Source organism: Podarcis melisellensis, assembly GCF_964234715.1.
Source record: "Podarcis melisellensis genome assembly, chromosome: W".
In the NCBI taxonomy this organism is placed as follows: domain Eukaryota; kingdom Metazoa; phylum Chordata; class Lepidosauria; order Squamata; family Lacertidae; genus Podarcis; species Podarcis melisellensis.
In genome coordinates, this window is record NC_138535.1 from 37,646,792 (window position 1) to 37,718,587 (window position 71,796).

Here is a 71,796-nt window from a genome sequence, read left to right on the forward strand (position 1 = left end):
TATTTAAAATATATATATATAGCAAGGCCACTGGACCCAAGAAGCCAGTATAATATTCATCTCCTCTTTTTGTGTCTCAATCAAAGCTGAGTTTTCCCTTTTCTTGTCAGGGAGAGATCTGTCGCCGCCTGGAGATTCGGAGGAAAGAGAGAGGGGAAATTCTGGCCTATCAAGCAGACCTGGACAAGGAAAGCAAAGACCTCCTTGGAAGTGTCCCTCTTGTTACTAGTGAGGGAACAAGCACTTCAAGAAGCAAGTCCGGACTGACTTCTCATTTCAACTTCTCCCCATTTCTCCTTTTCCCATATCGGTTTGCTATTTATTTATTATTCTGAAAATGAATCAAATGCTAGGGTGGCTACCCGCCTCCGGCAATGGCGGAGCTCCTCCGATCAGGAGGAACTTGCTCCATGGAAAGCAGGGTCTGACCACCACGGCGAAGGCGGAGACCCACTGAAATCACAAGCGGGAGAAGCTTGTGAACCTGGGATTCGGCTGGCACCCTTTGCGCCTCCCCTACTCGCGGGGAAACCCTGTTTTGGGGATCCAGAGTGACGTGGGGTGAGTGGCGCGGTGCTTCGAATTGACTGCTTCTTTCACGGAGTGAAGCCGCATTGCTGTTGCCGGAGAGCGCTGACTTTTTCCTGTGGACAATTGGACTTTAAACAACTACCCGTGAGTAGAACGGAAAATTGGATCTTTAAATACCTTAATTTGGCACCAAAGCGGGAAGGTCTTAAACAGGAAGTCCGCCTTCCGCTTTTGTAAATACATTGAAGCAAAGACGGTACAAGCTAAAGTCTTTGAAAGCTTTTGGCAAAGGATTAAATTTCCATCGGTTAAAATTACAAAACCCCCCTTGGAAGCAGGAGAAGAGGGGGGAAATTTTGGACCTAGCGAGCCTGCAGGAGAGAGTGAAAAATCAAATTACCACTGCTCTGAACCTGGAAAGAAAAGAGTTCATTAACTGCGAACAGACCATATTTGACAGCTAGCTAAATAAGAGAAAGATACTGTTTCCATTGCCCTCTTCTGCTCTTAAAAAGGAGGAAAAGTAACTGAAAATGGAAACTATTTTTATGGTTTGAGTTGTGTTTGAAAGGATTGATACAAGTGGAGACTGTTTCCCTCTAGAGGGAGCTTTTGAAACTGTTACAGGAGTGTAACTGGGGAATCGCCAGCTGCAAGATAAGGAATTGTGAGAACCAGAGATTGACCTTGGACCATTTTAAAATGTTGACAGGAGAAGCCATAGTGACTGTATTATGTAAGATAAGCTATTCGCTGGAACAGCTTCATAAGAAGACGGATGACATGACTTTTAAAATTGATAACTTGGAACAGAAAGTGATTAATTTGAGACAAAAAGTGAGCATCAACACAGAAGTAATTCAGGACTTGGTACAGGAATCTACTTGGGCAGGACAAATTGTGGAGGAGAAGGAGAAAGCTGTTGTTGTTGAACCTAAAGTAATACAAGCGGGATCCTTAGTCTTACGGAAGCAAATTGAGGACTACAAATTGAGGCCTTTTATGATTGAATCTAGAAGAAGTCAGATTTTGAGGATCGGATCCCGGCTTGGACTGAAGAAGGAAAGTTGGAAAGATCCCTCTATGCAGGGATTAACTGACATGGACTTGGGTCTGGAGGAGATTGAAGTTCTGGGGGCCTTTGGATTTGGAGGAATCCTGAAACATGTTCTGAAACACTTTATGGATCTTAGCTTCAAATATGGAAATTTGGCTGACCTGTCCAGAAGGAATAAAAGTATTGTTAGGTTGGAGTTTTCCCGAGATTTGCTCTTTAGCATTAAAGAATATGAAGAAGACCTGCAGAAGGGACCTGGAAAAGAGTTAAGAGCCTCGGACATAAGATCTCCAGGTTGATGGACTATATGGAATTGACGGAAAGGACTGGCAGAATCCGAAACCAGGGAGAGGAGATGGTGAAAGAAGATTAGAAATATTGTAAAATTAATGAGTGATAGAAAAATGGTGGAATGATATTTTATGGCCTTAGCAGAAATGTTATAAAGAGTTAAGCATATATAAGTATTTTAGTTTTAATGGAAAATAAGGTTAAAAAATATGTTATTTATAATATGATAGAAAATAGAGAAAGATGGAAAGGATTTGCTGAAACAATTAATAGAAGTGGAATACAAAAAGGGAGGTGAGAGGAGGTCGAGGAAACAAGGGAATGAAAGATAAGAGTATGGAAAAGGTGTGGTGTATGTTTTTAAATTGTTTTTGTTTTGTTTTATTTAGGGTTAGGGTTAGGGATTCGGTTTTGTTTAGTTTAGTTTAATGTGTTTAGTTTAACGGGTTTAGGTTGTGTTTTGTATTGTCTATATATTGTATTGTTTTTTTCTCCTTTGTTTTTTCTCTTTTGTCTTTTTTTTCTTTTCTTTTCCTTTTTTGTAATCTTTAAAAGTAATAAATATTTTTTTTAAAAAAAACAAATGCTAGGGTGGCTACCTTCTCGTATAAATATGTTGATACGTGCTTTACCCTCATAAATTCATTTTTTGTGAACATTACCTGGCTGGGTCAACCTTGAGAAATTCAGAGGTGTGAATTTCAAAAGAATGCTGTTTTGGTCTCCATATTTTCCCAAGAATGGTGAATTAGGTAAGTTCACCTTTGAATGCAGCTAAATGGAGTTTATTTCCCATTGTTGTTTATTATGTGAAAAGCAGTCAAGGAGAAGCCTGAGGACTTGTGAGCTGAGAGGGTGGAAGCAGTTCAATTCAAATCCCAATCCTAATTGTGAGTGGAGAGGCTGAAGACTGTGGAGAAGTTGAGACAACTGCGCCAGTTCCTGGAAGAAGAAGAAGAAGAAGAAGAAGAAGAAGAAGAAGAAGAAGAAGAAGAAGAAGAAGAAGAAGAAGAAGAAGAAGAAGAAGAAGAAGAGCGTCTGCTGAATCATGTGGAAGAGGTGAAGAAGGAGATTGCAGGGAGAAGGGATGAGCAGCTGGCCAGACTCTGCAGGAAACTCTCCTCTCTTGAGAGGATCAGGTGCGCAGGACCAGGTGCGCAGCCTGGGAGTCATTTTGGACTCACAGCTGTCCATGGAGGCACAGGTTAATTCTGTGCCCAGGGCAGCTGTCTACCAGCTCCACCTGGTACGCAGGCTAAGACCCTCCCTGCCCGCGGACTGTCTCATCAGAGTGGTGCATGCTCTAGTTATCTCCCGCTTGGACTACTGCAACGCGCTCTACGTGGGGCTACCTTTGAAGGTGACCCGGAAACTGCAATTAATCCAGAATGCGGCAGCTAGACTGGTGACTGGGAGTGGCCACCGGGACCACATAACACCGGTTCTGTGAGATCTGCATTGGCTCCCAGTACGTTTCTGAGCACAATTCAAAGTGTTGGTGCTGACCTTTAAAGCCCTAAACGGCCTCAGTCCTGTATACCTGAAGGAGCGTCTCCACCCCCATCGTTCAGCCCGGACACTGAGATCCAGCGCCGAGGGTCTTCTGGCGGTTCCCTCATTGTGAGAAGTAAGGTTACAGGGAACCAGGCAGAGGGCCTTCTCGGTAGTGGCACCTGCCCTGTGGAACGCCCTCCCAGCAGATGTCAAACCAATAAACAACTATTTTACTTTTAAAAGACAACTGAAGGCAGCCCTCTTTAGGGATCCCGGGTTCAGCCCCAGATCTCTGGAGCGGAAAGGCTCTTGGGCGTGAATATGAAAGGCAGCACCTGTCAGAATAGGTCATACTGAGCCAGTACAAAAAAAAAAAAATCCTTCCAGTAGCACCTTAAAGACCAACTAAGTTAGTTCTTGGTATGAGCTTTCGTGTGCATGCACACTTCTTCAGATACCTTGCTGAAGAAGTGTGCATGCACACGAAAGCTCATACCAAGAACTAACTTAGTTGGTCTTTAAGGTGCTACTGGAAGGAATTTTTTTGTTTTGACTATGGCAGACCAACACAGCTACCTATCTGTAACTGAGCCAGTACAGATGAACATGACTATTGGTTCGCTTCCTCGGCATCCCAGAACTGTGAAGGTTGCCTCAACTGTTGAGCAACACAGCTAAGGAAGAAGGAGTGGAGTGTCTCTGGGGGGAGCATAGCTCCCATTCCCTTCCAAACACACAGACAGGACAGTGTGGTGGCACCCAGGGAATAGTTGCAGCAGCCGGATGGCTGGCTGAAACACACACCATTGCACTCTTTTTGAATGGGATTCAATCTGAATCAGCCAGTTAGTGAACTTGGTGCTCCTGTGCAACAAACCCACTACAAAACTGCTCTTCCCCGCACACTTCCAGGTCCCTCCAGCTGGGCTTTTGGAGTGTGAAGGGTTTTTCTCACTCCAGAGCAGTTTGTGTTTAAGCTGAAGGTCACCAGGAAAGCAAGGGAGACTTAAAAAAATTGTTAATATAATAAGGTTTTAATAACTCTAATAATGACTAACTGTGGAAATGACTGGAAAAAGAAAAAAAAAAACGGAAAATCAAGGCTTTCGACTCTTAGTTTCCTGGAAGAAGATGAAAAGACTCCCCTGGACTAGAAGAGACATCTCATTAACAACTGGAGAAATGCCAAAGAACTTTGGATATCTGCTTGGGAAGTTTCTGATGCAGTATTAATTTAACAAGGAGCCAGGAGTGAAACCGAAAGTAGACTGACCAGCTAGCTGAATCCAATTATATTGCTATGGGGTGGGGGGAAGCCTCTAACATTTTACTTTTTGATACTTGTACTTCCAGGGTGAATTGAATGGTTGGGGGGTGGGGTGGAGGAGAGGCAGAAAGAAGAGCTAACTTGTCCCTGGCTGGGGGCGCAATCTGGACAGTTCTGCCGGGGCGCAAGATCACCTAACTACTGCTCTGCGCCTCTGGAGCAGGGGTGGATGGTGCTCATTGGGACTGGGAGGGTGGAAGGCAAGGAGGCCAACAGTAGGTGGCGCCAGAGCCAAGGAGTGGCAGAGCAAATGTGTTCTGTATCTGAGATGGAGTGGGAAGGGGCTGGCGGCCACCTCAGCCATCCCCTGTCTGCCCTCATGGAGCGGCCAGAATCCACTGGACAAATGCTCATCTTGCCAGAGTCTGGGTCTTCTGCTGTTGCTCTCTCAGAAACCGTGCCCAGGTGGGATGCTTCGTTTTTCGTAGCTGCTTCATCCCCGAGGAAGTTGGAGGTGATGCAACTCCTGCATCTCTGACGTGGGAAGTTTGGGAGGTATTTCAAATTCCCCCCTTCTCCCTTGGCTCCCTGGAAAGAAGGCATCTTTACATTTTGAGCGCATTTCACAGGCCAGGAGCCCTTCCCAGCCCAAAGGCGTTCCCCTGAGATTCAGCTTCCGGGCTATGGCTAACCAGGTTAGGAGCAGGAATATTGGGAGCGGGAAGGAACTGATGTCATCTGCCAGAGCAGCTGGCTAATTGAAGGGAATGAGGTGATAACAAGGCTTTCAAATCTGAACTCTTGTTTGCGGCTGATTAGGAAAGAGGGAGGTGGAGAACAAGGGCAATCGGAAGCAGACTCTGGGTAGCTGGTTCCTTCTCTTTGTTCGGGTTCCTACGTCACACCTGCAGTTTAAATGGCAACACTCCTTTGCAAGATTGGCCGCCTTTTTAATTCTTTGTTATGGAAAATCAATAAAATGATAAGTTGCCCCTGCCAAAGGGTTGCATGACATCTGGCTGAAGACTTTTGGTGCTAAACGCTGAAGCTATGCTGGGGTGTGTGGGTGTGGGTGTGTCCATCCGTCCATGTGGCCGCTGTGTATTCAACATTCCACCCCCTCCAAAGCATCCTAAGAACCTTACTTTTCCTTTCACAGTGCTACGATTCCCAGCACCCTTAACAAACCATTGTTCCCAGGACGTTTTGGGTGTGGGTGGGAGGAGATGTGCTTTACGTGTGTGGTGTGCAGGCATCTCCCAGCACATCTGTGTGGGGATTCAAGACTGACTCTTATGCTTTTCTTCCTTAGACCAGCTTGACGTTGAACAAGAGGTTCTCTGGGTTGAGGAACACACGCCATTTCACAGCGAAGCAGAACACGGGCCGAATGGTCACTCTGCCATTGCATTTGGTGAAATCAGACTGGCTTTGCAAAGGAGCTTGCCCCTGAAGCCAGTTGGTTGCCTGCCTCTGGCTGGCTGGCGGCCTGGCATCACCAAAACACAAAGAGACAGCCCCATGCAACCTCACACCCAAAGATTTCTGCCCATGCTTCAGACATGCAGCCCTAAGAGCAGCTCTGACTCCCACTCTAGGCCCCTCTGCCCCAGTCTTCCTCCTGATGTAGGCTACAGGATCTGGGAAGTCTGATCCAGCTTTGAGGTGTGGTTCCATATGGCCGTTAGTACTGTTGTGTTTTTGCCAGAGAGCCACGTGGTAAGGAAGATCTCCAAGCACGCTTCCTAGGGGGTCCTCTTTAATCCTCAGATGGGCCCACAAAGGCATGATCCAGCACCCTCATGCCACAGCTGCCTCTGGAGTGACCCTCCCTCCGGTAAGAGGTGTGCCTCACAGCTGAGTGCCTGGTTGTTTGTGTAGGGCGGGGGCAGGGAATCTTGTGGGCTCCCAGATATTGCCAGATCCAATGGCCTTCTGCCTCAGGCAGCATGGCTGACGGTCAGGGGTGATGGAATCCAACAACATCTAGACGGCCACACAATTCCCCACCCCTGGTCTAGTGAATTTGAGGTTCTTGGTTTCTCTCCCTCTGCCCCCTTTTGCCTGGAAAAGCACTTTGGCAGATTCCTTTGGAGGATTTGGGTGTGACAAGCTGTAGCAGCGCACTGAATAAAACAACTCTGAGAAGCTGAAACACCGGGCTGTTTTCTTTTCTAATAAAAATATTCACTGTGCAGTTCACAGGCACAAAACACAATGTTGATATTGTCCAGGAAATGGGTTTTCAGTTGGAGGGCATGGGTTGTGTGAGAGCATATTGTGCGGGATAACCAGTCTCATATAACCATCATGCTTCAGTCTAATTAGTGCATGAAGGGGTTAACACCATAGAGTAAGCTGTCCTGCCATCTTAGCCATGTCTCTTCCCCTTACCTTGGGAGTGAGTTCTGATCTATTCTGGTATTCACTTCTTCAGCGTTTAATTTTATGAAATAAATAAATAATTTTAAATAAATAAATAAATAAATAAATAAATAAATAAATAAATAAATAGGAAGATGTAAAACCACAACCTCCGAAATCAAAGCTACTGTCCCGCCAGACGGATGTTTTTGCCTGGAGGGGGGCCGTATTCTGCAATGTGCTATCGATGCAATAATAGTGCAGCGTTCTAATGGACTGTCCACGCAAACATCATTCTGCTTTCTCAGTTGCTCTGCAATGCTTCGCCAGGGTTACCACATCATGGCCCCCTGGGGGTGCGCTCCTGTGTTGTAGCTCAGCAAAAGCAGGACAACATTCCTCTAGTATGGCTCACAGTGAGGGCTGCTGAGAGTCGGGAGAGATCTCGGAGGCCAAAGAGTTTGCTTTCCGGCTCAGTACAGGGGATCTTGCCAGCTCTTCAGCCCTGACTGGCCGAAGATGCCCATCTCTCATCCATGCAGCTCCACAGCGTGCCTGGATGATGACTCAGATGGAGCTGGACACACCATTCCTGAAGGATGCAATAATCTTGCAATTGTGGTGGACCAACTACATGCCAACAGGATGTCGGACTGAATGGGCCTTGGCCTGAGCCAGCAAGGCTCTTCAAATGCGCTTATGTTCCCCTGACTTTGGGGACGCCTTGCAGGAGTCTCACCCGTCTCATGGCTATTCTTCTAGTGTGGACCAGTTCGACAAGCTCTCCCCCGAAAGCAGGTGCACCATCCAGAACATGCTGGCGCTGTACCTGAAGAAGAAAGCGAACACAGACCAGGAGGCAGGGACTTCTAGGGGAAGCGAGGCCTTCATGCGGGAAGCCTTGACTCCTCACGTGCTCCCCGGGATCAGCTTCGACCCCACCACCCAGTCTTCTGCTGGTGTCACTCTTCCACCTGGCCCAGAACAGGAGGCTCCTTCCCAACATGCAGAATGCCTTGCACGTGATCGATGGGCCTGTGCTCACTGTGACATAGGCAGGGCCGGATTTATGTATAGGCTAAGTAGGCAGAAGCCATGGGCCTCTAGATCTAGGGGGCCTCGCTAGCCTGCCTGCTCCCCAGCGCCGCAGACAGTCTTCCCTCTCCCCAAATTGCAAACCCAAGACTTCATGCAGGGCATTTCTCCCCCATTTCAATGACATTTTGCTTCAAAAGGAAAGGTGGACTTGGAGAAGGCAAGCAAAATGCGAGGGAGATAGTGAAAGATACAGGAAATTGAATGCAGATTTCCAAAAAATAGCAAGGAGAGACAGGAGGGCCTTCTTAAACGAGCAATGCAAAGAAATAGAGGAAAACAACAGAATGGGAAGAACCAGAGATCTGTTCAAGAAAACTGGAGCTATGAAAGGAACATTTCATACAAAGAGTACCATAATAAAGGACAAAGGTGGAAAGACCCTCACAGAAGCAGAAGACGTCAAGAAGAGGTGGCAAGAATACACAGAGGAATTATACCAGAAAGATATGGATGTCTCATACACCCCAGGTAGTGTGGTTGCTGACCTTGAGCCTGACATCCTGGAGAGCAAAGTCAAATGGGCCTTAGAAAGCACTGCTAATAACAAGGCCAGTGGAAGTGATGGTATTCCAGCTGAACTATTAAATTTTGTTAAAGATGATGCTGTTAAGGTGCTACACGCAATATGCCAGCAAGTTTGGAAAACTCAGCAGTGGCCAGAGGATTGGAGAAGACCAGTCTACCTCCTTTAGAGGAAAAGGCCTTGAGGGGAGGACCTCTTGCCTCCACAATCCTTCCTAAACATGCATAAGCTGAGAGGCAATTGTCCGGCAAATGTGGTGCTGTGGGGAGGCAGGAACATTTTCCTGCAGTTAAGTATTTTCTAAGTTCCTTTCCCGAAACTTCCCCAAACGGTTCTGAAGCCTGTTACAGGAAAGTCCGAGGGCTCTCTTGGACAAATGAAGACACCGACCAGAGCAATTCAGAGCAAAACAGCAGCCAGTAGGCTCGGTCTTTATTCAAGAAAAGACTGTCGCGACAGGACTCCCACCGCCCACGAGGTGAAGCAAGATGGAAGCCCCGAACAAAGGGAGACCCTAACTTTTATTAGTTGCTAATCCCCTATGCTACACCCCCAGAATTACATCACATTTACATCATGATTACATTAATATTAGGAGGAGTCGAGGAGGGGCTACACAGGTAATCTGAGTGACCTGACACCTGGTCGGAGCCTCCTCTCCCCTCCCCATATGAGTTATTTACAAGAACAAAAGAGAAGGGCGAAGTTTCCTGCCCCCTGAGGGGAATCCGGTCAGAGTCCTTTTGTGCGAGTCCGCATGGAATACACTAAAGGGTGCAGTTTATTGTGTCCTTGATAGCCTTCTGTCTGAGCCCATCATGATGGCTATCAAGGTAGTCACGTCCGCTGAGAAGGGCCGCTGACTACGTGACCGCTCGGTCAAGGGATTATGGCTGCCCCACATCAGGTCACCCCCCTTTGATAGTCCTTGTAATATGTAGCAAAATAAAAGTGGTCCGGTGAAAATCCGATGTACGGCTGATTTTTGGTGAATTTATAAAGAATATTGTCCTTGAAGTTCAAAGTACTTTCGCCTTTCGGAAGTTACTTGCTACATTTTGATTACATCAGTCACGGTCAATTAAACTCGGAAACATTGTATCGAGAGCTGTCAAAAGGTGAGGAAAAGGCGCTTGCAGCCTGCAGTACCAGCGTGGCCGCCGCAAGGGGCGCTGTTCGGCAATGTTGATTGGCTGAGGCGGCCGCCGTTTGACCTAAAGTTCAGGCGGCCGGTCTACTCACAATAAAGATAGGGCGATGCGGAGCGCTGTAGAGAAGAGCTGTCAGACTAGCGCTTCCTTATTTACGGAAGGCTGTTAAGAGATGGCCCTCTAAAGGGACATCTCTGGGGTCAGGGAGGGGAGCTGCGTGCATGTGTGAGTGTGGTGCTTGTGCGTTACACGTGTTAATGGAGGGGGGGGGGTGATTTCCGGCGACAAGCCTCTCTAACCTCAGAAGTCTTTTCCTCTCTCGGGAATTCTGGGATTCGAGGATAACTTCATGGAGAAGGAAAGAAACCTGCAGAATCAGCAAATGGGGAGCCTCCACCCCCACCGCTGCCACCAAGCAGGCTGTAAGTTGCCTTAGAGGTGTACTGTGCCCTCCCGCCTCCTTGCTTTGAAGGACTACTTGAGTTGTGTTCTCATCTCCCTGAGGCGTATCCGTGACAAGGAGAGCATGAGCAAGAAGCAACCCCAATGACCCACACTATGCGCCAGCTCTTTGTGCCTTCCACACATCCGCAGTCCGGACAGAGAGAGGGACTCATCCAGCACGTCCTCGCCAAGAGAGAGAAGGAATATGTCAACACCCAGAATTTCAGCTCAGATCATGCCAAAGTGCAAAGACCAGTGGAACCACCACAGCATAAGAGGCCTGAGAGAGGCTTCCGGGACACGGCTGCTGCTGCTGCTGCTTGCGTGAGTGTTGGGAGGACCGCTCCCTCTCCTGCCAACTCCATCCGGCCTAGGGGGCGGGGCCTGCACTACCACTACAGTTTAGAGCAGCTACCAGCAGCAATGGACACAATGGTTTTAAATGTTTTAATCGCTTTTAATTTGCAGCACTTTAAATGGTGGTTGTTTTTTTTTTATAATATTATATTATTTCATTACTTTATTTTTGCTTGGGGTGGGATAAGCATTTAGTCAGGGCTATTGTTTCTTGCTTTGTTTTGTTTTGTTCTGTTCTGTTTTGTTTTATTATTATTATTATTCTGTTAAATTATTATATAGTTTGTATTTTGCCTTTTAAGGGGAAGGGTCATGGCTGCCTGGGAGTGGGCCTCAGCCAATAGATTGGGTGGGGCAGGTTCCACAGGGGGAGATGTATTGGGACACCCGTTCTCAGTGATCACGGGCAGGAGGAGGAATTATGCTAAGACCAGACCATGTCATTACCGAGGAGGCAGGTTTAGTCGTTGTTTGAGGACTATCCCTGCCTCCAGGTCTGGTCCTGACCGGAAGGATACAGTAATCAGCAAGGGAAACCCACATGACCTGAAGGTGTTGCTGTGCAATGCCAGGTCAATGATGAATAAAACCACTGCCATCCACGACCTGATTGTGGATGGAGGATTTGATCTGGCATGTGTGACAGAGACCTGGTTGGATGAAGCAGATGGGCCTGTCCTTGCCGCTGCTTGCCCACCAGGTTTCTCTTACGCACAGCAACCCAGGTCATGTGGGCGGGGGGGGGGGGTGTTGCAGTGATTTTTAGGAAGTCATTAGTCTGCACCAGGCGTCCTATTGGGAAGACCCAGTTTTCTGAGTGCATGTTCTGGAAGTTGGGCAATAGGGGCAGTACAGGATTCCTACTGGTGTACCGACCTCCCCGCTGCACCAAGGATTCCCTGCCCGAGCTGCTTCAGGTCGTGGCGGATATGCTCCTGGAGACACCTAGCTTGGTTGTCCTGGGGGATTTTAACATCCATGCCGACACGACCTTACAAGGGGCCGCTCGGGACTTCGTGGAAAGCATGGCCTCCATGGGGCTGTCCCTGAATAAGTCTGGCCCAACTCATAGCCACGGACATGCCTTAGACTTGGTGTTTACCTCTACGGATGTTGGTGATCTGACATTAACTAAAAGCGAAACAAAAGAAGTGCCATGGTCAGATCACTTCCTGGTGCAACTGGACTTCTCCGCAACCCTTCCCCTACGCAGGGAGGTGGGACCGATTCGGATGGTCCGCCCCCGCCACTTAAGGGATCCAATTGGCTTCCAGAGAGTGGTAGGGGATGCTTTATCCCAAGTTGATGGCCTTTCAGCTGATTCCCTGGTGGCACGCTGGAATGCGGAGTTAACCAGGGCTATTGACTGTCTGGCTCCGAAGCACCCTCTCCGATTGCATGGAGCCCGGACAGCCCCGTGGTTTTCCCCGGAGCTGAGGGTGATGAAACAATCGTTGAGACGGCTAGAGCGCCAGTGGCGGAAAACTCATTCTGAATCAGACCGGACACGGGTTAGAGCTCAACGTCGAGCCTACCAAGTGGCAATGGCGACGGCGAAGAGGGCCTTCTTCGCCGCCTCCATTGCATCTGCAGAAAACAGCAGCAGGAGACTTTTTCAGGTGGTTCGCAATCTATCAGAACCACCTGTACCACCGGGGCCTGGTAGGGACCCCAAGACCTCCTGCAATGCTTTTGCAAAGTTTTTTGCGAATAAAATCGCTCAGATTCAGAAGGAGCTAGACTCCACCGTGGGAGCAGGGCCAGGGCGGGAGAGTGCTAGAGTTCTGTCTGGTCCTGTTACATGGGATCAATTCCAATCTGTTACCTCCGAGGATGTGGACAGGCTGCTTGGACGAGTGAAACCGACCACCTGTCTCCCTGATCCTTGCCCATCCTGGCTGATAAAAGCGAGCCGGGAAGGGCTGGGCGATGGGCTCTGCGGGGTGGTGAATGGCCAACTATCGCCCAGTCTCAAATCTGCCATTCTTGGGCAAGGTGATTGAGCGGGTGGTTGCTGAACAACTCCAAGCACGCCTGGAGGAAACGGACCATTTGGATCCCTTCCAATCGGGATTCAGGCCTCACCATGGGACTGAAACTGCCTTGGTCGCGCTGGTTGATGATCTCCGGCGGGCTAGGGACAAAGGTGAGAGCTGTTTCCTAGTTCTGCTGGATCTCTCAGCGGCCTTTGACACCATCGACCATAACATCCTTCTGGACCGTCTAGAGGGGCTGGGAGCTGGGGGCACTGTCATACCGTGGTTCCGCTCCTTCCTCCTGGGCCGTGTTCAGAAGGTGGTGGTGGGGGGTGAGTGTTCAGACCCCTGGGCTCTCACTTGTGGGGTGCCTCAGGGTTCTGTCCTCTCCCCCATGCTTTTTAATATCTATATGAAGCCGCTGGGAGAGATCATCAGGGGGTTTGGACTGGGTGTTCATCAGTATGCAGATGACACCCAGCTCTACCTCTCCTTTAAATCAGAACCAGTGAAGGCGGTGAAGGTCCTGTGTGAGTGCCTGGAGGCGGTTGGAGGTTGGATGGCGGCTAACAGATTGAGGTTGAATCCTGACAAGACAGAAGTACTGTTTTGGGGGGACAGGAGGCGGGCAGGTGTGGAGGATTCCCTGGTCCTGAATGGGGTAACTGTGCCCCTGAAGGACCAGGTGCGAAGCCTGGGAGTCATTTTGGACTCACAGCTGTCCATGGAGGCGCAGATTAACTCTGTGTCCAGGGCAGCTGTCTACCAGCTCCAACTGGTACGCAGGCTAAGACCCTCCCTGCCCGCGGACTGTCTCATCAGAGTGGTGCATGCTCTAGTTATCTCCCGCTTGGACTACTGCAACGCGCTCTACGTGGGGCTACCTTTGAAGGTGACCCGGAAACTGCAATTAATCCAGAATGCGGCAGCTAGACTGGTGACTGGGAGTGGCCACCGGGACCACATAACACCGATTCTGAGAGATCTGCATTGGCTCCCAGTACGTTTCCGAGCACGATTCAAAGTGTTGGTGCTGACCTTTAAAGCCCTAAACGGCCTCGGTCCTGTATACCTGAAGGAGCGTCTCCACCCCCATCGTTCAGCCCGGACACTGAGATCCAGCGCCGAGGGCCTTCTGGCGGTTCCCTCATTGCGAGAAGTGAGGCTACAGGGAACCAGACAGAGGGCCTTCTCGGTAGTGGCGCCCGCCCTGTGGAACGCCCTCCCATCAGATGTCAAAGAGATAAAGAATTACCTGACGTTCAGAAGACATCTTAAGGCAGCCCTGTTCAGGGAAGTTTTTAATATGTAATGCTGTACTGTTTTTAACACTGATTGGGAGCCGCCCAGAGTGGCTGGGGAAACTCAGCCAGATGGGCGGGGTATAAATAATAAATTATTATTATTATTATTATTATTATTATTATTATTATTATTATAACCTGTATCAGAGTTGGGGCTGGAGAAAGCGACATCTACATGACAGCTTTATTGTTGGGTGCCAGGCAAAGTCTGTCCTGTTCACTCAGGCCACATGGGTGGGTAATTGAAAGTATTAGTTGTGGTGGGCAATTTCCCTTGGTGCCACATACTGAACCGTGGCTTCATATTATGAGCAGGACGGCAGCCTCTCCTCCAGGTTTGCACACCTCTCCCCCACCCCAAGCCTATTGGGAAGCTTCCACTTGGATTTTAAATTAACCACAGTTTGGTGTGTCCAGATCCTAAGGTGGTTCATTTGACCAGCTTTGTAAACCCACGATTGGAAATGGGCTTGTTTCAAGGAGCCATGGTTCAAATGAAGCGGTTTGTGCAGCTTCAGACATTGTGACAAGATGCAGTTAATCCAAAACTGAAGCAAAACCTTTGGAACTCCTCCTAAAAGCTGTGCTGGAGGAAAGGGAGGTGTGACACCCCCCCCCCCAACACTTGGTGTGGGTCATCCTTATAATGCTAAGCTTACTACTTCAAACAAAGTTTTTGAGTTTTTGCTTTGGTTATTTCCTCGTACTGTTAGTAGTAAGGTAAAGTTAAAGGGACCCCTGACCATTAGGTCCAGTCGTGACCGACTCTGGGGTTGCGGCGCTCATCTCGCTTTACTGGCCGAGGGAGCTGGTGTGCAGCTTCTGGGTCATGTGGCCAGCAGGACTAAGCCGCTTCTGGTGAACCAGAGCAGCACACGGAAATGCCGTTTACCTTCCCGCCGGAGCGGCACCTATTGATCTACTTGCACTTGGACGTGCTTTTGAACTGCTAGGTTGGCAGGAGCAGGGACCGAGCAACGGGAGCTCACCCCGTCACGGAGATTCGAACCGCCGGCCTTCTGATCTGCAAGTGCTAGGCTCTGTGGTTTAACCCACAGCGCCACCCGTGTCCCACTGTTAGTAGTACCCAGTGGCCATTTGTTTTTCATGTCTCCTTTTATGATATGTTTATCAGTATGTGGTTAGCAGCTTCAGATGCTACTGTTTTACAGAGGCTGTTTAGCTTGCTCTTTTTACCCCTTTACTAGACAGGCTGTATTTCTGTGCTGTTTTCAGAGTCGGGAATGCCCATTCCTTCATGGCCAGCATGGAAACACAGAAGGCTAGCCTTTTAGGAGGTTTGCAAAGAGGACAAGGGTGTTACGGGGTAATCTTCTAGCAAACAAGCTTGGCACAACAGATCTGAGAGGTGGTTTTCTGCTCCCGGAAAGCCAGCCTGGAAACCAGGTTGCCAGGTGAAGGAAGAATGGAGAGATCAACCAACTCACTTGCCTTCAAAGAATTTCTGGTTGCCTGTGGCTACTGGGATAGTGCTTAGATATCAGGCTGGCTGACACATCTTTAAAAATACAAGGGAAAAGCTTTTTTTCTTTCATTAGCAAAGCTCCTTTGGGGCCCCGAATAGCTAAGCTGAGGAAGAAGTGGCTGGTATTACTTGTTTGTTCTTGGTCCTGATCTTGCCTGCCCTTGCACACTCCTGTTGTCTTTGCATATTTGACCAGCACGTCTGTTCCGATTGGAGTCCTATTCCTGCACTTCCACATCCTTCTCTTTGGCACTTGGGCATTCGGTTCCAGGAGCTGGACCTGAGCACAGAGGCTTTCTTCTACTTGGACTCGACAAAGGAGCAAGAGTGGCTGACAGCTGTGGAAAAGGCTTTGCGTTCCAAATCCAAGTACAAGAAAGTAAGTCCAACCCCACCCATTTCTTCAGCAGCCAGACAGCTGTCAGGAGCTGGAGTGAGGAGGAGGAGGAGGAGGAGGAGGTCAGCAAGAAAAAACACCTGGTGTCAGTGGTGTTTTATTCAAAAGAAGCCCACATTCTTTATTCAAAGAAACCCAAACCGTGCAGGCCTCGTGATCACAGAAACCTTTCCCAACAGGTCTTGCCCCAGTGAGGTAGTTGTGAAGGCTGAAGGTTGCTACCCACCCACCACTCTCTGAAGTCTCCTCCTCCCCCTGGTCCTTCCCAAGCATCCTGAGACTCTGACACCTTGCCTGTCTTTGCTCCCTCCTCTTAATTTCTCTGTGTTCTGGGAGACCAGCAGGGAGGGGAGCTGATCGCAGCAGGATGGGGAGACCCCCTGGCTTCTTCAGCAGCCTGCCTGATCTCTGCCTCTTGACCCCCGCCTCCAGCCTCCACTTCTGCCTCGGATTCTGGGCTGCTGTTTGCCACAGAATCTTCCTGCCCTCCTGCCTCTTCAGTTTCCAACACCTCCTCTTGCTCACAGTCTGCTCCCTCTTCTCCCTCGGACGACCCCCCACCAGTTCCCTGGCTCTGAGCCTTCTTCCCTTGGGGGATCCCCAGTTGGTGCCACCTGCCACTCCTATCTGCATCCAGCCGGCCCAGGACAGCAAGCAATGAACAGAGCTGGTAGACATCCCAGTAACTTGCATCTTCTAGGTGCAGCTGGTGCTCATCTTTGTCAGGAAGGACCAGCTCAGGCGCATCAAGGAAGTGATGAGGGAGACAGTGGCCACAGGCATCATGGGGAAGATGGGGAGTAGACCCTGACAGCGGAATTCCCTACGTCGATCTTTCTGTCTGTCTGTCTGTCTGTCTGTCTGTTTTTCTAATCTCTGCCAACCAGTTCCCCCTCTTTCCTGCTTGCTCACTAACAGCCATCTTTGCTCCGCCCCTGCAGGGTAACAAGGGGTGTGTGGCCGTGAGGCTTGTCTGCAACAATACCAGCTTCTGCATGGTCAATTCCCACCTTGCTGCCCACGTGGAAGACTTCGGGCGCCGAAACCAGGATTACAAGGATATCGGTGCCCAGATGAGCTTCCTGCCCCCTGACCAGGGTCTGCCGCAGCTGACAATCATGAAACACGAGTGCGTTTCGAGGGCTTGGAGGGAGAGAGCCTTGGCTGATGTAACTTGCTGGTCTCCGCTATCTGGAGAAGCAAATTGAGTCACGTTTCTGTAACTTTCCTGCCTGTGTGTAGCTCAGGGTAGGCAGCATTTGTTGTTGTTTAGTCGTTTAGTCGTGTCCGCCTCTTCGTGACCCCCTGGACCAGAGCACGCCAGGCCCTCCTGTCTTCCACTGCCTCCCGCAGTTTGGTCAAACTCATGCTGGTAGCTTCGAGAACACTGTCCCACCATCTCGTCCTCTGTCGTCCCCTTCTCCTTGTGCCCTCCATCTTTCCCAACATCAGAGTCTTTTCTCTTTTTTAAAGAAATAATTATTAAAGTTTTACAAAAACATAAGTACAAAAATACATGAAAAAATAAAAATAAAAATACAACATACAAAAGACAAAAGACAAAAAGAAAATAAGAAAAAATAAAAACAAATCTGTTTTTTTATAACTTTAAACTCATTTGCTTGTTTCCTTGACCTCCTCTCACCTCCCCTTTTTGTATCCCCTTTACATAATCAAATCAGCAAATCCTTACCCTCATTCATTGTCTTATCTCTATATCTTAACATATTATAACTCTTTATTTCCAACCATTATCAATTCATTTTTGCATATTCTTAATAACTTTGTTGCTAATGCCACTTATTTTCAATCCAACATCATTTTAACATTCGTTAATTTTACAGTGTTTCTGCAAATAGTCTTTAAATTTCTTCCAGTCTTCTTCCACCAACTCTTCTCCCAGGTCTCGTATTCTGCCAGTCATTTCCGCCAATTCCATATAGTCCATCACCTTCATCTGCCACTCTTCCAGGGTGGGTAAATCTTGTGTCTTCCAATACTTTGCAATAAGTATTCTTGCTGCTGTTGTTGCATACATGAAAAAAGCTCTATCCTTCTTTGGCACCAATTGGCCGACTATGCCCAGGAGGAAGGCCTCTGGTTTCTTCAGGAAGGTATATTTAAATACCTTTTTCATTTCATTATAGATCATCTCCCAGAAGGCCTTAATCTTTGGGCACGTCCACCAAAGGTGAAAGAATGTACCTTCATTTTCTTTACATTTCCAACATTTATTGTTGGGCAAATGATATATTTTTGCAAGCTTGACTGGTGTCATGTACCACCTGTATATCATTTTCATAATATTCTCTCTCAATGCATTACATGCCATGCCATAAATTTCATACCGGTGGTCCACAATTGTTCCCAGTCAGCAAACATAATGTTATGACCAATGTCTTGTGCCCATTTAATCATAGCAGATTTAACCATTTCATCCTGCGTATTCCATTTTAACAGCAAGTTATACATTCTTGAAAGTATCTTAGTTTTGGGATCTAACAGTTCTGTTTCCAATTTTGATTTTTCCACCTGGAAGCCATTTTTTTTGTCCAAATTATAGGCCTCTCTTATTTGGTAATAATGAAGCCAGTCTTGCACTTTATCTTTTAATTTCTCAAAACTCTGCAATTTCAATTTGTCTCCTTCTTGTTCCAATATTTCCCAATATTGCGGCCATTTGGCCTCCATATTGAGTTTTTTCTGAGCCTTTGCTTCCATTGGTGACAACCACCTTGGGGTTTTATTTTCCAGTAAGTCTTTGTATCTTATCCAGACATTAAACAATGCTTTCCTGACAATATGGTTTTTAAATGCTTTATGTGCTTTAACCTTGTCGTACCACAAATATGCATGCCACCCAAAAACATTGTTGAAACCTTCTAAGTCCAAAATGTCTGTGTTCTCAAGAAGCAGCCAATCTCTCAACCAGCAGAATGCTGCTGATTCATAGTAAAGTTTAAGGTCTGGCAGGGCAAATCCACCTCTTTCCTTTGCGTCAGTTAGTATTTTAAATTTTATTCTGGGCTTCTTGCCCTGCCAGACAAATCTAGAAATGTCTTTCTGCCACTTCTTGAAACAGTCCATCTTGTCCAGAATTTGCAATGACTGAAACAAAAATAACATTTTTGGCAATACATTCATCCATCAGAGTCTTTTCCAGGGAGTCTTCTCTTCTCATAGAATCATAGAGTTGGAAGAGACCACAAGGGCCATCGAGTCCAACCCCCTGCCAAGCAGGAAAGACCATCAGAGCACTCCTGACATATGGTTGTCAAGCCTCTGCTTAAAGACCTCCAAAGAAGGAGACTCCACCACACTCCTTGGCAGCAAATTCCACTGTCGAACAGCTCTTACTGTCAGGAAGTTCTTCCTAATGTTTAGGTGGAATCTTCTTTCTTGTAGTTTGGATCCATTGGCCACTCATGAGGTGGCCAAAGTCTTGGAGCCTCAGCTTCAGGATCTGTCCTTCCAGTGAGCACTCAGGGCTGATTTCCTTCAGAATGGAGAGGTTTGATCTTCTTGCAGTCCTTGGGACTCTCAAGAGTCTCCTCCGGCACCAGAATTCAAAAGCATCAATTCTTCGGTGATCAGCCTTCTTTATGGCAGGCAGCATTGTGCTCTCCAAATGTTGATTGACCAAAATTCCCATAATTGCTAAGAATTGGCCTTGCTGACGGGCTCATGAGAGTTCCACTTCAGCAACACCAGGAGGGTGCAGTGTCGGCGATCCCTGCTGCTGCAGCTGCACCACTAAGGTTTCTACTAGAGCAGCCAGGAGAGAGCAACATAAACCGAGTGGCAGAGATGTATTAGATGAGATTATAGCAAATGTGGGCAACTTCTCCAGTGATCGGGGTGGGAGTTGCAGTTTGTTAAGGGCAGTAACGCGAAAGCAGAGCGGCCATTTTGCATGGAGAAGGTTCCCGGCTCAGTCACCAGTGTGTGCAGCTAGGGCTGGGCATGATCTCTGCCTGAAAGCTGCTGCCAGTCCATGTAGTCCGTCCTGAGCTTGATGGGTCAATGGTCTGCCTCAATATAAGGTCGCTTCCCATGTTCCTGTGTACTACAGCAGGGTTTGGAGGGCCACAAGCGCCCTGCCCATGAATTCAAGAACCAGGGGAAATTCTAAAAGTCTTTGCTGAAAGGACATCAAAGCAGGGGCCAGGTGAACCTCTTTGGGAGATTATTCTGAAAGGTCGGGTGCCATGACTGAAAAGGCCCTGCCATGCTTGAAAGAGCAGGAGTTCCCTGGGAAAGGGATTCTAGTCAGTGGAGAGGCAGTGCAAACATAAGTGGGCCTTCTTCTGGTACCCTTTCCCCAAACCTTGAAACACTTGAAAGGCCAAATGGGATGCTCTGAATTGGGCCTGGAAGCAGTTCAAGAGCCAGTCTAGTTCACAGAGCACTAGCCTAATATGATCATACTGCCCAATCCTAGTTATCAGTCTTACTACATATTGCAGGAAGTGGCAGCAGGCTGCCTCCCGACCCCCGACCCCCGACCCCGTGAGCTAGCCTGTAGCTGTGGTTGCTTTGCTTTTTTCCAGCATTGTCATCTGATCACTAAAAATGAGCTTCAGAGACTTCTGACCTACGACCAGGTGAGAGACATCTTTGTGTTATATGTGGTGGTTTAGGATATTGCCCTGTTTATTTCCTTTGTCTGGGATACCCCAGCCTAGGCTAGAGAAACCACTTTCAGGCAGTTAGGAGCAAAGTGTAGCTATAACATAGGATGACTGCGACTTCTACAAATGCTTTTTAAGGTTGCCGGTTTGTGCAACCTGAATTAGAAGCAAGTCCCAATTAAGTTGGAGGGTTGCCTTGGAATAAGTAGGACTGCTCTGCCGTTTCCCAGTTAGAGGGCTTTCCTAGCTCAGCACACGCTCCAGATGTTGTTGGACTCCCATCAGCCCCAGCATAGCTGCTGTCCAGCAATATCGAAAGGTCTAAGGTTTCCTGCTCTAGGTTTTGCATCTGTCTGGAAAATCTGCGTTGCTCACATGTTCTTATCAGCAGAGACTTCCATTAAGTCCAATTAAATTGCTGGTGCTTTTTGTTTTACATTTTTCTCTCCAAGGTTTGTGTGTTCATCATGTTGACGACCTTTCTCCCACTTGGCATAAGGAGCATTGGTATTTTGTGTTGAAACAGGCCTGATTGCTGCACCTTACGGTGGATTTAAACTCTGTGAGCGTAGTCGTGCCTTAGCCCTTTGAGAAGGATGCTGCAAGGAAGGCAAGGGGGGGACTTCCAACATATGCAAAACCATCATAAAACATTAAAAACTTCCCTAAAGGCTGTATAGTTACTTATCTCCTTGACATCTGACGGGAGGGTGTCCCACAGGGCAGGTGCCACTACTCAGAAGGCCCTCTGCCTGGTTCCCTGTAACTTCGCTTCTCACAGTGAGGAAAAGGCCAGAAGGCCCTCGGTGCTGGACCCTGATGCCTGGGCTGAACAATGGGGATGGAGACACTCTTTCAGGGCTGAGGCCATTTAGGGCTTTAAAGGTTGGCGCCAACACTGAGAATTGTGCTCAGAAACGTCCTGGGAGCCAACGTAGGATGCAAAAGGGTGGTTTTGCAGTTGCTCTTAGTGTCGGGGGTGTATTCTGGTGGTTGTTAACAGTTTGTATGGATTATTGGTACATATAAGATTGTCTATTGGAGGTATAGCTAACCTGTGGTCTGCCGGATGTTACTGAGCTGCAGTTCCTGTTGGCTCCAGCCATCATGGCCAGTAATCAGGGATGATGGGAATTGTAGTTCTGCAGCATTGTGAGGGCCACGTGTCTGCTACTCCTGAGTTAGAGGATTTTCCTGTCGTGTGATGCAGCAAAGTAATTTAAGATGACATGGGGCAAAAATGCACAAGCATCCTGTACCTTTAAGAATTGGGTATAAGATAGGATCTCAGCAGGTATACCCCTTTTTTGCACTTGGCTAACCTACTAGTAGGGACGCGGGTGGCGCTGTGGGTTAAACCACAGAGCCTAGGGCTTGCCGATCAGAAGGTCAGCGGTTCGAATCCCCGCGACGGGGTGAGCTCCCCTTGCTCTGTCCCTGCTCCTGCCAACCTAGCAGTTTGAAAGCACGTCCAAGTGCAAGTAGATCAATAGGTACCGCTCTGGCGGGAAGGTAAACGCTGTTTCTGTGTGCTGTTCTGGTTCACCAGAAGCGGCTTAGTCATGCTGGCCACATGACCCGGAAGCTGTACGCCGGCTCCCTCGGCCAATAACGCGAGATGAGCGCCGCAACCCCAGAGTCGGTCACGACTGGACCTAATGGTCAGGGGTCCCTTTACCTTTACCTTTAACCTACTAGTACTTCACCTTGGTCTTCCAGCACAACAGTGGCTGTTAATAGACTCCATTGTCAGGCAACAGGGGGTCTTCTGCTTCTCTGCTGATAAGCGATTTCTTTTTGGCTTTAGCTAAACATTCAGCGTACCCAAAAGACAGCTTTTGCTGATTTCACAGAGGGAGAGATCAAGTTCATCCCGACGTACAAATTCGACTCTAAAACAGATCCTGCTTGATAGTTGAGCCTTTGTAAGTAAGTCCTCTCAATCATTCTTCTGCAAGGCTTGTTTGTTTTTCCTAGTCTGCTGAGATGCTAGTAGTGTCCTGCCTTTCCATCCTCCTGAGCAGGCTAGTAAAACATATATTTTAAACATGGCTTTCTGCTAAGCAAGCTGTTGGAGGAGGGCTAGAGTTGAGGGCTGGACGGACTTCCTTTCCTCTGCAGCCAGAATGGACACCAAGCCACGGAGGAAGAGAGAGATCCAGCTCTCCTTCACCTGCTCACTTTGCTTGCATGGAATTCCCGGTTGCCAAAGGCTGCTAGGCGAGTTGTGAAATGCAAGGCTGTGATATGTTGTCTTCCTCAAGCCATCCCTGCTCAAAGTCTCTGGAAATGTTTTGGCTCCTTTTCCACAAGCAGCCTTTCCCCCACATTTGTCCTGATAATCAGCATCCTGTTTCATGGCGTGTTTAAGCAGAGAATCCTGTTTGTGTCAAGGAAGTCTGGGAATGAGACTTGGTGCTCTCTCAAGATGAGTCTGCCAGGGCATAAGAGCATGAGAGCAGCCCTGCTGGATCAGGCCATTGGTCCATCTGGCCCAGCATCCTGTTCTCACATTGGCCAATGAGATGCCTCTCGGGCAGCCCACAAACAGGACCTGGGTGCAACAGCACGCTCCCCTCCTCCAAGCCATACTGCTTCTCTTGGTGGAGTATGTTCTCTGGCCATTATGGCTAGTAGCCATTGAGCCTCACCATCCAGGATGTGGCATATTCTTGTGGTTCTTGACAACTGTCAGAAGCCACCTAGGCCTGCTAGTTTCATTGCTCTTGCTGTGGTAATGGGGAAATCAAAAGGACAGGCGGAACATGTAGTGACGAAGCCGGAAAACGGCAGGCTCCTTTGGGCAGCATTTCAGGTGCCAGAAAGGGTCTTTTGGGTCACTGAAAAAATAGTGTCTGAACAAGAATAACGGGGCCCCTTGCTTTGGGGAAGGATCATCATTTGGTGGTGTGCCATATGCTTTGTATGCAGAGTCTCAAGTTGAAAGGCACCTCCACCTGAAAAAGGATTGGGCCACAGAGAGCTGCTGCCAGCCAGAGGAGACTTAATTAATGAATTGTGGGGTTGGAAGGGATCACGAGGGTCATCTCGTCCAATCCCTTGCAATGTAGGAATCCAAACTGGGGGAGGTCAGAAAATCATTCTGACCTGGTAGAAGGCAGCTTTTGATTTCCTGACAACTCTCTCCATGAGGCAAAATGCCTGCACACCTGCAAGGTCCGCCCCTTCAGAAGTTGGACTCCCAAGCCCCATCATCTCCAGCTCTTGACCGTGGTCAAGATCACAGGCCGTGTGTGGAGCCAAAGTTTGACTGTGTGAGCCTTGTGTGTTGCCTCAGCCAGTCCAACTGTCTCCTTGCAGTGGGAAGTGCCGTGTGCCAGCATGGTGTGAGCCAATCCTCTGGCGAGGAGGCAGCGTGAATCAGCTCAGCTACCGAAGCCACATGGAATTGAAAAGGAGCGACCACAAGCCCGCCAGCTCCCTCTTCCTCACAGGGTAACACCTGCCCTGGCCAGGGCTATCGTCTATTCAGGCTTTTTAGTTGCCTGCTATGTGGCACCTCCTCGAATCTGGGCAGGCCCTGACCAACAACCAGGCCCCTTTCCACAGAGCTCCTCCTTGGCCAATGACTTCCGGTGCAAGGAGTGGGCAGGTTTTGGCTCTGTTAAATCCCTAGGCTTCCATTCTCCACTGTTCTGAGTACACGCTGCTCCTGCAGGCATGGCAGACCACATGGGCTGAACTGTATACCTTAACCGTTGGCTCCATTCATGCAATGGAGCTTCTGTGGTACTTGGCTTGGAGCATTGGGCTTCAGCCCATTGGCTCTGGAAGTCACAGCCGCTGCCATCCTGGGGAAGCTCTCAGAGTTACAGTACTTGCCTCTTTCAGGGCTGGGAACAGGGGGTGCATCAGGCCTTATTGCTCTTAACTCATGCCCCCCCTTTTTAGTCCATAGCCCCAACAAATGTGCTCTGCCCCCCCCCCCGATAGGTGAAGGTTGTGGATGACCGACGGTACCGGAAAGTGATTGAGGATATTGTTCAGTTGATGGACAGGATGGAGAACGAATTCCTTCCCTCCCTGGAGGGAGGTAAGGACGAATAGGATCCTCTCCAACCCCTTAAAGAGGGTTTGCTGCAAAAAGACCAGGGGGGAAAGAAGGCCTTGGCCCATCTAGCTCAGTCTTGAGCGGTTCCCCAGGATTTCCGGGGGATCTCTCCCAGCCCTACCTGAAGATGCTGGGGATAGAACCTGGGACCTTTGCATGCAAGGCAGATGCCCTTCCACTGAGCGGCAGCCTCTTCCTCTTCCTCACAGGCAAAGACTCCAGGGGTCGCCAGCGTGGTGCCCTCCAGATGCTGGACTACAACTCCCATCATCCCCAGCCAACATGGCCAGTGGCAAGTGCAGCAATATCTGGAGAGCCCCACGTGGACCTGTGGCATGTGCAGTCCCCTAAATGAGAGGCCGGGGCCAAGGACAAACTCCCCCCTGGAGCACGTTTCCTTGCCTCTGCTGAAGGCAAACACTCTCTTTCCTCCCCCCCCCCCCCCGTTTTGCTCTGCAGTTTCCGTTTGAGAATGTGAAGTTCCGGCAGCTGCAGAAGGAGAGGTTCCAGATCACAAACAACGGGCAGGTCACCCTCCACTTCTCCTTTATCCCCAAGCTCAGTGACAGCCAGTATTGGAAGGCATGGCTTCGTGCTGAGCCCTGCGAGGGATACTTGGAGCCCAGCGCGTCTCTCTCTGGAATCAGAGAACTGTAGAGTTGGAAAGGGACCCCAAGGCTCATCTAGGGAAGGCCTTCCTTTTCCCCTCCTCTTCCCAACCCTCCTCCCTCAAACCTTGGGAGTTTGGTAGAGCAGGGGAGGCTTAACATTTGTGGGCTGCATTGCCCCATGCTCAAGCCTCCAAGGGCCACACGTCAAAGCAGCTGAGCCCAAAGTGTAAAAGTGTGTGTGACCAGCTTTAAACAAAGACACACAGACAAATGAATTGAAGCCAAGCAATGCTGGAGGGTCCCCAAACACCTTTTGGCATCGCAGGGAACCAGTGAGAGCAGTCCGTCCAAAAATTACTTTTTTAAAAAAATAATCGTATTTTTATGTTGTGGAGGCACAAAAATATCTTGGGGAACATATAGAACTAGCCAAACCTTTAAAAACTCAATGAAATGTAAACTAAAAAAGAAAGTTACATTGGGGGCGCAAAAATCCTTTCCCTTTTGATATTCTTTTGTTAGGATCACTTTCTCTCACCCCCCAGTATCCTGTCACCATCTTCTGTGCAGCTGCTGCTTTGGAGGACTAGAGAGGAAAGTGGGGTGGGGGTGGGAACTGAGTCGCTTCTTCTCCTAATTCTTGAAGTTAAGGTTTGCCCCATACACCTGTGAGAACAGGATGCTGTACTAGATGGGCCGTTGGCCTGATCCAGCAGCCTCCTATTGTGTCCTTCTGTTCAATTCTTCACCGTCTTCACTTTTAATTTACAGACAAGGCAACTTGGCTGTGCCCAAGAGTGTATCTACCTGACCTCCTCCCGTTTTAGGTGAGACGGTGGACATTTCCCTGGATGTGTACGTCAGCAAGGAAGAGAAGATTGAGGCTATCTTTGTCCTTCACCTTGACCCTGGCAAGGACTATTTCCTCACCATCGGTGGGAGCTACCTACCAAGCTGCTTCGGGACCTCCTTGGAAGCCTTGTGCTGGATGAGGCAGCCGCTTGGCGGAGTTCCCGTCACCAGACTTATTGACCTGGTAGGGAAAGGGGTTGATTTACCTGGCAGGTTCATGTGCTGGATGTCTACCCTTCCCACTCTGCTTGCCTGCTTGGAAAACAGCTGCTCTTCCACTCAGCAATGTGGGGGCTGGGGGTCCTCCGCTGCATTCAGCTTCAGCTTCTGTAGCTCTGCATCCGCTTCCTGTGTGCTGTTCATGCCCTTTGTTTGCCTTGACTGAGTCATCCCAGGTTCTGGTCCTCCCACCTGCCCTTTCGCAGGGCCACTGAACCGTGTGCATTTCCCTGCCATCTGCCCAGATTCTGTTCAGCCAATGGGCTGTTTCTTTCTCTTCTCAGGGCCTGTGCCATTAACACCCTTGGTTGTCTGTTGCTCTTGCCTTCCTCCTCTGATCTCAGGGAGAAGACGGCTTCCTAGAAAAGGTAACAGTTGGTTTGCTATCCTCTAGATGTTCTTGTAGCGGGCTCAAAGCAGGTTTACACGGGGGTTGCGTTCCGAGGTGCCGTGCATTTAAATGAAATTGCGTATATTGGGGGCAGCATTGGAAAAGCCTGCAAACACCCTCTAAACTCCCGGAAGCCCTTTTGAAAGGCCTTTTGAAAACCAGCAGCCTCCCTGCAAAACTCCTTGCTCCAACTCTCCACAGGTCTGAAAGGTCGGTGCCAAAGCTCCTGGGAGGGAGTCGAGATGCTGTTTCCATGCCACTTTGCCGCTTTTGTGCTTTTGGGGGGGGGACATTTTTGCCCCCTCCAGTGCCCCTTCCAGCTCTGCGGCAGTGTGCATGTGCCTCGAAGGCACGTAAATGGAGTTGCCCTTGTCAACGATCAGCAGCTGCTCCATGCAGTGGCAGCTGGTCCCTTAGGGCAAACCAGGCACTACCCCACCAACCGGACTTTCCTCTCAGGTACCCGCACCTGCCTGCCTTCTGACTCAAATCCAGTCCAGGTGGTGGCTCTAGCTCTCTGCTTTGGTCTCTCCCCTAGTCTCAACGTGGCCCTTGTAGAACTCGGCAGAGGAGAACGGAGACGAAACCAGAATTTGCCATCGCTGCTTGACTCTGGGTCCGCTTGCGATTGGCAGCACGGGAGGCAGAAAGCCCAGTCTCATGATGCAGGCGCCAGCCCCCTCTGGCCCCAAGAGCCAGTTTTCTCCTTGTCTCTGTGCTCAGCAACTGCTGCACAGGCTGTGCCACTCTGGCTTACTCTCACCACCTGAGCACTGGCATTTGGGAAGCGGTAGTGGCTGCTTTGGGGTGGCTCAGGGAAATGTCACTCCTCTCGAAATCAGATCAACTTGGGTGTATTATCCTAGCCACAAGGAGACCGTGGTGACTGTCAATTTGGACAGCTGTAGACATTTAGAATCATGGAGGATATGTTGATCAGTGGCTCCGGTCAGGGCTATTTCTTGCCACTATTATCACAAACCACATGCTTTTGATTACCAGTTTCTGGGGAACATGATGGACAGAGTGCTCTTGTCCCCGTGTCCCTATGGACTCCCAAGGGCATGTGGTTGGCCATTGTGGGAACAGAATGCTGATCTAACCCAGCAAGGCTCCTGTGTTCTTTAGCATGCACCAGCTACTCTTGCACTAAGACTCTGATACAGCATGTGTCATTCCCCACACCAATACTCACTCTCTCTCTCTCTCTCTCTCTCTCTCTCTCTCTCTCTCTCTCCAGGGGCGGGGAGTATTGGCGGGGGGGGAGGGGGGATGAACTGGGTCCTAATCAACAGCTGCCCTGGGGATGAGGGGATCAAATTCTCCATCCTTGCCAACTCCTTTTGTAGCACCTCTGCTTGTGGTTAACGCTTAGCTGGAATGAAATATTCAACGCAGCAATAGAGAAATTAAAATATTAATTTATTTGTCAGACAAATAAATGAGAGGCTCAGTGGTATATGGTTACCAAGCTCTGGCCTGGCCTCCTGCCATCCTGGCCAGCACTTATATTCCCTTAATCCAGCCCCCTTTGCTCCTCCTGTGGCTGCCTCTGTCCAATCAGCCTGGTTGAAATTCCTATTGGCTGTTTGGTAGAACCAATCACAAAAGATACACCCACAAAAGATACACCCATTTCCTTGCCCTTATAAGGGAGACAAAGAGCTATATATATGACAAATAAGTAATAATATATCTTACATGGAATCTTAATTACCAGCTCACCTCTTGCCCTCCTTGCCCTATTGCCTTCTAAAACAAATGTTTAATCTTACATTTTTATGTTCAACAGATGTCAAGGATCTTGAGTTCACATCAACATTGAAAGATTTCCTTCATTTAAGGTTTCTAAACAAATGCCTGACAACTATATATCAAGAGTGCTTGGATGGCGTCTTCTGTCTGGCAGGGGGGCTAGGCTGGTGGCTGACTTAATTTCAGGATAAATACAACTCTTACAACCATATGAAATAAGAATCTAGCATTCCTTAAATCCTTTGCATAATTACATTTAAGCCAATATATTTAAGCTATTATATTTCATACATTATCATAGGTAGCCTCTTAAAAGAATAAAGCTTCTCAAAGTAAAAAGGAAGGAACTCAGTAAAAAAACAGCTTTTAAAAAGAAACCTCTTCAGTTTACACCTCCCCCTTTCACCCCCCTTTCCAGCCTAAAAATAAAGTAGAAAGAAGCTTCTTCTCCAGCCAAGCCAGTTGCCTTTTCCCAACATTTATTGCCCTTTTTAACTCTCTCAGTTTAAGAAAGAAACAGCTTTAGAAAAGACTTTTCAAAAATGCTCTCTTTTCTGTCAGCTAAATGTTTTAAAAGATTTCCCAAAAAATACTCTCATTCTTCCAGCCAAGTCAGTTGTCTTTTTCACTGCTCTTGGCCTTTCAACCTTAGGAAGAAGATATGGCTCATTTTACTGGGAGGCACATTGGTATTATTTTACTATTTACTCATTCCTAATTGTGTTTTCTCAGCCTGCAAGGGCAGCATATGTAATTTCCCCTTTTTATGACTTTGAGAATTGTTTTTCTACTATAAATCAATGGGGCCCTCTTGTCTTAGGAGAAAAGCCAAGGTTTTTTCTCTGCCTGGCATGAAACATTTGAAAATCCTTTTTTTAAAGCTCATTTTTAAATACAAGCAAGCCTTAATAAAATATATAAGCTTTGATAAAAATGCAGGCTTATCATTAGATGCCTCATTCCCCCCTTTCAAGCTCAAGGACCTTCATCCCAAGTGTCCTTGATAGCTTGACCTTCATCATATTCCTGAGGTAAAGCTCTGTATAGGGCCATGATATGAGGTAGAGTTTCATTTGAAACCATCTTGCTAATTGTACTTCTAAAACATGAAATTATACATGGCATCATACATAAAACCATTACTACTACTGTCAAGAAAAACAAGCAAGACAATAGTATCCCTTTGAGTCCTGTGACATTAGGTAACCAATTGGTGAGCCATCCCATATCCCATCCTTCCCATGTTTGTACTGGGACATGTGCTATATTCTCCATCTTTGTGGCCAACACACGGATTGCCTCACCATTATCTGAAATGTTAAAGCAACAGGCATTCCCTGTCAAGTTCAAGACTCCACATAGGCCTCCCTGCCTGGCAAGTACATAATCCATTCCCATTTTCAGCTGCAAAATGGCGGCTCTACTTTCATCCAACTGTTGTGCAATAAGTCTCAAACTCTGGGCCGTTGCATTGCTTACAAGTTCCACTACTGCTTGCAATCGAATTATTCTATTTAGATTATAAATAGGATCCCGTGCCCCTTGTATGAGCTCACCAGGATTCCAGGAGGCAGGATCATAATAGGCTATAATGCGCTCTGGTGGCCAATCATCAGTACCGCTCCAACTTTGGGTACTTCCTCCTGCTATATGAGAAATATCAGCGTTTCTTCGTGTACGCTTGACCGAACTAGTGGGCATAATCCACATTGGTGGTAATACCCAACCCAAGAAACAAGTCCCACTCCATTTGGAAGGGAGTTTCTTGTATGCCCATTCTCCACATATCCACCACAACCATCGGGTCTGAGGTTTTTGGTACGTGGAGTGCATAAGGCGAAATATCAAAAGGGGTAGAGAGTTCACAGTGCAGTATGTTAGATTGCCTTTTTCTGTCACAGTTATGTTCCACACCACTTTCCATGCATGAATAAAAGGAGGTGCACAGGGCAAGGTATTCCGAGTTCGATACGTAGTACCGTTTGCCCAGGTTTGACTATTCTTAATATAATCCCAAGTATAGTGGCAATGAGAAGAGCCTATCATGGTAGGATCAGCTGCATCTGATGATTTATGCACACAGATTTCCCCTTGCACAGGTATAACTCGTATTGGTTTAGTTGAGTTCCAACCGGGGAAATTCTGTACTTCTGTTTGGTGTGGCATTTCGCTTACCATACCAATGGCACTTAATGGTATTGGTAATAAGGGCATACCTCCCTCTGAATCATCTGGCCCAAGAGAGCAAACAAGGCAATTAGTCCTATTTGCAACATTGGCTACCATCTCAGCTAAGCCTACCCACATATTGTGGTCATGGCGGAATCCATATTTAGCAAATTTGGTCAGATTCATGGACCCTTCCCCTTCCCAAGGGATCAGGATTAATAATGAAATCATGTTGATGTCTAGCATATGCATTCCTTCCACAAAAGATTACCTTATTGTGATAGCAAATAATTATTAGCCCCAATATAATTCCCCCAATGACAGAAATGGGGAACCACCAAGACCAAAACATATATCCCGAGGATCCCCAATGAGTAATATCACTTATAATTGTTCCACAAGGGGGCAGTCAATCGATTGTATAAGAGAATCTTCCCGTTCACAGTCGCTGGTTCAGACGCTCCTCAAGCTTCAGGCGTGCGCAGGTCAGCCAGCTTCCAGGTAGTGGCTGCAGCAGGCCGGTCGTCAAATGTTGCCCGTGACCTAGCCCGTTCCCGGTAGGGCTAGATACAGGGGTTTTTGGAGAGAGTCAGTTTTAAAGGATTAGAGGGGTCACCTTTGCACGTCCAACTGCCTTCAGACTTCTTCAAACGAGAGTGATGAATCCAGGGGGTCACCTCAGCTACCTTCACCGCTGTTGGAGTAGAGAGCAAGACGGTGTAAGGTCCACGCCATTTAGGTGCAAGTGGATCGCGTTTCCACTCTTTCACCCATACGCTATCGCCAGCCTGGAACTGATGAATCGGCTCGGCAATGCTGCACGGCGTGCGTTCGAGGGCCCACCTGTTAAGAGAAACAAAAACACGGGAGAGAGATTGCACTTGTCCCTGTGTCACATAGTCTCCTATTTGTTTAAGATCAGCTGGAATATCCTGAACAAAGGAGGGCGGTCTCCCATACAGGAGCTCAAAAGGTGACAACTTAAGTCTTTTTGTGGGTGCACACCTAACACGAAACAGTGTTATGGGTAACACATCTACCCATCCCAATCCCGTTTCCTGGGTTAATTTTGCCAATTGGGTTTTCAGAGTCCGATTCATTCTTTCAGTTTTCCCTGAACTCTGAGGCCTATATGCTGCATGCAGTCTCCATTTTACTTGTAGGACTCGACATACTTCTTGTACTACTTGATCAATGAACGCTGGCCCATTATCACTTCCAATGCATCTAGGTAATCCAAACCTCGGGATCAATTCAGTGAGGAGTCTCTTAGTTACCTCTCGTGCCTTTTCAGTTCGGGTGGGAAAAGCTTCAACCCATCCGGTAAGAGTATCTACAAACACAAGGAGATACTTGAATCCCTTAGAAGGGACCAGCTCTGTGAAGTCCACAATTAGGCTTTCCATGGGGACGTATCCCACATGCTGAATTCCAGGAGGTTGTACCGGTCCCTGCCTGGGATTGTTTTTAGCACAAAGAACACATTTCTGTGAAATGCAAGTTGCTAATTGTGATAGATTAATAATATACAACTTCCGACTGAGACTCTCTCTGGTTGCAGTACCGCCAAGGTGAGTAGATTCATGATAATTTCTTACAATTGTGCCTGCTAGATGATGAGGTACATAAATCCTATTGTCCGGCAGGATCATCCAACCGTCCTTCACAACCGCTCCTTCCTGTTCAGCCCACTTCCTCTCTTCTGGGGTATAGTGAGGTTTAACTTCTTCTGGAACTACCTCTGGTATGAGGGCTGCTATAAATCCTCCCACAGGCTTTTGGGCTGCCTCTCGGGCTGCTTTGTCAGCAGCATGATTTCCTCTGGTTATTGGATCCCTTCCTCGTCCATGACCTTTGCAGTGCATTACAGCAATCTGTTCTGGAGCCCATACTGCTTCTAACAGGATTTCTACTTCAGGTCCATATTTCAAGGCCTTCCCGTGGGCTCCGATTAGACCTCTTTCTTTCCATAGAGCTCCATGTGCATGCAGGGTTAAGAAGGCATATTTAGAATCAGTATAGATGTTTGCCTTACATCCAGCTGCCAACTGCAGAGCTCTAGTTAAGCCTATAAGTTCAGCCTTTTGTGCTGAGGTGCCAGCAGGCAAAGCTTCAGCTTCCACAACTTCCTCATTGGTGACCACAGCATATCCTGCTCGTCTGGCACCTTCATGCAGGTAACTGCTACCATCCGTATAATATACAACATCTGGATTTTTCAATGGCTCATCTTTCAGATCAGGTCTACTGGAATAAACTTCATCCATTATTTGGAGACAATCATGTGATTCTTCATCATCTACCTCTGGTAGGGGCAGCAAAGTCGCTGGATTGAGCATATTCACTACTCGTAGATGAATCCTGGGATTTTCACACAATAGGCCTTGGTATCTAGCCATCCTTGGGTTCGTTAGCCAATAACTACCCTTATATTCCATGAGTGTCAGAACAGCATGAGGTACATTCACATACATCGTCTGGCCAAAGGTAAATTTATCAGCTTCTTTGACAAGGCTCGCAGTGGCCGCTACTGCCCTTAGGCATGGAGGCCATCCTTTTGCTACTGAGTCCAATTGTTTAGACAAATAAGCTACTGGACGGTTCCAACTTCCTAGTCTCTGGGTCAGGACTTCCGCTGCAATCCCATTCTGTTCATGTACATACAGCTGAAAGGGTTTTTCCGAATTAGGCAATCCAAGGGCTGGTGCCTCCATAAGTCGTTGTTTGATAACTAAAAAGGCTTGTTTCTGCTCAGGTCCCCATACGAATGGGTCCTTTTCTGCACCTCGAGTGCTTTCATGTAAGGGCTTGGCCAGACTGCTGAAATCAGGTATCCATAGTCTACAAAACCCTGCTGTTCCCAGGAATCCTCTAAGTTGTTTTCTTGTGGTAGGTTCCTTGATAAGGCAAATAGCTTCTTTCCTCTCTGGTCTCAATGCTCGTTGTTGGTGTGAGATGTCAAAGCCCAAATATTTGACCTTTTCTAAACATAACTGTGCCTTTTTCTGGGAAACTCGGTAGCCAGCTTCCCAGAGCAAGTGGAGCAGTTCCTCTGTCCCTTCTTTACAGGTATCAAAATCCTTTGCCGCTAATATAAGGTCATCTACATATTGCAGAACCACCTTTTCTCCCGGTATTGAGGGGTAACTTGTTAGATCCCTCGCCAAGGCAGTGCCAAATAAAGTTGGGGAATTTTTGAATCCTTGGGGCAATCTTGTCCAGGTTAGCTGGCCTTTTGTTCCTGTCAAAGGGTCTTCCCACTGGAAGGCAAATATAGGTTGGCTCTGTGGTGCCAGCCGGCAACAGAAGAATGCATCTTTCAAGTCCAATACAGTAAAAAATGTTGCTTCTGGTGGGATCAAACTCAGCAAGGTATATGGGTTTGGTACATTTGGGTGCAAGGTCTCGATAGCCTGGTTTACGAGCCTCAAGTCCTGCACTGGCCTGTATTCATCTGTCCCAGGTTTTCGAACAGGCAAAAGGGGTGTGTTCCATTCTGATTGGCAAGGCTTAAGCAGACCATATTTTAATAGGCGGTCCAAATGTTTCTGGATGCCCTCTGCTGCTCGCCGGGGTAAGGGATATTGCCTTACAGATACAGGGGTAGCCATAGGTTTTAGGGTTACTACAATTGGAGCTATATTCTTAGCCATTCCTGGTGGGCTATTTTCGGCCCATACTCCTGGTGGCACCTGTAGAGTTCGGAGGAGCTTGTTTAATTCTGTATCCAATGTGGGTTGGACTTGCAAGGCTGACATTAGGCGCCATGATTGTTCCTTAGGTACTGAGAGAGTAATTATTCCTGCTGCTTTTGATGGCAGTTTCATTTCTGGACCTCGAGGAGTGAAGGTGATTTGGGCCTGCAATTTGGACAGCATATCTCTGCCTAAGAGAGGTATTGGACACTCAGGTATATACAAAAACTGATGGGTTAAACGATGTCCCCCAATCTGGCATTCCAAAGGTTGGAGGAAAGACCTCTTAGCTGACTGTCCAGTGGCACTTTTAATGACTACACTTTTGGATGCCTTTTTCTGCAATAGTTCTGGGAGTACTGAGTATTCAGCCCCAGTATCAATCATAAAGTCTATTAAATGGCTCCCTAATTGAATCGTGACCGTGGGCTCCTGGAAGCCTAACTTTATGGAGTCCGGTCGTTCCTAGTCTTGGGTAAAATCCTCTTCTGCCAGTCCAATGAAATTGTCTCTACTCCGTCCCTGTCCTGGTCTCTGATATCTTCCATCTCGGATCATTCCCCGTCCCCGTCCCTGGTTTCTTGGGCCGGAGCCTGGGCCTGGGCCTGGGCCTGGGCGTACTTCTTCCAACCTCAAGGGTTCAGGACATTCCCGCTTCCAGTGACCCTCCTTCTTGCAATTTGCACATTGATTCCTTCCCAATGGTGGATTCCTTCCTCGCCCTCTCCCTCCATTTAAGGGGCGGTGGTCTTGCTTCACTGCTGTGGCTAGCATCACCATCTTTTCCTTCTGCCACTTCTTCTTCTCTTGTTTCTCAGCCTCATCCCTATTCCGATAAACTCGGCGTGCAATGGCCATAATTTGGCTCATCAGCATCCCTTCCCATCCTTCTGATTTCTGAATTTTCTTACGAATATCAGAAGCGCACTGGGCCACAAATGTAGCAGTAATCATTCTACTGTTTTCAGGGGCTTCAGGGTCAAAAGGAGTCCATATACGATAGGCTTCCTGCAGCCTCTCTAAAAAGTTTCCCGGACTCTCATTTGGTTTCTGTTCTACTTCTGAAACTTTAGACATATTAGTGGGCTTCTGACATGCCCTGCGGATACCTTGCACAAGCGTCTGGCGGTAGGTGGTAAGTCTGGTCAGGTGAATTGCATTGTTTGGATCCCAATTAGGATCTTCCAAGGGAAAGTTGTCTTGGAGATGACGGTCAATATTAAAAATATTTCCCACTCTGGCCTGCTCACGCAAATATATCTGTGCCTTTTCAATTATGTCTCTCCTTTCCTCAGTGGTGAAAAGAGTATTTAGGAGCTGGCGACAATCTGTCCAAGTAGGGCTATGAGTATTTACTATTGAAGTCACCAAGTCCATCATAGCCTGAGGTTTTTCTGCAAAAGATGGGGTGTGTGTTTTCCAATTCATCAGATCTGTAGTTGTGAATGGAATGTACTGCAGGGTCGAAGTTCGAGGTGGCCGTGGTCCGGGTTGCCCGTTAACCAGCACAGGCTCCTCAAGTGCATCAAATACTCTTCTAAGAGGGGCTACTACGTGACCTTTTTCTTCACTTTGCTCTAGGGGCCTCAAATCATAAGGGATGGTATCTGTTCCAAGGCGTTCTTTTAGCAGCTTTATACGCCTGGCTGTATTGCTTGCTGACCGATTAAGGTCTCCCTGTAACTTCTGTAATATTTCTCTGGGACTTGGATGTACAGGGGTTTGGGGTGGGCAATCAGTTGTTCCACTAAAGGAGACTGTAGATGGAGGTCTATTAGGAGTCACAGGTGGAATAACCACTTCTGCTTGGGCTTTATTATAGGACTCCAATGCCTCCTGAAGATATTTATCATAATCTATCAAGGAATCAAGCTCTGTGACTCCACCCCCATTATTCATTCCACTTTCTTGCCTTGGGGTTACAACTGGTGGAGTGTTTGGATTAGGCTCCCTTCGATGTGGAGCATAGGGTGGGGGTGGAAGCACCTCTTCCTCTGGCCCCTCAAAAATGGGTTTAAGTTTATTTGGCAAGATTCCTTTCCTAGCTTCGGCTTTTACAGCCAATAATTTGCATCGTTTGACTTTGCATTCCCTTATCCATGGAGGATTTTTATTTAATGTGCTCAGCCAGGAATCTATATATGGAAATTGTTCTGGGCACCCTCCAGTTTCTTTGGCGATATCAGACCAAAGTTTGCTTACTAAATTTATATCAAAGGTTCCCTGGGATGGCCATCCAGTACTTTGTTTTGGCCATTCTAGTTCACATAACGTTCTCAAGCGCTCTGGCGTCATTTTGACTCCATATGCCCCTGAGAAGGCTTTCTTAAAATTATTTAACATACACTCAAGAGGTGTATTTTCCCCCTTTGAACCCCCAACTCCCATTGTATGGCCCTGTGAAGTATCCACTCAGTCACTCACAGACGCGCTTTGTGGGTTTCCTTGCCTAGATGGAGTCGCCTCACTAGGAACCGAAGTACTGCCCACTCCACACTCAGGTCAGCTACAGATTGCTCTGTACTTTCTCACACATACAATGCGCTGGATACTTCACCACACTCTACCTCCCAATTTTCCCTTTTCCTCCACCAGACCACCATCTGATGTACCCAACCACCTAGCGTACTCAGTTTCCCCTTACTGAGACGCAGAAGTTTGATCAAGACTTCTCTTCCTCCTAATTAATTGGAGGGCCAAAAATCCCTTTGTGCACTTACCCTTGGTTGGTTCCCTGTTTCCCCCGGTCCGTCGCCGCCAGTGAGCAGGGTATCAGACAGACGAGTCTTCTGCGTTCCCCCTGGAAAAATTTACCAGTGCGCGCTTTGGGTAAGCAGTTGTCCTCTCTCTTGTACCCTGCCCAGTAGGGCGAAGGGACTGCGTTCCAGCAGACCACTTATCCGAGTCACAGGGCACCATAAAATGTAGCACCTCTGCTTGTGGTTAACGCTTAGCTGGAATGAAATATTCAACGCAGCAATAGAGAAATTAAAATATTAATTTATTTGTCAGACAAATAAATGAGAGGCTCAGTGGTATATGGTTACCAAGCTCTGGCCTGGCCTCCTGCCATCCTGGCCAGCACTTATATTCCCTTAATCCAGCCCCCTTTGCTCCTCCTGTGGCTGCCTCTGTCCAATCAGCCTGGTTGAAATTCCTATTGGCTGTTTGGTAGAACCAATCACAAAAGATACACCCACAAAAGATACACCCATTTCCTTGCCCTTATAAGGGAGACAAAGAGCTATATATATGACAAATAAGTAATAATATATCTTACATGGAATCTTAATTACCAGCTCACCTCTTGCCCTCCTTGCCCTATTGCCTTCTAAAACAAATGTTTAATCTTACATTTTTATGTTCAACAGATGTCAAGGATCTTGAGTTCACATCAACATTGAAAGATTTCCTTCATTTAAGGTTTCTAAACAAATGCCTGACAACTATATATCAAGAGTGCTTGGATGGCGTCTTCTGTCTGGCAGGGGGGCTAGGCTGGTGGCTGACTTAATTTCAGGATAAATACAACTCTTACAACCATATGAAATAAGAATCTAGCATTCCTTAAATCCTTTGCATAATTACATTTAAGCCAATATATTTAAGCTATTATATTTCATACATTATCATAGGTAGCCTCTTAAAAGAATAAAGCTTCTCAAAGTAAAAAGGAAGGAACTCAGTAAAAAAACAGCTTTTAAAAAGAAACCTCTTCAGTTTACACCTCCCCCTTTCACCCCCCTTTCCAGCCTAAAAATAAAGTAGAAAGAAGCTTCTTCTCCAGCCAAGCCAGTTGCCTTTTCCCAACATTTATTGCCCTTTTTAACTCTCTCAGTTTAAGAAAGAAACAGCTTTAGAAAAGACTTTTCAAAAATGCTCTCTTTTCTGTCAGCTAAATGTTTTAAAAGATTTCCCAAAAAATACTCTCATTCTTCCAGCCAAGTCAGTTGTCTTTTTCACTGCTCTTGGCCTTTCAACCTTAGGAAGAAGATATGGCTCATTTTACTGGGAGGCACATTGGTATTATTTTACTATTTACTCATTCCTAATTGTGTTTTCTCAGCCTGCAAGGGCAGCATATGTAATTTCCCCTTTTTATGACTTTGAGAATTGTTTTTCTACTATAAATCAATGGGGCCCTCTTGTCTTAGGAGAAAAGCCAAGGTTTTTTCTCTGCCTGGCATGAAACATTTGAAAATCCTTTTTTTAAAGCTCATTTTTAAATACAAGCAAGCCTTAATAAAATATATAAGCTTTGATAAAAATGCAGGCTTATCATTAGATGCCTCACTTTCAGTGATGGGCTGCTTGCCACTGCTGTGCTCCTAAAGCTCTCTTGCTCCCCCCTCCTCTCTTTCTCTTTCTCTTGAATGTGGTAGCTTGAGATAGAAATAACCACCCTGAACATTCCTGGAGAGGAAGATGGGAAGGAGGCCGGAGGCATTGTTCACCAGCTGCTGTGTGCTGCATTGCCCAGACAAAGTCGTGGGCTGGGGCTCCAGCTGTTGCTCAGTTTCTACCCCTGCCTCTGCAACGTGCTCTAGACAAGGGGTGGTGAACATGTGACCCCCTCATCTCATCATGCTGGCTGGGGCTGCAGCCCATCAACCTATGAAGGCCCATCCATGTTCTGTTGCTGTTTTTGTTACTTATTTCCTGCCCTTCACCCTAAGGTCCCAGGGCAGGTTCCAACAATTTAAATAAAATGTTAGCCAAACCTCATGTCCACAGCTGCATATTCAGTAAGCTTTTGGGTGAACTGCACATCCGGAGTGGGAGGATTACTAGCTGCATATTAATAGGGGGAGGGGGAGCTTGGATTTGGGGTGCGAGCAATTAGTTTTTTGTTTCCCCACTTGAGATGCTTGCTGTGGCTAGGGCCGGGCGATATATTTTCAAATCAGCTTGAAGTCTAGATAGTGAGACTGGTTTCATAATTTCTGACCTGGCAATATATTGCGAATCATGATGTGTGTGTGTGTGCTATGCAAAAAACACCATGTGGGGGGAAACTGTGAAGCCAGACAATGCTTCTTTAGATTCCTGCAGCCCCTGTGGACTCTGCCGGTTCAGCTTTCCCCTGCCCTCCTGCAGGGGGCAGCCGAAATCACAATGCGGGGGAAACCGTGAAGCCAGCCAATGCCTCTACATAGCTCCATCTTATTTCAGACATCGTGATATATTGGTGTATTGCAATGTTTAGCTAGTGATATATCACCGTGTTGAAAGTCAGCTATCACCCAGCCCTAGTTCTGGCCTCAGAGGGCAAGAGTTGTCCACCCAGCTGGAGCAAGGAAAGAATGCATACTGGCACACATTCTGTCAGGCTCTCATGCCAGTCCCCCTTGTCATTGGACCTCCAGGAGAAGCAGTTTCTGGATATCGTACCCCAGGATGGTGATGACTCCACTGAGCGGCCAAGGAGATCTGGCTTTTGGTGGACCACCTCTTCAAGAATGCCTGCCACCAGGTGAGCTGAGGGGGAGGGTACCATTGAAAGGATGGGTGTGGGCTGGAATCCAGTACCAGTTTTGGGGTGTGCAGGTTCCAAACGTCCCAATTGATTTATATCTTAGCTACCGACTCGCTCTTACGAGCTCCTGCTGTGAGTATAGTGGCACCTTGGTGGAGCGCAGCGGGTGGGACATCCAGCATACGGTCTTCCTTAGAGCGGCTCAGAAGAACCCAAGTGTTCCCAACCATTGTCTGTCTATCCCTAGCAAAGCGGCTCTCTGAGACTCGCCACTAGAAGACGCGGGGAATGATTTGACTCTCCCATTGCCCCAAATCAGGAGAAGGGTAGTAGGAATGCTACTGTGGAAAGCAGGCGGGATACAATTCTCAGCCCTTGTGCCAGCTCTCTTGGTGAGGGGCTTCTCTCCATTGTGGCATTCCTCGACCTCACGTTATGCACCCCAGGGCTGGATTGTTCTTCATGCTATCCAGGATGTACCTCATCCCATTTGGAATGGCCCTTGAGAAAGGATGGTCTGCCTATAGTCAGCAGCTTACCACCTTGTTGTTTGTTAAAAACTTGAATAAAAAGCATGCTTAAAATAAAACAGGAAAGATGAAATTTTGCTGGCTTCTTGAGAAAAGAATAATGCCTCATTATTTGTATCTGCTTTTAAATGTTGTTTCTCTTCTCTTTGTAATGAGTTTTACTGGGTCTGGGGTCATTTTAAGTTGCTTACCTTCACTAAAATATATAAATCTACTCGACTGGAAACTTTTATTATCCAAATTCAAACCCACTTTTCTTTCTTGGAATGTCCTCCATGGAAATGAGATGAGCAACTGGATAGCAAAATTCCTGGAGTGGGGAGGAGGGTTCAGTGTTCTAATAGATTAGATATGGACAGTCCTTCAGTACAGCAAAACTTGACACTTTGAAACCTTTGAGTCCTTTCCAAAAGGACTTCACCCACTATTTAGGGGGGAAGTATGTCAGAACTGACCTTCTGCAGTACTGATTCCACATTCTTGGACTCCTAATCTTACACGTAAATTAGAGCTGGAACCATCTCAGGCCCTATGGCTCTTGAAATGACCATGACCTATTGAGCAAAACCACAGACTCCACCTCTTTGGTGACTAAACCCCACTTGCTTTTACAAAATAAATTAACAAGAGAGGAAAATCATGGAAGAAATAAAATGGCTTTTGAAATTAACAAAGGCGATTCCTTTTATCCACATGTATTACGGGACATGTTCAAAGCGCCCCTCAGGAGAAATTCTGTAAGCAAAGGTAGCAGGCTTTGAAAAGCTTGTGCAGATACACAAGGGCACATTGCTAAAAGAAACAAAGGGATTTGGAGGGACCATGAGTGAACAGGTAGTACCAGAATGTACAGAATTGTACCTAGAAAAGGGTTACAACTGGACTACCTTTTTGTAAACAAAAACAACAACAACCCCCAAAATAAAACTCGGAAGCAGCAGGACTCCTTAGCAACTCTTCAAAAAACAAAACACAAAACTGCATATCCCTACCTAGTCACCAAATGTGAGGGGAAACGTAAACCAGCGTCTTACACTGCTTTAAATGATAGCCAGATTCTGCCATTTTTTACCACACCAGAAGTAAAAGCACGGGGCATTAATAAGTTTTTGAAAAATCATGCACTTCATTTGTAGGCAAGGGGAAGCTTTCTGAAATGTACACACAATCTGTTGAAATGACCAAGCAGCGGACGAGATTCGGGGACAGTGGTGTGCCGCCTGGGGAAATGTTCCTTTCCATTCACCTTAAGCAAAGATGTGGTGACCTTGTGCATCCATAAGTAACTTTCAGAAATGTATTTCATTACTTCCCAAAGCTTCTCACTGGGCCACCAAATGGCATTTCTTTCTATTTTGGATGAAACTGGGGAAGCAGCTTGAGAAGAAGGGGTTGCTGACATTCACTGGCCTGGAGAACACCTGATGCCAATATGATGGCAAATTGTGGGTGGTGCATTGATGGAGAAACTAAGGCAACAAATGGGGACATGACGCCACCGGTGTTCTAAAGATACATTTCATGTAAAGATTATGATGGGCTTCTTCAAATGCCCATAGCCTCTTACAAGCAGAGGGTTTAGATCAATTTTCTGTAAACCTCTGTCATAAATAGTTGTCACTGGAAATACGACCCAACAATGCAATGCTGGACTCATCCCTCCCGTCAGCGTGCCTGGAAAGCACGGGTCCCAGTAGGTTCCGCCTTACTCTGCTCTTTTCTCTGTGAAAGCCTGCTCTTTCGCTTTCACATGGGAGCAAACCTCAACCCACCCCCTCCCAAAGAAACCTTTTTTATGAGCTCCCCTACTCTGCGTGTGCTTTCTTTGGCTCCTGTCTCAATGAGCAGAAATTGAGCACATGAATTTTCCAGCATCAGGAGTTTCCCCCAAGACAGTGTCGAGATCAGGCGTGTTTGTGTGGCTCCACGCTTGCAATTCTTGGGGCTTTGGCTAAGAGGAGTGCATGCTAGCTAGACAGTTTACCTCCCTTTGCTACAGTTTAAATTTCTGCATGCCATCTGCTGTTGTGGAACAAGTCATCCCCATGATCCCTCTAGCCCAGTGGTCTCTAGGGCGGCCCACAGAAGCTCTCAAGGGTTTCAGACAAAACATTTGTTCACTTCAGCATATAGCAGTCCAAAGAAATGTATGCTCTAGAAGGTCACAGGCTCCCCCGTCTTTGGGGTAGAGCTTTGACGTCTGAGACTAGATCTGCAGGACTCATAAACATTTCACTCTGTAGAGATGAGTAGTCGGCACCGTCCGAGTATAGGAGGAGGGGGGTGGGGGTGGAATACAGGGCTGAGAACTAGAAGAATGCGTTCAATCTCCTACACGAAGCCAGAGCCAATTATGAAGATTGACCAGTTGCTTATAGATCAAATGCATGGATCATGCAGCTGCAAAGAGGTCTACCCAGCCGCTCCCACAGGCAACATGGAATTCTTCTGTGCAATTTACTGTGTTGTTGTTGTTGTTGTTAAAGATGTAAGACAAGCCTATATTGCACTTCATTAAAAATGCCAGGTCACTTCACAACAATCTACTGATGGACTCAGTAGAATCAGCAAGGGCCAGAGGCCAGCAACCTTTTTCAGCCATGGGCTGGTCCACCGTCCCTCACAGCATGTGGGGGGCTGGACTATATTTTGGAGAGAGAAAATGAACGAATTCCTATGCCCCACCAAGAACCCAGAGATGCATTTTAAATGAAAGGACACATTCTGCTCATGGAAAAACACATTGATTCCCGGACTGTCCGGCCCCCGGGCCTTCGCTTGCCTACCCCTGCTCAAGGCAATCACTTCCTGCACTTCACGTTAACGCAGAAGACGGCCCAGTTGTGCTCAGATGCTCAAAATTCCCTTTTCACCTTTGGAGGGTCTGTTTCAGTTGGCATCGGGACAGCTCACCTAGCAGTGCAGCTGCCTTTATTGCAGAGGCAGGAGGTTTCCTTCCTTTCATATTCAGGATTTCTGTACTCACATAGAAATAATAAAATGGTTTCTGCTGTTTGTTAAAAGTCATGAATGAACTCTCACAACTCGTTGATAAGGTAGCTTGCTTGTGTCTCGAGAAATCGTATAAGAGGAGCATTCATAGGAAGTTGCACTTGACAGAGTCAATCTAGCCTAGCACTGCCTACACTGACTGGCAGCAGCGCTGCAGGGTTTTCAGACGGGGGCAGTCCCAGCCCTGTCTAGTGGAGATCCTGGACTGAACCTGGGATCTCCTGCATGCAAAGCAAGGCCTCCCTCAACTCGGGAGGCGTGAGTTCTCTACTGTATTTCAGCAAATGCTTTCACTTTATCATTTCATTTTCCTCTGTATATTTTGTGCACCTATTTTCCTGTATACTTTAGACAGAGAGGAGTAGCAATAGGGTTGGAGGCAAGGTTCACAGTTAGTGTTGTGTGAGCATTTTAAAGCAGTTGAGTTTAAACAGGAGGGGATTTCAGCTGAAGAGATGGCCAGCATCGTGAATCTGTAAGTAGGATGTCTTCTGCTTCTTTCTTTTAATCTTCTGGGGCGAGGGCTTGGGGTCCCCCACACGGCCAGCATCCCCATGGAATTTAACCCCTTCCTGAACAGCTTAACTTCTCTTCCCACCCGCCTTCCCATTCTCCCTCCAATCTCATTGCAGCTCAGCTGGTTAGAGGGAGCTGCGGATAGCACCAAGGTTGCAGGCCCGATTCCCAGAAGGTACAGCTGCAGATTCCTGCATTGCAGGGGGTTGGACTAGACCTTCCATGATCATTATTTGGGGATGCTTTTTATTACATTCGTAGCCCACTTTTCATCCAAGCAGTTCAAGGTGGCATTGATGGCTTGCCTTTCCCCCTGTTTCTCCCCTCACAACAAACCTGTTAGGCAGGCTAGGATGAGAGTGACTGGACCCAACATCAAACAGTGCACTTCATGACTGAGTGGGGATTTGCGCTCGGATCTCCCAGGTCCTCCTAGTCCAGAATTCTAGCCACTATACACCCCCCTCTCTCTACCCCTTCTCCGTTTCTCAACTCTTCAGCCATCAACTGCAACAGACAGGGGTTCTGTCAGTCTTCCTGTCAGTCACTCTGACTCTAAGAGAGTTTTCATTGCATTCTTTGGCTCATCTATGCCTTGATGCTTTGACGACCTTCCTAGCAGCCCCCTTCGCTCTCCAGGCAGGGCTGCTGTCCTAACAGCATTGTGCTGAGGGCTCTTTTAAATGCTGGAAATGCTTCCCTTATCTTTCCTTTGCTGGGGATTGGGGGGGGGGAGTGTTGGAATCCCCCCCACATACATGAGATGCACCACTGTGTTCCTGTGGAGAGCCGTTTGGGGCCTGTGGAAATAAAGACACATGCCACAATTATTTCAGGTCAATGGGCTAAATATGGCCACAACTTTATTGGTTACAGGTGATGAGTGGTATTGGCTTAGGCATTGGTCCTAACCGACTATCCGGCTTCAGCCCGTCCGCTTGAGGTCCGGGAAGGGTTAACCACCAGTAGGGGGAGTCCTGCTGATGCACGTCAACTCGCACCCCCCCCCCCAGGCGAAAAACCAAGTCGGGCAAAAGAGGGAGATCCCCGGCCCCGCCAGCGATAAATAGGGCTGGTCACGCCCCCTGAGCCAGCCGCTTCCCTCAGTCGCACTTTCCAGACTAAGGAGAGCCCACTCAGTAGCTGCAGCATCCTTGCTTGATGCAGACCTCCTGGGTCATGTGGCTGTGCAATCCTGCCACAGCACAAAGATGGCCAAACTGCAGGCTTGGAAGGAGTCGTTGCCACCAAAGGCAGGATCCATAAATAGAACCCCAGCCCTGGAAGCCTCCTTGTAAATGGGGGCCAGGTCAATTTGGTGAATCAGTAAAGGTGGCAGAAATTCATCTCTCTTCTCCTTCATTCTCTTCCAGATGACATAAGACTTGATGTCAGTTTCGATTATGGGGAGAAGACACAAGTTTCAAGGCTCAGCGATGATGGAGTGGCAATTGTTGCTTGCTGTTTCATTGTGTCTTGTTGCTGTTGTTTTAGAATTCTTTCCTATGCAATATTACTTTTTTATTGCTTTTAAATTGTTGCTTTTTAAGTTGTCCTTGTAAAGGAAAGTGTTCTGCTAATGTTGATTGTATTCTGAATTGCTTCAAGAAGCCTCATAGCAATGACTACTATTAAGAGTAATAATTATTTTACCTGCCTTAATTATAATAAAGCATTGACATGCATATTTTAAATTAGCGGTTAAGGTCTTAAACTACACATTTTAATAGTTTCACATCTGTATTCTTTACTGTGTTCTAGCTTATAGATTTTGATTTTAACCTACATATATATGAGAGCCAGTGTGGTGTAGTGGTTAAGAGCGGTAGTCTCGTAATCTGGGGAACCGGCTTCGCGTCTCCGCTCCTCCACATGCAGCTGCTGGCTGACCTTGGGCCAGTCACACTTCTCTGAAGTCTCTCAGCCCCACTCACCTGTTTGTTGTGGGGGAGGAAGGGAAAGGAGAATGTTAGCTGCTTTGAGACTCCTTAGGGTAGTGATAAAGCGGGATATCAAATCCAAACTCTTCTTCTTCCACATTTTCTCTATCTCTGTAGAAGTCCATATTCTGGTTTGTGACTGTAATAAACTGATTCGTTCATTCAATAAAGCTTCGGTGGTTTTGAAATTCAGTAAATTGTCTCTGCCTCCATTTTTTGGTATTGAGGGAAACGCTCTGTAAAATAATCAGAAAACATCAGGGTTGTAGTCAACATCAGTCCTTTCCACAGCAGACCTATTTAAATTGATGGGCACAAATTACGTGGCTGTGTTGATTTTGAGTAAAACTCAGTTGACTACTGTAGGGATAATCGCGGAGTGGGCAGTGGGGTCCGGAGGGAGCACACTCCCCACCAGCAGGCAGCCACAGTCTGCCTGCACGCGTGACCCTGGGGTGCGTAGCATACTCCCCCTCACAGACAAAGTCATGGCTGTCTGGAACATCGTTCCCTCTGTCTGACCTTTTGCGGTCTCAGCAGTCTGCGGTGTCCTGTCTGTAACCTTTGTCCCTGAGACCTTTTGTCTCCTTCGTCATACACTGTGCAAGGGGAAAATGACGCGGTGGAAACAGGTGCCAAAATAACTTTGTACCACCCCACGATCTCGGGACCAAAGGTGTGTAAAGGTCACAGGCCAAAATGTATCTGCCTAGCTTGCATATTTGTCTCAATAAAAGGAGGCTCCACAGGACTGGTCAGCAGCTCGCTTCAGCCCACCTGTGCGCAGCTCACATGATGATCAACTCCTGTCTTCTGCCTTCACTTCAGACTACTCCTCACAGGATATCATGGAATTGTAGAGTTGGAAGGGACCACAAGAGTCATCTAGTCCACCCCCTGCAATGCAGGAATATTTTGCCCAACGTGGGGCTCCAACCCACGACCCTGAGATGCAGAGTCTCACACTCTACTGACTGAGCTATGGGCAGATATCTTGCTTGATAAATGTGTCCCTTGGAAACATTTTGGTTTTATCCTCTCTGCAGGAGGTGCTATGCCTGATCATTCCATCTAGTTCTGTCGAAAGAGAGGTGGGGGTTGTTTTCTGATTTCTTAATTGTGAATATTTGGGGGGGAGGGGAGGCATGGGTGGAAAGGAGATACTCAGATGGACCAGAGTGAAATGGGGGCTTCGGGATGGCTTGGGGAAGTCTCAAAGTGTCACATCCAAACCAAAACTCTTGGTTGTGGGATGCCCCTGCCTTCTGTCATCATTTGAGCTTTCCTCTGCTTCCCTTTCAAGCTGCTGTCTGGAAGGAGGCCAAAGCCCACTTAAACATCAGAATGATTATAAGAAAGCATTCATTCAACAGCCAGAGTTGAATGAAGACGATGTGCTAGGAGGAGAATGAGCTAATTAAACCATTCTGCAACACACACACACACACACACACACACACACACACACACTACAATCCGAACCCCAGTGCTGTTATGAGGGCAATGGTCACAACCACACATTTCAAGAAGCATTGCACTAAGAGTCACAGATTCACCCAACACATCCTGGGAACCTCTGTTTGCTACAGATCTAACATCTCTCAGCACCCTTGGCAAACTACAGTTCCCAGGATTCTTGAGGGAAAGCCTGGACTCTTTCAAGTGGTGTAAGAGCTTTAAATGTGTGGTGTGGAATTCCTCCAAAAGAATCAGGGAACTGTGCAACCCTCTCTCTCTCAGGCTACGGTCCTGCCCCAGGCTCAGGAGGAGGAGGAGGAGGAGGAGGGCTCTTTATTAGATTAGGTTTGTATCCTGCCTTTCTATTTTCATGCTCAAGGCAGCTAAACCGTCAGAACTACATAAATCAATTATAATAATCAATACAATAAGAATAGCAATAAGAATTATTTACCAAATCTAAATAATCTGATAGAAAATTGAGGGAGGGGTGATCTCTTCATCGGCTGCAGTCTTTGGACACAACATTTCAATGAACATTATTGTTATTATTATTATTATTATTATTATTATTATTATTATTATTATTATTTATTTCATTTCTATAGCGCTTTATATTTTCAAGAAAAAAATCAAAGCAGTTTACAGCATATTAAAACATAAATAAAACAATCTGAAGAATGTCAAATATACACTTAAAGCAACATACAGATAGGTAGCCGTGTTGGTCTGCCATAGTCAAAACAAAAAAAAAATCCTTCCAGTAGCACCTTAAAGACCAACTAAGTTAGTTCTTGGTATGAGCTTTCGTGTGCATGCACACTTCTTCAGATACACTGAAACAGAAGTCACCAGACCCTTCTATATAGTGAGAAGGTGGGGAGGGGTATTACTCAGAAGGGTGGTGGGAATGGGTGATAGCTGTGATGAGCCTGTTGACGACTCTTAACGACTGCAATAGGTCTTACAGGAAAAAGCAAGGGGTGAGAAGGTGAAAAATGGCTTTGTCATGTATAATGAGATAAGAATCCAATGTCTTTGTTCAGACCAGGTCTCTCCATGGTTTTAAGTTTGGTAATAAGTTGCAATTCAGCAGCTTCTCTTTCCAGTCTATTTCTGAAATTCCTTTGTAGTAGAACAGCTACTTTGAGATCTTGTATAGAATGTCCTGGGAGATTGAAGTGTTCTCCTACTGGTTTCAATCTCCCAGGACATTCTATTGCGGTTAGGCATTGTTTGACCTTGTGTGGGGGAGGGGAGGTGTGGCCACCACCTGCCCCTCCATGCTTAAGGGTATTCCGTTAAAGGAATCCGGGGGTGTTGATCTAGTCTGAAGCCCGGCTGGGGGACTAAGGCCTTGACACGACCCCGACGGGAGCACCAGGGGGAGCTTGAGTTGGTTCGCATCGACAGGGCTCCCCCTGCTGGGACTTCCTGCACAATGGGCAGGAGTCAGATATAGTCAGGTCCAATCAATGCCTAAGCCAATACCGCTTACATTCACCAAAGAATTGATTCTTTTGAATTCTGCTGCTGGAGGAGACTCTTGAGAGTCCCATGGACTGCAAGAAGATCAAACCTATCCATTCTGAAGGAAATCAGCCCTGAGTGCTCACTGGAAGGACACATCCTGAAGCTGAGGCTCCAAGACTTTGGCCACCTCAGGAGAAGAGAAGACTCCCTGGAAAAGACCCTGATGTTGGGAAAGATGGGGGGCACTAGGAGAAGGGGACGACAGAGGACGAGATGGTTGGACAGTGTTCTCTAAGCTACCAGCATGAGTTTGAGCAAAGTGCGGGAGGCAGTGGAAGACAGGAGGGCCTGGCGTGCTCTGGTCCAGGGGGTCACGCAGAGTCGGACACGACTAAACGACTAAACAACATCAAGTTTTGATTGGATTAACAGGGTAACGAGGTTTCGATTGACTCAGTCCGTTGTTCTCGCAGCGGGAGCTGTCATCACCTTGTCAGCGCTCAGTGGAGCGTGCAAAACAGCTGGAGCTGAGCTGCCTCTGCAGAGCCATGGCATTGCTGCGATTGGCTGAAGGGCTACATTCAACACCATCTGATAGGCTAGAGCGCATCCTCATGCAAATACATTGTTCATTCCACGTCAGGGGTGCCCAATCTCCCCACTACTTTTTATATCAGCCCTGGAGGTCTTGCTGAACATGATCAGAAGAGACCAGCTGGTTAAAGGTGTACAGGTCGGAGCCAAACAGTACAAATTGAGAGCATTTGCAGATGATCTTGTACTTACATTACAAGAGCCAGAATCTAGTACTAAAAGGGTTTTAGAATTAATTCAAGAGTTTGGTCAAGTAGCAGGATTTAAACTGAACAAGTTAAAAACTAAGGTATTAGAGAAAAATTTAACAGCTATCGAAAAAGAGAGGTTTCAGAATGAGACAGGTCTAACTGTGGTTAAGAAAGTGAAATATTTGGGGATTAACATGACAGCTAAAAATGTGAATTTATTTAAAGATAACTATGAGAAATGTTGGACAGAAGTGAAAAAAGATTTAGAAATCTGGTCAAATTTGAAGCTTTCCTTGTCTGGTCGAATTGCAGCTATAAAGATGAATGTATTGCCTAGAATGTTGTTTTTGTTTCAAACACTGCAAATTGTGGACAAGATGGACTGTTTCAAGAAGTGGCAAAAAGACATTTCTAAATTTGTCTGGCAGGGCAAGAAACCCAGAATAAAATTTAAGATTTTAACTGATGCAAAGGAAAGGGGGGGATTTGCCCTGCCGGATTTTAAACTTTATTATGAATCAGCAGCTTTCTGCTGGTTGAAAGACTGGCTGCTTCTTGAGAATACAGACATTTTGGATTTAGAAGGTTTTAACAATATTTTTGGGTGGCATGCATACTTGTGGTACGACAAGGTTAAAGCTCATAAAGCTTTTAAAAATTATATTGTCAGGAAAGCATTGTATAATGTTTGGATGAAATATAAAGACTTGCTGGAAAATAAGACTCCAAGGTGGTTGTCGCCAATGGAGGCAAAGGCTGTGAAAAGACTCAATATGGAGTCCAAATGGCCGAAATATTGGGAAATTCTGGAACAAGAAGGGGATAAACTGAAATTGCAGAGTTTTGAGAAATTAAAAGATAAAGTGCGAGACTGGCTTCATTATTATCAAATAATGGAGGCTTACAAGTTGGACAAGAAAATTGGCTTCCAGGTGGAAAAATCAAAATTGGAAACAGAATTGTTAGAACCCAAAATTAAGAATTTGTCAAAAATGTATAACTTGCTGTTGAAATGGAATACGCAGGATGAAACAGTTAAATCAGCCATGATCAAGTGGGCACAAGATATGTTTGCTGACTGGGAACAGTTGTGGACCACCGGTATGAAATTTACGGCATGTAATGCCCTAAGAGAAAATATTATGAAAATGATTTATAGGTGGTACATGACCCCAGTCAAGCTTGCAAAAATTTACCACTTGCCTGATAATAAATGTTGGAAATGCAAAGAAAATGAAGGTACGTTCTTTCACCTTTGGTGGACGTGCCCAAAGATTAAGGCGTTCTGGGAAATGATATATAATGAACTGAAAAAGGTATTTAAATTTACCTTCCTGAAGAAACCAGAGGCCTTTCTCCTGGGCATGGTCGGCCAATTGGTGCCAAAGAAGGATAGAACATTCTTTATGTACGCTACAACAGCAACAAGAATACTCATCGCAAAGTATTGGAAGACACAAGATCTACCCACCTTGGAAGAATGGCAGATGAAGGTGATAGACTACATGGGACTGGCAGAAATGACTGGCAGAATCCGAGACCAGGGAAGAGAGACGGCGGAAGAAGATTGGAAGAAATTTAAGGATTATCTCAGGAAATACTGCAAAATTAATGAATGTTAGAATGATGTTGGTTTAGAAAGTAAGTGGTTTTCAGCTGTAATGATTAAGTAAAAAGAAAAGAAAGGTTAAAAATTAAATGAAAATTAAGGGAGAGGATTTGTTGAATTAATAATTAGAAATTGGAATACAGAAAGGGGAGGTATGAGGAGGTCGGGGAAGTAAGTTATAAGAAAATAAGGGAACAAAACCTTATTTGTTTTTAAATAGTTTTTAGTTTTGTATTTTGTCTTATATATATATATATATATCTGTTATTTTCTGTGTTTGTGTTTTGTTTTTGCTATTGTTTTTTTCTTTTTTCTGTATAACTCTCAAAACTTTAATAAATATCTTTAAAAAAAACAAAAACAAATGCATTGTTCATTCATAAAATGCATCAATCGTGTATAGCATCGGGATACGGGGTCAGAAATGGCGCTTTCTTCTCGGGGTTTTGGACTTTTGTGCGGTGCTTGGTGCAACGTTGGGACGGGGCGAGGGGAGCCCTAGTGTGGCAGGGTTCCCTTGAGGTCATCGCCTCGGGCTCTACGTCTCTTACTCGGGAGTAAGACTTCATTCATATGCCCCCCCCTCCATTCCGTAACACTCTTCATATGGACTTCATGGAGTGTGCACTACTGCAGGGTCTGCTTCCAGAAACTACTATTGCAGATGTAGATATTTTGGCAGAAATGGTTTACAAATATGCACGATGGCAAGCAGGCAGACAGGAACAGTTACAAAGCAACCTTGGTCCTGCCTAGCCTGGAAGCTGTTTCCAACTAGTGAAATGGAAACCTTTACAACCATCTACAAACCCCAAAGTTTGTATTTTCTTGAGCTTTCTCTAGAGAAGGGGCTGTTTTGTATATTGGAGCAGAATAGTGTATTAGCTCTCATGTTTTGTGTAAAGCAAGCCCTTGTTAAGTACCGTCAGCTGAATTGGGCTTGTGCCCAGATCTTAGCACACTAACTGATAAAACAGGTGAGGGTAACCTCTGGCTCTCCAGACGTTGCTGAGCTACAATTCTCACCATCCTGCCCATTGGCAATGCTGGCTGGGGCTGAGGAATTTCAAGGAAGCTTTCGACTTGCCCCGACCTACACCTACCTACCCACTGAACGAAGGAGCAAGAAAGCAAAAGGCAAGTCCAGCATTCCAGAGTTTTCCAAATGCCATGGCATCTCAATGGGGCTCCCTTGCCAATTGATGGTAAAGCAAGCCATTGGAGAGGCCATCATGCATGAGGACGGTTTTTCGAATGGATTTGAATCACACTTGGACTTTTTCCTAATTCAAGATAGTGCCTCACGGAAGCAGGGAGCTTTGCAGAGTCCTTTGGAGACTGTGGAAAAGATTGCGCAAGAGAGAGGCTTGGCACCAGAAGAAATTCAGAACTTGCTGAACTCGCACTCAGTGCCAAGCTTGGTAAAGAAAACATGTTTTGGCTTCTTCTCTTTCCCCTTGGCAGCAAAGTATGTCAACGGAGCTGCATTGCCCTGCCTTCTCCCTTAACAAGAACCGGGGCTGCTTCGAACTTGTGAGAAATTATCAAGAGTGAAGTTGTTCAGCATGTTCAGCAGTGTCTTTCAAGGTCTTGCAGGCACAGTGATAAGCACTAGGCTACTGAAGACTCTGATTCCCATTTCCGTAAGAACAGAGGATTCTCTTCTTTCAGCTGCGTCTTGGCTCTGTGCTCGCAAGTGTTCTAGTGACTTTCAGGTAACTTGGAAAGCATGGCAATGATGTCTTGGTTCTGAAGAATGATATTTCCCCCAGTCTGACTTAGTTATCCTGGTGATGATTCAGCTAGATGTTGTACACGCTGACCATATTCCAGAAGGGGTTGGTTGTCTTGGCCTTGCTTTGGCTTACTGAGATCTGTCTTCTCCCTATAGGTGCTCATTCTCAAATGGATAATTGTAACGTTTGACTTCATTGATCAGAAGGAAAATAGGAATGCTCTCTATGGTTTCTTCTTCCGCTTCTTACAATGTGAGAAATTGGTAAGATAAAAAGGAATGTGTTGTTTTGAAGGAACTCGCTTTTATTCTGACATTAACCCAAATCAAACAATAAAGAGTACTTTCCGACCACACAACAGGACACCATGGGAAAAGTGGGGCCTTAAATACATTTGAATCAAATACATTTGGAACAAGTGATTGTTACATTTAAGGAACATTCTCTAGGCGATGAGATTGGGGGGAAATACAAAAACCCATTCGGATACATTTGGATACATTTAGAAAAGGACAGCATTTTGAGGAAAAATACATTCAGATCCATTCTTAAAGTCAATGAGAAAGATACAGCAAAAAGGATACGATTCGATACAGCGAAAAACGATACATACATCACAGAAGGGGCGGCCTACAACAGACTCCTGTCTGGCAGGAAACCTGTTGTGATGGGATAATGAGCTGCTTGTGCGTAAAAGCTTGATCCCTCTGGGGTTTGGCTGGTCAACCAAACCGAGGCACTAACGGAGCCCCCAAAGCATGACTCCGTCAGTCGCTGGTAGAATCTGACAGTGGGCGTCTACGGAATTTACTCCAACATAAAAGCTGTTTGACGGACATGCGCCTTCGTGACTCTCTGCGTGACAGTTTCCGGCGAAGGGTGGGAGTTCCTAACGGGGGTCTTGTTACCTCTTCACTATTCTCACTAGAAGTATCCCAGAGCCTCCCCTCCGACTCCCCTTCCGCTGGAACTCCTGCTCTCCCCCTGCTGGTTCCTTCTTCTGCTGCAGAGTCTCTCCTATTCTCCTGGAGCCTTTCCACCACCTGTCCCTCCAATGGCATTTCCCTGACATCCACCTCCCCCCCAGGGCCCCCTTCACCCCCCCCGCCTCCTCTCCCACTGGCGGTGAGGGCGGAAAGCCCCTGAAGGAACTCTCCTCGTCGTCCGAGGATTCAAACACTTCTAGCCACGGCGTACCGTCTCTCTCCCCGTCTTCCTCTTCTTCGTCGGAGTCGGCTTCCTCACCCACCCCTGACTCTGGGTACCCTTCAAACTCTCCTTCCTCATCGGTGGTCCCAAAGTGTTCCCTTCTAAATCGTGCCACGGGTTGCGGTCTTTTTGGGAAACGCTGATGAAATGTTTCTATTAAAACCTCGTCATTGACTACCTCTGCTGGTACCCAAGTGTTTTCCGACTCTACTTCCCCCTCCCATTCTACCAGATATTCCACCTGATTCCCCTTCCACCTGGAATCAATGATTCCTGCCACGTTCATGTCACGTTCTCTCTCTTCTATCACGGGCGTTTGGGTGACCTCTCTCTCACTCTCCCCCCACTCACGTCCCTCTCGGTACGGCGACAGTAATGACCTGTGAAATACTGGGTGCAATTTCATGTGACTGGGCAGTCTGAGTTTGAATGCTACTGGGTTGACCTGCTGTATGACCTCAAAGGGTCCCAATCTTTTGGGTCTCAATTTCTTACTCCCTCCCTTGAACGGTAGTCCTTGGGTGGATAGCCACACCCGGTTTCCCACCCTTATAGTTTCACCTTCCCTCCTATTTCTGTCTGCTTGCTTCTTATATTCTTCCTTGGCTTTCTCTAAGTTAAGTTGAAGCTGACGGTGGATCGCTTCCATCTCTTCAACAAAATGTTCCGCCGCCGGCACGCTCCACCTCTCCCCTCCTTCTCCTGGGAATGCCCGGGGATGACACCCATAATTTGCCAGAAAAGGACTCATCCCTGTGGACACGTTCTCCGCGTTGTTGTAGGCAAATTCTGCTAGAGGTAACTTATCTACCCAATCATTTTCTCTGTCTTTTACATAACACCTCAGGTATTGTTGTAAAATCCCGTTTGCCCTTTCCGCTTGCCCATTTGTTTCTGGGTGCCGGGCAGTTGAGAAATTGAGTTCCACGTGCAGTAAGCTCATAAGTTTCCTCCAGAACCTGGAAGTAAACTGTTTCCCTCTGTCGCTGACCACCCTCAAGGGGGCGCCATGCAACCTGAAAATATGCTCTACAAACAACTTGGCGGTTTCCTCCGCTGTGACCGCATGTGAACAGGCTATAAAATGACACATCTTAGTTAATAGATCTACCACCACCATGACAGCCGTCTTGCCCTTGGATTTTGGCAGGTCCGTCATAAAATCTATGGATACTGCCTCCCATGGCCTTTCTGGTGTGGGTAAGGGTTGTAATAGCCCCGCTGGCGCCACCCTCTCCCCTTTCGCTCGCTGGCACCTGTCGCAACCCCTGACATATTCCCGTACGTCCTCCCTCACCTTGGGCCACCAAAACTCCCTGGTAACCAACCACATGGTTTTGTGCTGTCCAAAATGTCCCGCTGTGGGGCTGTCATGCAACTGCTTGAGTACTCTGCCCCTCAGTTCCCCATCGGGTATGTACAGTGCCCCTTTGTAATACAACGCCCCGTTCTTTTCTTCAAACCCCCCTGTGTTCTCCTCTGTCCTCCTGAGTTCTCTGAGTTTCTCTTGGGCGTATTCATCGTTTTCAGTACCCTCTATCAGCTCCCTCTGCCCCACCAATGCCGCCCCACACACCCAGCGGTCTTCAGGGATTACATGCCTTGCCTCAGGCGCTGCCTCCCCCTCTAAGTACTCAGGTTTCCTGGAAAGAGCGTCCGCCCTCACGTTCTCGGAGCCTGGCACGTAACGAATCTCAAAGTGGAATTTGGAGAACTCCTGGGCCCATCTCACTTGTCTCTGGTTCAGCACGCGGGCTGTTCTCCAGTATTCCAGATTTTTGTGGTCAGTTCGGACTTGAACCTTGTGCTGCGCCCCAATCAGCAAGTGCCGCCATCTTCGGAATGCTTCATGAATGGCGAGCAGTTCTCGGTCGTATACTGTGTAGTTCCTCTCGGATTTGTTCAACTTCCGCGAGAAGAATGCACACGGTCTCCATTCAGACGTATCTTTTCGCGGCTGGAGAAGCACGGCCCCCACCGCTCGGTCTGACGCGTCAGTCTCCACTCTCATTGGTTGTTGTAAATCTACGTGCAAAAGTTGCTCTTCCGACGCAAACGCCTGCTTTAAGTGTTCGAACGCCCGCTGCGCTTCTTCCGTCCAAACAAATTTTTTCTTGCTGCTAAGACAATCCGTGATGGGCGCTGTTAAATGGGCAAAGTTTTTGATGAACTTCCTATAGAAGTTTCCGAAGCCCAGGAATCTTTGCACGTCCTTCTTGGTCTTTGGTGTTTTCCATTCCAGTACCGCTTGAACCTTGCTGGGATCCATGGCCAATCCCTTGTCAGACAACCGGTACCCCAGGAATTCCACCTCCCTGGTATGAAACTGACACTTCTCCAGTTTCACCCACAGCCGATTTTCTCGCAGTTTGCTCAGTACTTCTCTTACATCTCGCACATGCTGCTCCTCATTCTCTGAGTACACCAGGACGTCATCTAAGAACGCTACGCAGTTCTTGTAGAGCAATGGCCCCAGGACGTGATTCATGAATGATTGAAAGCAGGCCGAACCCTCAAAAATGTATAATTTGCTGCTGAAATGGAACACACAAGACGAAATGGTTAAATCGGCTATGATAAAGTGGGCACAGGATATTGGGCATAATATTATGTTTGAAGATTGGGAAAGGTTGTGGACCACTGGGCTGAACTTCACTGCATGTAATGCTCTGAAGGAAAATGTAATGAAAATGATGTATAGATGGTACATGACCCCAGTTAAATTGGCCAAAATATACCATTCGTCTGATAACAAATGTTGGAAATGTAAGGAAAATGAAGGAACATTCTTTCTTTTTTTTTAAAAAATAATTTTTATTAAGGTTTTCCAAATTAAAACAAATAAAATCCAATTCATAAACTTTTTCCAATATCCAGGACTTCCCCTCCCCACCCCCTCTTGTGTTCCAAATCTTCCAAAAAAGCAATAATATTCAACAAATTCTTATTCCCAAAATACACTCATCATCAATAACTCAATTTATCCAAATTTCCATCCCCTAAGGTCGACCTCTTCCCTTCCACGAGTTCCCCCCTTTCAAATATAGTACAGATGAAAATAGAATAAAAACAAACAATAATTTTACAACCTTTGGATTCCAAATTTCCCTCCCCTCTTTCCCTGTTGCGTTCCTCCTATCCCTCCACTTCCAATGTCTTCCTGATGAACCCACATTTCACTAAACCCACATCCCTCTGGTTCTTTACCGGTCTCTTTTTTTTTTAAATTACAGATGTCCAATCATAGAAGGAGTCTATCAAAGGGGGCCCATTTCTTCTATCCAGATTTTTATATCCAGGAGTATAAACTCCAATTTTATATCCATAAGCTTGTCAAATCTGGATATCCCAAATGTTCCCACTCCAGTTCTGTCCAGTTCTTGTTGTTTCCTTGTTCTTGTCAATCACTCTCCTCCTTTTTACTTCCCTGTTCCCTCACAGAAATGTTCTTTTTCCAAAGGCTTCTAGTGTCTCTACAGAGGCTTGTTATTCAGGAGCAAAACATAATCCATTGTTTCCAGTAAAGTGTAGGCCTCTGTAGACAAAATAATGTTCCATTTCTGCAGTTTCCCAGGAGATTAAAAGTTCTATCCAACTGTTCAAGTTTCCCGTCGAAAACACATGCAATGTCCCTCAGCTCCTCTAGGTGGATTACAATAACAAAGTTCCCTTCCAGATCACATCCGCCAGTCCAAATAACTTATAAATCCTTATTTGAAACAATTTATCTCCAATTTATAACAAATGTAACCGGCAAAGTCCTCATAGCAAAGTCTCAATTTCATTCTTCCGTTTTGACAGCTCTTTGACAGCTGTCAAAACCTCCGTTATTCTTCTCCAGGCATTTTCACGAATCGCTCCAGGGATTCCGGGGGGGTTGCTTTTTAATACGAATTCCACTTTTCTCCTCCAGCTCAATCTTATAAATTTCCCTCGCGAAGTTGCTAGTTCGGCAAGATAAGGTTCCTCTCGATCTTAGTTATCCAGTCCTTTGTTTTGGCTCTTCTACAACTTGGGGGGGGGGCTGACTTCCTTTTTTCCACCTCCCCCGTTCGCTCCAAATTCTAAAAATTTATCCCTCTTTTTAGTCCATATTCCAATTACTCACGGGTTCTTCTTTTGGGTCCAAATTTTCAATAGAAGAAGTCAGCGCTCTCCGCCGGATGGCATGCGGCTGCGCTCGGCAGGGATAGCAGAGGACTCAAAGCACCACGCTCCTCCCCGGCACCCGATCCGTAGCCTTTAAAAAGGCTCCTTCACGAATCGAGAGGGCGCTGACGGTGCCAGCCGAGTCTCCATGTCCACGGCCTCCGTGGCCGTGGTTTTTAAGGGTCCCCGCATCGCCGGTGCGGTAGGACCCAGCCCCTGCCGAGCAGGCTCCCTCCGGAGCTCGGAGGGAGCCCGCCATTCGGCGATGGCGCCGACCCGGAAGTCTATGAAGGAACATTCTTTCACCTCTGGTGGACTTGCCCTAGAGTGAAGGTCTTCTGGGAAATGATATATAATGAGCTGAAAAAGGTGTTTAAGTATACCTTTACTAAGAAACCAGAGGCCTTCCTTCTGGGCATTGTCGGCCAGAATGTGTTAAAGAAGGACAGAACATTTTTTTATGTATGCAACAATGGCAGCAAGGATACTCATCGCTAATAACTGGAAAACCCAAGATTTACCCACACTGGAAGAATGGCAGATGCAGCTGATGGACTATATGCAACTAGCTGAGATGACTGGCAGAATCCGAGACCTGGGAGAGGAGAGGGTTGAAGAAGACTGGAAGAAATTCAAGACTTATTTACAAAAGTACTGTAATTTGGTTGAATGTTAACAAGGATGTCAGAATAGAAACAACTGTCTACCATTAAATTAGATGTGAGTTTAATGATAAGGGAAATAAGGAAAGTATATATACCTTTTTGGATTGTGTTTAAAGGATTGGAGTTAAGATTCTAAACAAAGTGATAATTTGCTTGGAAATAATTTTATAATGATGCAAGTGGGAGCGAGAGACGTGAGGAGGTCCAAAGTAGTAATGAAAAGATGTTAAATAACCAATGTTGTTTATTAAATATGCATTTGTATTAAAAAACCTTAATAAAAATTTATATTTTAAAAAAAAATGAAAGCAGGCCGAACCCCCTTGTAATCCGAAAGGCATAACCAAGTACTCAAAGGCCCCCAAGGGGGGGGTGAACATAGTGGTCTTCCACTCATCCCCCTTTCTCACACGTATTAGGTTATATGCCCCTCTAAGGTCCAGCTTGGTAAAAATTTTCCCTTTTCTCACCCGTGTCAGAATGTCATCAATTCTAGGCATAGGGAAAGTCACTGGTTCTGACACTGCATTTAGGGCCCTAAAATCACATACAAGCCTGGGTTTACCCGTGTTTTTTTTGTCCACAAAGAACAGTGGGCTGCCCCCCACCGCTCGTGACTCTCTGATGAAACCTCGCTTGAGGTTTTTGTCAATGAACTCCCTTAACTCCTGCATCTCACTGTCTGACATTGCATACAGCTTGCCCACTGGCAATTGTGCTCCTGGGAGTAAGGTAATTTGACAGTCAAAGGGTCTGTGCGGGGGCAGTTTATCTGCTTCTTTTTCGCTAAAGACGTCAATCAAGTCAGCGTATTGCGGTGGCACCTTCCCCTTGTTCATCACTTCCATCCCTGCTAGAGTGGCCCTGGCGCCTAACTGAGCCTCTCCCTCCTTGCAGTGTTCTAGGCAATGTGCTGATCCAAAGGAAACTACTCTCTGATGCCAGCCTACTAGCGGATCGTGTAGTGCCAACCAGCTCATTCCCAAGATAATAGGAGCTCCTCCCAAGGTGGCTACGTTAAACGCTATCAGTTCTGTGTGTCGTGCCACCCTCATTATCATTGGTACAGTCTGTTGGCTCACTTCTCCTCCCAACAGCTCCCTCCCATCAATGGTGGTAACCTGCAAAGGCTTACTTAATGGGATAGTCTGTATCTGGTGTTCAGCTGCAAACTCCTTACTCATGAAATTACAGGAGCTACCTGAATTCAATAGCGCTTTTATCTTTAGTGGGTGTCCGTTTGACAGTTCCAGCAACACCTCTATCACAAGCGCTGGTCTTGGAGGTTCCGGTGTGGGCACATTCACTACTCCCTGGCCTGGCTGCTGTGCCCTGATGTTGGCAGCCAGGCGTTGGCTTTTACTTGCTCCTTGATTTCTTCTTCCTCCTTCCCACCAACAGTTCCCGCCATCCCTTGCCATTCCTTCCTTTGCGGACAGACTCTGGCAAAGTGACCTGGCTGTTGGCAGAGATAGCATCTCTTGCCGCTCTTTCCCTCCTTCTTCCGCCCTTCACTGGGGTTTGAAACTGCGCGCGCGTGCGCGCACGCTGTTCCAAGTTCCATCGGCTCTGCTGGCGGGAAAGGCTGCTCCGGAATCTCTGGAATGCGGAAGTCCTTCCAACGTTCCCCCTTTCCTTCCTTTTCCAAAGCTCTAGCTTCCTGGCGCGCTCCTATGGACAGCGCAGATTTAGTCAGCTGATCCATAGACTCCGCCCTAGGCGCCCGGGAAAGTTCATCTTTCACTGCCGGAGAGAGCCCTTCTTCAAACAGCATTTGAATAGGTTCACTCGCAAGTTCCCACCCCAATCTGTGAATCAGCATGGTGAACTCAGTCCAGTACTCACGTACAGATCGGCTCCCCTGTTTACACGCCATTAACTGCCTGCGCACCACCCCCTGCTCAATCTCGCTGGAAAACATCAAGTCCATGGCGCGAAAAAACTTCATTGTGTCCTTTAAGATTTCATTATTGGCTGCCATCAGGGGCCGAACCCAGTCCTTCGCCCCTCCCTCTAGATGGCCAATCACGTACGCCACTCTAGAGTTCTCATCGGGGAAGTCATCAAACAGTAGATTGAGAGCATATTGCATCTCTGCCCTAAAGGCTTGATAGTTCCTGGGATCCCCCCCAAATTTCTGCACCAATCCAGGCACCTTTCTGGCAAGTGGGGTGGTTTTCCCCTTATCCGCATCTTGAGCCCTCCTCGCCTCGAGCCTCGCCGTCTGCAGCGCGAGCTGGACCTCCAACACCCTGTACCTTTCTTCCAGGCTTGGACCTGCTCCAGCTCCAGCTCCTGCTCCTCCGGTTCCGGCTGGTTCGCTCATGATGCCCTCTGCTTGCACAAGCTGCTTTCAAAGACTGTCAGATTGCTGTGATGGGATAATGAGCTGCTTGTGCGTAAAAGCTTGATCCCTCTGGGGTTTGGCTGGTCAACCAAACCGAGGCACTAACGGAGCCCCCAAAGCATGACTCCGTCAGTCGCTGGTAGAATCTGACAGTGGGCGTCTACGGAATTTACTCCAACATAAAAGCTGTTTGACGGACATGCGCCTTCGTGACTCTCTGCGTGACAGTTTCCGGCGAAGGGTGGGAGTTCCTAACGGGGGTCTTGTTACCTCTTCACTATTCTCACTAGAAGTATCCCAGAGCCTCCCCTCCGACTCCCCTTCCGCTGGAACTCCTGCTCTCCCCCTGCTGGTTCCTTCTTCTGCTGCAGAGTCTCTCCTATTCTCCTGGAGCCTTTCCACCACCTGTCCCTCCGATGGCATTTCCCTGACACCTGTTGATGGGTTTACCTGGCTGTTCATGGGTTTACCTGCATATTCTTTTGTGATGGGAACTACTTACGGTATTTATGTATGTGTTTATATCTTAGACCTTCTAATTCTCCTAACACCAGGAATTGACCAGATGGTGCAGGATGCCCCCCCCCCCAAGTATCTGTTGGAAGCAGATTTAGGAGAGGGGGGTGGAAGCACCTACTGGTGGGGAGCACACTTCTTCTGGGGATGCTTCCTCCTCCTCCTCTTCCCACTTCTCCCTGGGGCCTCAAGATGAGAAGTCAGGCTGGAAGTCTCCTCGGAGAAGACAAAGGAGCAAGCATGGCTGCCTTTCCTCTTCTCCAGACCAGTCAGTTGGACTAGAAACCTTTCCCATCCCAGTTCTGCAGTGGTTTTCAAGCAGTGTGCTGTGGCAGCTGGGGTGCCTTGAATGATGGTTGGGGTGCCGCGGGAGACACTGGCCTCTGTCCCTCTTTCCTTCCCTCCCTCCTTGGATGCCATCTCTGCCTCCCCAAGGCTTGCCCAGCTGTTCTCCCCCAGAGAATGGTGCCTCTGGGGCTGGCCAAGGGGTGTGGGCTGCCAGGAGCTGAGGCGGCCTCAGAGGAAGCAAGCCAACTGGCGAGGGGCCCTTGCTGTTGGGAATGGACAGGCAATGACGCTATAATGATACAATCTGAATCATTAGGGGTGCATTGCAGCAGTCATTGCAAATCTCCATGAGTCGCCTTTCAGCCAGAAGCTCTGCAGCACAGGTGCTTCTGATGATTCCCCTGTAAGGAAGGCTTACAATGTAGGAGGCTTTGGGGCTTTGCGAGAGGGGGGAAAGTGGGGACATCATAGAAGTATGCATGATGTGGGAAAGGTGCAGAGCGATGTTTCCTCCTCATAATATCAGAACCTGGATCTCTTTAAGAAAGCGGAATGATGGCAGATTCAGGCCAGACACAGTGCCTAGTGACACTGAAATTTCCTCCTTCCAGAGGCACTGATGGGGATGGCTTTAAGAGAGGATTCGTCAAATTCATGGAGGCTTAGACCATGTTGCACCTCCAGCCGCAGAGGCAGTCTACCTCTGCCTACCCGTTGTGGGTGTCCCCAGTGGGGAGAGTGGGGCTGCATTTGGAGTCTGCTTGGGGCTTCCCTTGGACATCTGCTGGGCTGCTGAGAGCTGGACTAGATGGGCCTTGGTCTGATCCTGCAGGGCTGTGACAATAAGAGCCTGGAGTATGGCTGCTTTGGGGGCAATTCAGGGAACAGTAGTGCAGAGTTGCATCTTCCTGGGAAGGGGCACGTGCTCAGCAAAGCTGTCTCTCTTTTTTTTTTTTAAAGAATTTTTATTGATTTTTCAAACACATAATAAAAAACAGACACATTACAAAACAACAACATACACAACATTAAACATATACCGACTTCCCCATACCTCCCTTTCGCTGCATCCTTATTCCATAGTTCTTTAGCAACCCTTTGATCAGATTATCTGTTGATTCCCTTTCATTAGATTTCCTTAAACTTAATAGTTACCGCTGTATTTCTCTACTTCTTACCCCTTGGCATCTCAACACTCCTCAATTTTACAACAGTTTTTAAGATATAATTTAAACTTCTTCCAGTCCTCTTCCACTGTCTCTTTCCCCTGGTCTCGGATTCTGCCGGTCATCTCTGCTAGTCCCATGAAGTCTGTCACCTTTGTCTGCCATTCTTCCAGAGTAGGTAGTTCTTGCATCTTCCAATACTTTGCCAGAAGAATTCTTGCTGCTGTGGTAGCATACATAAAAAAGGTTCTGTCCTTCTTTGGCACCAATTGGCCAACCATGCCCAGGCGAAAAGCCTCAGGTTTCTTTGGAAAAGTCCATTTAAGGACCTTCTTAATTTCATTATAGATCATTTCCCAGAAGGCTTTAATCTTTGGGCAGGTCCACCAAAGGTGGTAAAAGGTACCTTCAGTCTCATTACATTTCCAACATTTATTATTGGGCAAATGGTATATTTTTGCAAGCTTGACTGGGGTCATGTACCACCTGTAAATCATTTTCATTATGTTCTCTTTTAAGGCATTACATGCCTTGAATTTAACACCGGTGGTCCATAACTGTTCCCAGTCAGCAAACATAATGTTATGACCGATGTCCTGTGCCCATTTAATCATAGCTGATTTCACCGTTTCATCCTGTGTATTCCATTTCAACAGCAAATTGTACATTCTAGACAAGTTCTTAGTATTGGGTTCTAACAGTTCTGTTTCTAACTTTGACCTCTCCTTCTGAAATCCTATTTTCCTGTCAGCAAAGCTGTCTCTTGCTTCTGGTCCTAAGAGTTGGGGTGGGGACATGGAGGAAAGGGGTCTCTCCCCTGCCTCTCTCTGTGCCCGAAAAGGCAGATAGCAGAGGAAGCGAACCAATAGTCACGTTCATCTGTACTGGCTCAGTATGCCCTATTCTGACAGATGCTGCCTTTCATATTCACGCCCAAGAGCCTTTCCGCTCCAGAGATCTGGGGCTGAACCCGGGATCTGCACGCCAAGGCTGGAGTAAGAAAGAGCCCTTGCCAGCTGGCCACGTTGGGCGCCTGCCTGGAGAGTGGAAGAGGGGGTTGGAGGGACATCGTGCTGCTCCTGGCAACCCCCACCCAACCCGACGTCCTCCTCCGCCTGAATCCCGCTTCCCCCGGGATGCACTTCCCGTCCTGGAGCGGCTGGGGGGGGAGCGCTCCCCACCCCCCTTTCCAGACTCTCCTCGTTCTTCTTCTTCATGCCTCGGGTGTTTTCCTGAGTGTATCTTCAAAACAACCCTCTGTGAGGGAGGCTAAGCTGACCCAAGGTTGCTAAGCCAAGTTGCCAAGCATTTAAGACCACGCATCCTTTCCCCTCAGATGATAAAGCCGGGATGAGTCATGCTAGCAGCCCGTGGCCTTGATGGGCTTTGAGGCAGCCCGGCCCCCTTCTCTGCAAGCAGGCTGCCTCCGGGGAGGAGCAGCACTTTTCTGACGGGACAGAGGCGCCCGACTTCCCCCTCCCACTTGCCGCCCGCCCCAGTCTTTCTCCTGCGGCTCACTTTAGCGGCTCATCCCAGGTGGGAATTCGGGTGGCGCTGCTTGCAGAAGGAGAAGCGGACACTCCCATTGTTCTTCTCAGGTAGGACTTCCGGGATCCAGACGAACGTTTTACCAAAAAGTAAGGCTCGACTACTGATTTCCCATTTAAAGGATGGCAAAAAGACCGAAGTTTGGAGGACAGGTGAAAAAAACCACGAATTACATATAAAGTTCTGCGAGATGCAAAGGAAAGCCTGCGTTTTAAACTTGCATTTTACAGCTTGTTGCCTGGTGCGGTTAACGGAATGGGGATATTGAGAAAGAAGAGACTTGGAATTAGAAGGTTAGGATTTCAGGGTTAGATGGCTTGGATATTTGTGGTAGATCAAGTCAGAGTAAATGCGCATCTTGAGAACCACTGTATTAGACGTGTGTGGCGTATTAAGAATCTGAAAATAGATATAAAGTTAGTTTATACGCAAAGACTCTGTTTCACCAGAAGACCCTTTTTATAGACAAAAGGGTGACGGATAAAGAGAAATGGTTAATCTACTGAGAGTTCTTAAAGTGAAAACGGGGAGATTGTAAAATTAAAACAAGGGGTTTCTCTTTTACACTTAATAAAAGAGGGTTGGGGTGTTGTTTACGGGTTCTTTTTCCGGGGGGGGGGGTTTGCTGTTGGTGATGTTTTTTTTTTCCTCTTTAGCTTGGATTATATGATTTACGTGGAATCTTTATTATTTATGTGGAATTTTTTTCAATTTCGTTGTGTACTTTTTGATATTTTCTTCATTGTTTACGACTAGTTTTGTTATGTTTGCAGTTATGTAAAGTTTTATTTTTTTTGTAAGCTGCCTTGCACATGGTTTGAAATTTGGAAAGGCAACATACAAATAAATGATTGATTGATTGATTGAGAGAGTCTAGTTGGAAATGAAGACCTGGGGTATGGAAGAGTGGAAGACGGGTTTTGAGATACAATTGTGCACATCATGTGATATCAAAAATGTACAAACTTTTGTTGAAATCCTAAATGGAAGAGGAACAGATTAAAAAGTGCATGATTAAAGGGGCAAGAGTTTCTCTTTTTTGGTTATATTGTACAGTTGGAATAGTGGTAACATATGTGGACTAAAGAGTTAAAATAATAATTGAGTTATGTCTTGAAATAGACTTTTAAATATATATATATTTAAGTATTGTTGGTATCTAACTCCCAAGAAGTTATTTAGAATACATGAAAACATACCAAATATTTGTTGGAAATGTCAAGAAGATGAAAGGACATTTTCTCGTGCTTGGTGGACATGTGAAATAGCTTAAAACATATGAGATACAAATACATACATTGTTTTTGAAGGTTCCTATTCAACTGTTGGGACTTACCGATATACAGAAAGCCTTTCCTGACTATAGCGCTGCAGCAGCTCCCAGCCAAGTGCTAGGAAATGTTCCCCAGCAGATGGCATGCTAGGAGGTCCTGCACCACTGGGTTTTTCAGGCATTCAGAGAAAATGTGGATTTTAGGACTTAGAAATGGGTCAGCAGCTTCATTTGGCACTGCCAGAAAAGACTGCCCCTTCAAATTCTGTTTCTAACGCGTATAATAATTTAATAATTATATTTTTAAATTATTTCTACCTGGCCCATCTGGCTGGGTTTCCCTAGCCACTCTGGGCGGCTTCCAGCAAAAGATTAAAAATACATTAAAACATCAGTCATTAAAAGCTTCCCTAAACAGGGCAGCCTTCAGGTGTCTTCTAAATGTCATATACTTGTTTATTTCTTTGGCATCTGGTGGGAGGGCGTTCCACAGGGCGGGCGCCACTACCGAGAAGCCCTCTGCCTGGTTCCCTGTAACTTCGCTTCTCGCAATGAGGGAACCACCAGAAGGCCCTCAGCGCTGGACCTCAGTGTCCGGCCTGACCGATGGGGCTGTATTGAAGCACAATAGGGGGGGGTGTAGGGACTTTGCGCAGGTGATTGATGGTCAAGAAAAGGCAACCTTTGTGCTGTTTTATGTCAGGAGTTGGGAATTCTAGAAGTAGTATTCCTGTTTGCATGTTCTTACTTCCTGTACTGCTTGAATGAAAGAGGAAAACTTCACTTCCTAATTAATTATGTTAAGCGAGGCAAATGTTAGGTCAGGAAGCTCAGCGCAGTATACCCGAAGGAGCATCTCCACCCCCATCCTTCAGCCCGGAGGTCCTCCTCCCAGGGTCTTCTGGTGGTTCCCTCCCCGTGAGAAGCGAGGTTGCAGGGAACCAGGCAGAGGGAGGGCCTTCTCGGTGGTGGCAGCCTCTCTGTGGAACGCCCTCCCTACAGGTGACAAGGAGATGAGCAACTATCAAACCTCTGGAAGGCAGCCCTTTATAGGGAGGCTTTGAATGTTTGTTGTTTTAATATGTGTTGGAAGCCGCCCAGAGAGGCTGGGGAAACCCAGTGAGGTGGGTGGGGTACAAATAACACAATTACATTTATAGCCCCCATTTCCTGCAAGGAGGTCCAGTTGGTGTGCAGAGTTCTCTCTCCCCCCCCCCCATTTTATCCTCACAACAACCCTTTGAGGTAGGTTAGGCTGAGCGTGAGTGCCTGGCCCAGGGTCACCCAGTGAGCTTCAGGGCTGAGTTTGAATGCCTGCCCCCAGCATTCCTCCTCTGCAAGGCCTGCCTCCTCCCATGAGAAAGTCTGCTCACACACTCTCAAGCCCCCATGGATGGCTGAGGCAGGTAAGGTTGTGTGTGTTGGAGGAGGGCAGGAGCAGGCAAGGTGAGCCATGCCCCCAAAGGAGGCAGCTGCAGCAGCCCCCTCCTCCTGCTGCCCTCCAGGAACAGGGCGGGGAGGGACCAGCCCCCAGGAAGGACATGTTTGCCTCCCTCTGCAGTGCTCAGAACAAGAGGGGAATGAGGCCACCCAGGCCCTCTGGAGCACAGAAGGGCTCACCATCCTTGACTTTCCCCCTTCAACTGCCTTTCTACCCAATCCCTCATTTTGAGGAAGTCTCCTCTTTTGACGTCAAATGTGACTGTTCTGGATTTCCTTAGCAATTGTCCACTTCCATACTGTGTATGTTGAATTTGATAGCACTGTGGTCACTGTTCCCATTTGATTCACCACACCTACATCTTGTCAGTTGAGAGCATCAGGCAGAGCACCCAGCACCTACCGAAGCCTTTTTTTATTCCAGCAGGTCTTTTTAACGGAAGTCTGATGTCATCCATGTTAACTTTTTCTGCAATGTATTTCTCGTGTGTCACTTCAGAGATGATTATAGTCAAGTGGTGTATAAGCTGTTTAAATAGTAAATGGTTGAATGCAATTTTAAAAATAATAATTGTATAACAAGGGGGAAAGCATACTTGTATCTGACCATATCTTAATGGACACAGACCTTGATAAATAGCATCCTAGCCATAGGCTAATTTTGTGGAGTTTAAAGCTAAGCATACAAGTTCTCAAAGCATGCTTTGAAATCCATATGAACTCTAGTATGCTGTCGGGGGAAGAGGAAGGATGTGGTTGGCTGAAATGAAGTCCGATCCTGTACAGATAAATCACTAGTGGAAGCGCCAACAGAAACCTGTACAGATTCCACACGATCATGAGGAAGCCTGAATCTGGGCAGGACCTTGTCTCTTTGCCTGTCATTTGTGGCTGCTCCACCCAGGTCTGAGACGCCTTCCGGAGTGAAACAGTGATCGGGGGGGGGGGGGCGGGGGAGGCAAGAGGATGGAGCCGTCTAAAGCCCTCCGCGGGTACTTTGAAAACAGACTCCTTTTGTCTGGATCTTCCCTGCGCAAAGATGGGTCTGTATGCATTTTGAGCAGAGGAGGAGGGTCTGTGGAACTGCCCACCACTGCGGTGTACTGTTCCCAGGATATTAAAATAAAATAAAATATATTCAAAGTTATAACAAGACATATTATCCAAAAACATATCCTTATCCCCCCCCCATTTTTCCTCCCCCCCATAACCCCCACCCCACCCCACCTCCTGACTTCCCTCAGTTCCAGTCTTTGGTTTCTCTAATATTGCTATTCTCTGCATGTTACAAAGTTGTATAGATCCTCAAACTGTTTAGCTGATTATTATCAGCAAAAAAAAAATAAAAAATTGCGTCTTCAGAGACTTTGTGAAAGGTTCCCATTCATCCTTAAAGTCATAGTTCTCCTTGTCCTGTAGCTTATATGTCAATTTTGCCACTTCTGCATAGTCCATCAACTTTTCTTGCCATGATTCTTTAGTTGGGGTTTCTTCAGTCTTCCATCCTTGCGCAACCAGAACTCTCGCGGCCATTGTCGCATACATGAAGATGTTTTTCAACTTTTTTGGCAGACCTTTCCCTACAATCCCCAACAAAAATGCCTCGGGTTTTTAAACAAATAATAAATGGGACATTATCTTCAATTCATTGTATATCATTTCCCAAAATGTTTTAATTACCTTACACTCCCACCACATATGATAAAATGTTCCCTCCTTTTCCTTACACTTCCAACATATATTTGAACTAGTTTTGTACATTTTCCCTAACTGCACTAGTGTTGTATACCATCTGTACATCATCTTCATGTAGTTCTTCATGTACTGTTCCCAGGATAGGTAAAGATCATTCAACAGTTTTCAAATTGAAAAGCGGTGTTTCATTTTGAGACCCTTTGTAACACCATCCAGTTCGCTTAACCACAACCTACGACCCTTGAGGTTTTTACTGAAGCAAAAGGATTGATTCCATCCCTGCATCAAACAGCTGTGATTTGAGGATCGTCTGTTTCATAGCAGCTCCTGTGCCCCTTCTCTCTGCTGCATTTGGCATGAAATTGCCGGTGATTTCCCCAGGAGTAAAAAGGCCTACCTACTCTGGGCTTATTCTTGGGAATTACTTTGCAACAAAGAAGAAAGCTTTTCGTCTTCTGTTTCTTTTCATTTTTATGTTTTCAAAATGCTTGATATCTGACACTGATTTCTGTATATTGTGTTTTCTTTCTTTTTCAAGCTTTCATAAAAATTAGCCTTTGAAACCAGCTGGTACACTGGTCAGAAGACTTGCCTTCGTGTCCACAGAATGGAGAGGAAAAGTTCGCCCAACGAATCCCTGGGTGCGACCCCAGAGACCTCCGGCTCCCACCTGGCTGAGCCTTCTCATTGCCAGCTCACTTCGATGCCCTCTGTTCCCAGAGATACCACTGGAAGAGCTGCTTCCCTTAGCCAGGAAGAGTCGGGGTCCCAGCAGCCTTCCCAGCAGGCCTCCCACATTTCCTCCTCCTTGGGCAGTGCTCCATTGCATGTCCCCGAGCAGCTTGCCGAAGAAAGGCCCCATGGCACTGGCCAAAGTGCTTCCCTCCCATCTCTGGGTGAGGTTTCTTCTTCCCAGTGCACCACCCAGGGAATGGGTCACCAGCGTGGAGCGACGTTCTCTAGCCTGCAGTCTGGGAGTAGGAAAAGTGTGATCTGCTTTGCGGGCATCTCCTTTGAGAGTGCTCTCCAGGGGACCCAGGCTGTTTCCTCTGCCTCTAAGTCTCCAGAGGGGTCTGTCCCAGCTCCGAGCACAGCTGATCTGGCTAAAGGCGGCCAGGGGCAAGGCCAGGTAAGTCCAGATTGAGAGGTAGGGAAAGGGCTTTGAGGCTGTAATGCCCTCCTTGAGTCTCTCCAGCTGCTTTGGACAACTGCCCCCATCCCTGACCCCTGGCCATACCGCCTGGGCCTGGTGAGAGATGGAGCCCCAGAACACCTGGAGTGCACCAGGCTGGGGAAGGATGTCGTGAGGTGGAAGGCAAAAGGAAGGCAGACAGCCCATCCCGGGGTCGGTCCTTTTCCTCCTTCTAGCTTAATGGCTCACCTGAGCCGCCATCCTTTAAACTGGGGAAGCAGCAGCGGCTCATCAGAACTCACAAGTTAGGAAGTCCTATGTTATCGTCCCCATCTTCTTGTTATGTCCTGTTGGTGGGGAGGATCGTGCCACTTTCCTGTGGGTGGGCAGCCAGCCAGCAGCAGGCTGGCAGGTGGGCCCAGGGAAATGGCTTTGTTGGGGGAGCCTCAGAACTCATCCTCTGCATGTTTGTTCCCTGTTGCCCCAAAGTGGGAACTGTCTTGCAATTCAGGCTTGTGGCACACAGGTAGAGAAGGGGAGCCGTTTGTCTCTTCAGATGCCTGGGAGAAGAGAGCAGTGGGTGGGGGCAGCCTCTGCTCCCCCTTCTAGAAAGGAGGCCTTTGCCAACATGGGTGCAATTCTGCTCCATGGGGGGAAAGTGTTTATCCATCATGGACTTGGGGGGATGCTGCTGCCAGACAATATGGGCTTTGAAGGATATTTTTTTACTGTAGGCCTGCATTTCAATGTTTGCCTATTTTCGGACCTAGTTGTAAAGTACCTTGAGATTCCCACATAATAGGTTGCAGGTAAATATTCAAAAAATAAGAACTCCCCCCCCCCCATCATGTTACAAAGTCAATTGACACAGAGCCTAAAATAATGCCAACGAGCTCTTCTACCTGGAAGTGCAACATCAGCCCTTCAACACATCAGCATGATGTGCAGTTGTCACACGGCTACGACTCATAAGCCATGAATGCAGGTCTGAATAGTGCCCCTTTGTAAACCCCCACCCTCCATGCAGAAAAAGGGCATCTGCCCCTGAAATCCTTTCAGTATAAAGTGTATGAATGACAGGCAGCTAAAAAACTGTCTCCTCGGCTATTTGGCTCATGTGTCTCATAGGACAAACTCCGTGGACGAAAACAGCCTTGCCAGGAATGTGAGCCGACTTTAATCCAGCCTGCCCTGAAATATCTCAGAAGTGAAGCAGGAGAAAGAGGCCCAGTTTATGGCGGTGAGCTGACTTGGTTTTGAGTAGGAGGGTGTGCGCTGCAGGGGACTGGTCTGCTTATGTGAATAGGCTGGACTACAAAATCTATGGCTACTCTTCTATTCTTTTCCTGCAAGCCGTCCTCTACAAGGAGATCCTTGGGCTGGGAGGGGGCTGGAAGTGACCATATTCCAGATGAGGGGGAGCATGAAGCCAGGCTCTGGGCTTTCGTTTCGTGTTGGAATGGAGATGTAAAATCACAACAGATGCACACCTGGGACCTTGTCAAAAGTCAAAAGTTTAAAATATAAAGGCTAATGGAATTCTATTTAAAAATCAAAAGTCGCTGTAGTGGTTCAAGTTATAGTGTCAGACAAAAGACAAGATGGAAAAGAAAAGATAAGGAACAGAGAAAAGAGATAGAGAGAAAAGAAGAAAGAAAGAAAAAGAAAACACAAAAAATGCTACTGAAAATGGTTTGT

The 71,796-nt window shown here is 47.1% G+C and overlaps 1 pseudogene across 1 annotated transcript; it reads left to right on the forward strand.

Moving 5' to 3' along the window:
- Positions 1–10,101: 10,101 nt before the first annotated feature.
- LOC309361251 (inositol polyphosphate 5-phosphatase OCRL-like) lies at positions 10,102–39,617 on the forward strand (annotated as a pseudogene). The gene is made up of 13 exons: positions 10,102–10,198; positions 10,281–10,475; positions 15,540–15,722; positions 16,441–16,540; positions 16,659–16,909; positions 20,291–20,344; positions 22,179–22,282; positions 23,693–23,827; positions 24,326–24,436; positions 24,903–25,068; positions 25,882–26,090; positions 26,470–26,493; positions 39,502–39,617. The product of its transcript is annotated as an inositol polyphosphate 5-phosphatase OCRL-like (transcript).
- The last annotated feature ends 32,179 nt before the right edge of the window (positions 39,618–71,796 follow it).